Below are 72,089 nucleotides of genomic sequence, written 5' to 3' on the forward strand. Positions count from 1 at the left end.
GCTAGCAGCAGATTTTGGAAAATTTCATCATTCATCCTTAAAAAAATTCTATAATCCTCTGGATTGTTCTCTTGCAACTCTTTGAGAAGAGACATATGGGAGTATTTCTAACGGTCCTGTAGCCATTGCTTGGACCATGTCCTCATTTTTTTTTTTCATGACATTATGTACAGCCAATATCCCCAACACGGCAATTGGAAGTGCTGGGTCCTACATTATTTCTGTCCATTCATTCAGAGAACAAGCATGTGTAAAGAAACGTTCCGGAGAACAAATACATAAATATGCCTAGAAATAAATAAATAAGATTGCGCTATGGACAAATTATACAGTACCTATTCACTACACGGGTCAGAAAAAATCATAAAATCAAGTGAAATCAAGTGAAATACCAATAGAAATTCTATTATATAGAATGGACAAAAATAATAATAATAAAATGAGCTCAAAAAGGTTGAAGCTGCCTGTGCTTAGAACCTACCCCTAAATTTAGGAGTAGGCCAGAAATGTAAAGTGTGAATTAAGCTTTGGCGCTAAAACCTTTGATAACGTGCACTGTGAGTGCCAAAAAATATATATATGTGTGTGGTGATCTATTGTCCCGGCTGATGGTATAAATAATAGATGTGAACTAATGTGAAAATCTCCTGGAATCCACTATATAAGTGATGTCTGCCAATTACGTGTTGGTATATATAAGTAGAAAAGAAAAAGAATGCCTATTGTCTTGTAACTCAAAAATGCACATGTGCTGCAAGAGAATGGTGAACAAGTCGCATAAAAATAAATAAATAAGTAAATGAAAAAAAATTGTACATACGTGCTTAGTAAAAGAAATCGTATGCAAACCACAAACCAATATCAGTGATCTATAAATTATGCTCTATATTATAAATCCCAAGAGTGACAGTCCAAAATAATTGTAAAGGTAACAAGAAAGAATAACAAGAAAAAATAACAAAAAAGATTCCTTCAATGTCCAACCAAATTTTTTTTCCAAAATCGCATCACTCAATTGCTGAAAAACACATGGAGTCTTTTCAAGTAAGAGGGATAGAGCAAGGTGACTAGTGCAGAAGGGTTAAAATCATTCCTCTCCGGTGCGCCACTCTGTGTCAGGAAAGAATATAAATATGCGCTCACCAGACAGAAAACCCTCAATGGGTTAGCCGAGCAGTCACAGTATGAGCCACTGTGCAGCTTTCCTTGGGCTCTGCTCCTGCTATGCTGGGGGAATGTTTACTCTTTTCCTTCCACAAATAGTCCGTTTAGCAAGTACATATAAGAGGAAACAGAAGTACAACCATAGTGCAATACTGTTTTTTGAACGATTTATTTACTTAAAAGTCAGATTACTCACAATATCCAATCAAAACTGATCGCCTTAATAATAGCTGTGCCGGCGTTGCTGCTTGTATACCAGTATGAAGTGCACGTCCTAGGCCACGCCCTACGCGTTTTGTCAGAGCTCCAGATGACGTCGCTCTGACGAAACGCGTAGGGCGTGGCCTAGGACGTGCACTTCATACTGGTATACAAGCAGCAACGCCGGCGCAGCTATTATTAAGGCGATCAGTTTTGATTGGATATTGTGAGTAATCTGACTTTTAAGTAAATAAATCGTTCAAAAAACAGTATTGCACTATGGTTGTACTTCTGTTTCCTCTTATATGTACTTGCTAAACGGACTATTTGTGGAAGGAAAAGAGTAAACATTCCCCCAGCATAGCAGGAGCAGAGCCCAAGGAAAGCTGCACAGTGGCTCATACTGTGACTGCTCGGCTAACCCATTGAGGGTTTTCTGTCCGGTGAGCGCATATTTATATTCTTTCCTGACACAGAGTGGCGCACCGGAGAGGAATGATTTTAACCCTTCTGCACTAGTCACCTTGCTCTATCCCTCTTACTTGAAAAGACTCCATGCGTTTTTCAGCAATTGAGTGATGCGATTTTGGAAAAAAAATTTGGTTGGACATTGAAGGAATCTTTTTTGTTATTTTTTCTTGTTACCTTTACAATTATTTTGGACTGTCACTCTTGGGATTTATAATATAGAGCATAATTTATAGATCACTGATATTGGTTTGTGGTTTGCATATGATTTATTTTACTAAGCACGTATGTACAAATTTTTTTCATTTACTTATTTATTTATTTTTATGCGACTTGTTCACCATTCTCTTGCAGCACATGTGCATTTTTGAGTTACAAGACAATAGGCATTCTTTTTCTTTTCTACTTATATATACCAGCACGTAATTGGCAGACATCACTTATATAGTGGATTCCAGGAGATTTTTACATTAGTTCACATCTATTATTTATACCATCAGCCGGGACAATAGATCACCACACACATATATATATTTTTTGGCACTCACAGTGCACGTTATCAAAGGTTTTAGCGCCAAAGCTTAATTCACACTTTACATAAATATGCCTGTACACTACGAATGGATAGCTGAAAGGCGTGGCAGACACAGGGGTTACACGTATTTGATATCATTTTCAATACGTAGCTACGCACACCAGAAGGTTTTTCTGGAATCGTACGACAAAAATTGTGACTAAATAGAGCAAATTTTGCACTGTTGTATTTGATGTTCGTTTTATGCAACAAAAGTCGTACGTTCTGTCGTACGATAATCAGAACGTGTGTACGGGGTATTACCAGGGCCATCTTTAATATTGATTGGACCCTGGGCAAAACTTTTCTTGGGGCCCCCCCATGCAGTTTCGCTCTCCACCTGCTCTGAGACATATAATAAATAGCAGCTAGACTCAAAATCAGTTTACTGAATCAGATCAGGCAGCTATTGCGATTTGTTGCCAGAGGTTACAGTGTATCATTACAGCTCACTGACTGGTTGCTAGAGGTTACAGCACACATTACGGCTCACTGATTAGTTGCTAAAGGTTACAGCACATGATTTCTGCTTGTTAATTGGCTGCTAGAGATTACTGTGGATATGACCTCAGGGGGGCAAGATATACATATCAATGGTGCTATTTACATATGAATGCCGGTAATTTACATGTAAACACAGGGTCATCTGTACACAACAAAAGGGCAGACCCGGGCAGCATTAGTAGCAGCAATTCACATTGAGATATTGGGACACAGCACGGGACTAAGAGGGAATTTAAACCAGCATAGTTGGCAAGTATGAGGCAGCTGCTTTGGGCCCCACAACAATGACAGGGCCCAGGGCAGCTGCCCCTTTTGCCCTGCCTTAAAAACGACCCTGGGTATTATTGTAGGCATCAATGAACTACCAGAGTGCTGTGGTAGTTCATTGAGAACTATAAGCTGACATCCGCAAAGGCTGTCAGACCTTGTAGTGTTCCATTCACAGAACTTTGTGAATAATTGACATGTCAGGAGCTCCACATGGCCAAATTCTTTACAGATTGTCACGGAGAGTGGGGGAGATGATCCCTTGCTCCTTGCTCCCTGTCACAATGGGCAGTCAGGTGAGTGCAAAGGCTGCTGGATTTATAGCATGTTACACGTTACACCCATATTCAGGGTGTAACGGGTTTAAATGTGGCCAAAAAAAAAAATACATGCACTATATTGTCAAAAGTATTGTGACACCTTCCTTTACATGCACATGAACTTTAATGGCATCCCAGTCTTAGTCCGTAGGGTTCAATATTGAGTTGGCACACCCTTTGCAGCCAGGACAGCTTCAACTCTTCTGGGAAGGCTGTCCACAAGGTTTAGAAGTGTGCCTATGGGAATGTTTGACCATAATTCCAGAACCGCATTTGTGAGGTCAGGCACTGATGTTGGATGAGAAGGCCTGGCTCGCAGTCCCTGCTCTAATTTATCCCAAAGGTGTTCTATCGGGTTGAGGTCAGGACTCTGTGCAAGCCAGTCAAGTTCCTCCACCCCAAACTCGCTCAGAGTTAAGGCAGTGCTGGGAAGAAATGGTTGCCACACAAAATATTGACACTTTGGGCCCAATTTGGACATTTTCACTTAGGGGTGTACTCACTTTTAATGCCAGTGGTTTAGACATTATTTGCTATGTGTTAAGTTATTTTGAGGGGACAGCATATTTACACTGTTATACAAGCTGTACACTCACTGATTTACATTGTAGCAAAGTGTCATTTCTTCAGTGTTGTCACATGAAAAGATATAATAAAATATTTATAAAAATGTGAGGGGTGTACTCACTTTTCTCACAAAAGTGAGTACACCTGTTAGAATTGAGTTCACCTGCTGGTGGCACTGTGGTTCTCTGGGCTGATGGCTGCAGTTCTAGTGTCCACCAGCAGGTGTCTCCCAGAAGCCAGCAAGTTCTGAGCTCCTTAACCACTTCAGCCCCGGACCAATAAACAGCCTAAGGACCAGAGATCTTTTTACAATTTAGCACTGCACTGCTTTAACTGGTAATTGCGCTCTCATGCAATGTTGTACCCAAACAAAATTTGCGTCCTTTTCTTTCCACAAATAGAGCGTTCTTTTGATGGTATTTGATTGCCTCTGCAATTTTTATTTTTTGCGATATAAATGGAAAAAGACTGAAAATTTTGAGAAAAAATGATATTTTCTACTTTTTGTTATAAGAAAAATCGAATAAACTCAATTTTAGTCAAACATTTAGGGCAAAATTTATTCAGCCACATGTCTGTAGTAAAAAAAAATGTCAATAAGTGTATATTTATTGGTTTGCGCAAAAGTTATAGCGTCTACAAACTAGAGTACATTTTCTGGAATTTACACAGCTTTTAATTTACGACTGCCTATCTCATCTCTTGAGGTGCTAAAATGGCAGGGCAGTACAAACCCCCCCAAATGACCCCATTTTGGAAAGTAGACACCCCAAGGAAGTTGTGGAGAGGCATGTTGAGCCCATTGAATATTTATTTTTTGTCCCAAGTCATTGAATAATGACACAAAAAAAAAAAAGAAGAAGTTTACAAAAAGTTGTCACTAAATGATATATTGCTCACACATGCCATAGTTATATGTGGAATTGCACCCCAAAATATTATCTTCTGCTTCTCCTGAGTACGAGGATACCACATATGTGGGACTTTTTGGGAGTCTAGCTGCGTACGGCACCCCGAAAACTAATCACTGCCTTCAGGGTTTCTAAGGGTGCAAATTTTTGATTTCACTCCTCACTACCTATCACAGTTTCGAAGGCCATAAAATGCCAAAATAACACAAACCCCCCCCCCCCCCAATGACCCCATTTTGGAAAGTAGACACCCCAAGCTATTTACTGAGAGGCATGTTGAGTCCATGAAATATTTTATATTTTGCCACAAGTTGCAGGAATTTAAAAATTTTTTTTTTTTTTGCACAAAGTTGTCACTTAATGATATATTGCTCACACATGCTATGGGCATAAGTCAAATTAAACCCCAAAATAAATTCTGCTGCTTCTCCCGAGTACGGGGATACCACATGTGGGGGACTTTTTGGGAGCCTAGCCATGTACGGGACCCCGAAAACCAAGCACTGCCTTCCGGATTTAAATATAAAATGCTACCAAAAAAACTGTTAGCAAACGCAGGGATCAGGCCTGACTCTGCGATCGCTGCAGTTATGGATTTAGTGTTTTGTAAGTGACAGTGATCGATCGATACTGCACTTGGGTGGGCTGGGCAGAGGGGCAAAACGCAGGTGCTAGCAGGTGGTATCTGGGCTGATCCCGCTAACAATGCGTTTTTTTGGAACCCTAAACTGCTGGGGATGCTAGTATAGATCTGATCAGATCAGATATTGATCTGTTCAGATTCTATACCACTACGGGAGGTTTATGCTTTGTGTGTGGGTGTTAGCGGTACTGGCACTAACCTAGCACTGCCTGGGGCGATGCAGACCCTAAACCTAAAACCTAATTGATATCACCCGCCGGGTGATCAGGGGGTTAAACCTTTATTGGGTAATAAATGGTGGGTGCCCTGATGCTATAAAAAGCAAACTAACCAGAGTCACCCGTAACACTTATACGGTGATCAGTGGTGAAAGGGTTAACTAGGGGCAATCAGGGGGTTCAAATTTTTATTAGGTAGTATATGGGGCTCCCTGGCGCTATATAAAAACCTGACGGGGAACCTAAATAACTAACTGGCTAACCAGCGTCACCAGTGACACTTATACTGTGATCGCTGGTGAAAGGGTTAACTAGGGGCAATCAGGGGGTTAAAACCATTAATGGGTAGTATATCGGGGTACCTAGCGCTATAAAAACCTGGCGGTGAACCTAAAAAAAAACTAGCTACCTAGCGACACTAATGCAGCGATCAGAAAAATGATCGCTTATTGACACTGGCAAAAGGGGGTGAAAGGGTTAACTAGGGGCAATCAGGGGGTTAAAACCATTATTGGGGGAGGGAGGTGGAATTACAGAAGATGGCGCCACACACCAGCTGAACGCCGTGGCCAGAGGCACACCTCCCCCAGAGACGAGCTGAAAGCATGCGGTAGCTACTGATATTGCCTATGCTACTGAAGCAACGATATCCTGGAGCCCAAGTATCCTGCTGCCAGCGGAGTCAGACACAGACATAGGTACTCACTCATTCCTTACGCTGAAGGAGTTGGTCAGACAAGGACGAGCGGAGGAGAGGGAGGGAGTGAGGCCGGCGGACGGAGGACTGATCCGAGAGCCCCAGGTCTGGGACGTGGTTCACTGACTGCTCAGGTGACTGTCTGATGACACCTCCCCCAAGAGAGAGAGAACGGAGAGCACTCAATCCTGAATATCCAGAGAGAGAGGACGCTGGTGCTGCCGATGGTGAGATGGCTTTGAGGGGGTAAGGGGGAGAGAGAGAGTGGCTATAGTTATATGGCTGCAAATGTGTGAACTGAGATCACTATCTCGCTTATCCCGTTGACCACTACCAGAGGTCTGATAAAGCAAAAGCACTCTATTTGAAAATGCCTTTTATCTGTAATAGCTGATAAAACCAGCCTGAGCCTCTATTATCAGCCCTCATGAATACCAAAGTGGATGAAAGACTTGCTGTTTGGATTTTGTATTGAGGTTAAGGGAGAAATGAACTGGATTGGATTGTAGAAGACAATTGAAGTAAGAGTAGACTGCTCTAAATAAAACGCCTCTCTTTTCTCAGAAAAAAGTAAGGAAAGGAATCTACCGTATATGAATGTATAAACTATAAATAACAAATAATAATTGAGGTAAATGACTACAAATCAAGCATAAACAGCGAGAGAGGCACCCAGGAGGAATCATTGGATTGTTTTTTTGTTTTTTTGTTTTGTTGTGTTTTTTTTTTTTGTTTTTTGTTTTTTCTTCTCTCTTTTTTTTGTTTTTTTGATTGGACATTGATTGGACATTGTACTTGAACCCCTGCTTCTTTTTGATACAGCTGAGGTTAAAAATTGCTGGACACTATCTCCCTCTCTGTAGCAATTAAGAGACTAAGATTAGGGCAGGCATTTGTATATCCGCTATAATTTCTTGCTTGCTTTCTCCTCCCCGTGCTGTCACCTGTCCCCCCACCCTTTTTTTTATGGGGTAAACAAAAAGGATATATGGCTTGGAATAAAAATGTTTTGGTAGATGGAAAAAAACAGTAAATAAGTAAGAAATAATATCCCCTGTAAGTGCCCCTCTTTTTTTTTTCCCTTTTCCCTGCTGCTGGGTATATCCCACTCCCTCCTCCTCCCCCTATATCTTCCCCCCCCCCTTTTTTTTATTTTTATTTATTTATTTATTTTTTTTGCAATATTGTGTAATCTTAGCATTTTGTGCACCTTTTTGTATTTTTGCACTCTTTGCACTTTTGGCACTTTTGGCACTTTTTTGCACATTTTTGCACTTTTTTTTAAAATTTATTTATTTATTTATTTATTTATTTTTAGCATTTTTGCATTTTCAGCATTTTTGCACTTTTGGTACTTTTTGCAATTTTTGTACCTCTAGCATTTTTTGCACTTCGAATTTGCTATCCGAGGCATGTTCCAATGCACGGAATAGAGATAGGTCTAGCCTGCTGGCCGATAGGGAGAGTAACGAAAATAAGAATCAGTTAATAGTGCCCTTCGTTACCACCTTCTCTATGCAACATCAGAAGGTTAAACAACTTATCCGCAGGCATTGGCATATCTTGACCAATGACCAGACTCTAGGAACTATTCTACCCGAAGTCCCTAGGGTGATCTTTAAAGGAGCCTCTACACTAGGCAGTAAGGTTGCCCCCAGTGTGCAAAATCCCCCCGAAAAAGATAGATGTTTCTTTCAGAACCTTAAAGGGTTCTACAGATGTAAGAACTGTCAAGTGTGCTCTTGTAACGTGAATAAAAATTCCAAGATTCTCGATTTTGTCTCCACCAGTACCCAGAGGAGATACACAGTAGAGCCGTTCATTACCTGCTCTTCGGAAGCGGTTGTTTATCTCATTCAATGTCCTTGTGGGCTTCAGTACGTGGGGAGAACCAAGAGGGCCCTAAAGGTCAGATTGAATGAGCATATCGCTAATATTAAACGGGGCTTTGACAAGCATCCCCTGTCCAGGCACTATGACGAGAAACATGGCAGGGATCCGTCGAATACTTTATACATGGGGATTGACAAGTACAAACCGCACTGGAGGGGTGGAGCTTTGGTTAGAGAGATCTCACGGTTGGAAATGTCTTGGATCCACAAGCTAAAAACTTATACCCCCTTTGGTATGAACACAGACACAGATGTGAATGCATTTATCAATAATGCTTAATGGGGTGTTCATGCCACGTTGTGGTATGGACGCTGACGCAGATGTGAATGTGTTTATTATTAACATCCAATTGGGTAATGTAGTGATTGGCTCTTTGTGGACTCAACCCCCCCTTTTTATTATGTATTTCTCAACTTTTTCCTAATTTTTCCAAATATATATATTTTTTCATCATTCACTTTTTGGGATCTTCATATGAAGAATCCTGTGTACAAGTATGGATTAGATAGCCCCTAATCAAACTCCGGGAGCGGAATGTCTAGGGGGTTTGATGGGGATTGCGGCATGTGTGCCATATTTACCGATGTTTCACCTACTATCTAGCTAGGGATGGTCTTTCGGATTTGAGTCTTGTACTCAGTCTACAATATGTGTATTTAAATTAGATGGGCTTAACCACACAGCGAGTTAGGCATTAGTTACATAGTGTTGATTCATGTTTTTATTTACTTTCATTTTCTTTTAATTGATGCTTGGGATTATTTGTAACCTGTTTATATCAATATCACCATTGGGTCAAGTCCCCTCCTCCCCCCTGTTCTTTTTCTTTTAAATTTTTTTCTCGGGTCATCTGAGTACCATTTTTTGAGTTTGGCACCCGTGGCCCTGTTCCTTTATGATTTTGGAACATATCTACATGGGCCGGGTTTCCGATCCTCTCTTTTTTTCGTTTTTCAGGGTAGAGCTATTTACCATCTTCGGTGCCTCTTATTTCCTATTTGATAGGAGGCGTGGCCTAAGTGGAGCGCATGTGTCTTCTGTCATTCCACTTGTGCAATGTAAACGAGGCCTGGTTAAGATGGAGCGCGCACACTTCCGTGTTGGGTGGTGACGCGCTGTATCCGTCCAGTACGCACGGCACGTCATCACGGCGTTGAAAGGGGCGTCACCTTGAAGCTGCGGACTATAGAGGGACGGGTGACTGCATTGATATGCGTCACTTCCGCCGCTCTGGTCCTCTGACCCCTTTTCTCATTGGCGGTGATGGTGAGGCTTGGCTCTGTTCCGTGGGTATGGAACGAGGCGGTCCCATTAGCCGACAAGGACATTGTTTTTTTGGGTTTCCGTGCCTGCGGTTAGGGACATTGGTAAACGGTCTTTTCACATTTATTTTATATTCCCTAATTTGTGGGTGGGGAAGTTTTTTTCAAGGGTTGCGTCCCATGGCCTATATGCCCCACTTCCGGGATGAACCCGGAAGTGGAGTAGAACCGTCCAATGGAGGAGGTGGCTTGGGCCAGTTTTTTACTATATAATAGAGGCATCATGGCGTGTCACCCACACCCCAGGACGACGTGATCTTTTCACGAAACGCGTTGGGTGGCGTGACACGCTTTTATGCCTCAACAGAACTGTTACTGAATGGGATATTGATTGGAGTTCGCGATCGGCCGACGCTTGTCCATTTGATGATATGCCCTGTGTCCTTTTACTTTTGTAAGTGCATTTCTTTTTATGTTTATTTTTATTAAATGATTTTACACTATTTGGAGTATTTTTTCTTCCTATGGTGGACCTTTTTGCTTTTCCATTGGAATACACTTGAGTCCTGCTCCAAAGGGTTTGTTTCCTGTCTCGGATGATTCAAGACTGACGTATTTCCTGACCTGATTTATGATAAAGCGCTCCCTACTGGGGCATCTGACCTTTTTGCTTTTCCATTGGAATACACTTGAGTCCTGCTCCAAAGGGTTTGTTTCCTGTCTCGGATGATTCAAGACTGACCTATTTCCTGACCTGATTTATGATAAAGCGCTCCCTACTGGGGCATCTGGTAAGGGGCCACTGTTATCTGTTTGGTGGTGGTGCACCTCAATTTGCTTCACGTCAACAAAGGGTCTGAATTTGGACAATTCCCCTGGACACGTGGTGTTTTTCAGTTGAATTCACAAGGACTTTATACTACTAATATATTAATTTATACAAATTTTTTACTGTGTTAAATTTTATTCGCCTCTTTTTGAGTACTGGGTACACGCAGACTCAGCGTTATATACCAATAGGTTTATGTTTACACTAATGGGTGATGATGCATGTTATTTCATATTTTGCATGTAGTTAATAGACTTGATTTTTGATTTTCAAGTCAGATTGAGCACCTTTTTCATTGTGGGGTGGTTTATATCCTAATATGAAATATTAGGGATTGCGCAGTTCTCTCTTTTTTCTTTTTTCATATACACGTATATAGCATTTTTGGTATATATTAGAATTGCTGCATGACATTTATTTGTTTTTTCACTGTAGCGCAGATTTCCTTCCTTTTTTCTTAGCCTTGCATTTAGCCTTGTCAGTCATTTGCAGTCTGTGGCTTTGTCATTTAAAAATGGCGCCGCTGAGATACAGAGCGGATGTCCTGTGTATCTCGGCGGCGCTCGGTAGTTCTTGGCTATTTTCGGCCGCACTCGGCCGTTCTCAGCCGCAGAGAACAGCCAAGTGCAGCCGAAAATAGCCGAGAATGGCTGAAAATAGTCTAGAATGGCCAAGTGCAGCCGAAAATAACCCGAAGCCGCAGAGAGTGGCAGAAAGGGTTAAAAATAGTGGGGGACTGGCGTATATAAAAACGCACCCCCAATTTCCCCCTGATTTTAGGGGGAAAAAGGTGCGTATTATACGCCGATAAATACGGTATATAATATATCAATAAAGTGCATTAATTAGTGGTGATCCATATTAATGTATATACATATACACATGGGTGGCACAGTGGTGTAGTGGTTAGCACTCTTGCCTAGCCGTAAAAAGGGTCGCTGGTTTGAATCCCAACCACGACACTACCTGCCTGGAGTTTGTATGTTCTCCCTGTGCCTGCGTGGGTTTCCTCCAGGTACTCCGGTTTCATGCCACACTCCAAAGACATGCTGGTAGGTTAATTGACTTCTGTCCAAAATTGGCCCAAGTATATGTATAGGGACCTTGGATTGTGGCCTCCTTGAGGGTAGGGACTGATGTGAGTGTGCGATGTACAGGGATAGGGACAATTATAGACACTCACTCAGGATGGACTGGTGTCTTTATTCAACCTTACTAACTATGAACATGTTAAATAATGATTAATGGTGTAAATTACTCCTTAATTATAAAAATTTATTTTGAAAAAATAGAAATAGAGAATACAAAAATAAAGAATAGTGATAAAAAGCTCACCCTTATTCTTCAGACCAAGTTTACAAAAAAGCTTGTCATGAATTATCGATAAACGCATTAACGTCTATATCGATATTGAGCCCGTGAGGGGCATAAGACTTTAAACGAGGGGAGCATGGCTTGGCTGGCGATGCAGATAGCAGCACACTGAGGGAGCTCCGCTGACCCACACAGCTGTACACAACCCTACACCTGACCACCAGCTCCCAGATGCTGGGAAAGAGGTTCAGCAACACCCCCTCACTCACGCCCATGCCGTGGACGGCTGCATACCCTGCCAGAAACATCTCAGAGCTTTTTAAAAGCAAGTCTGCGATCCACAGCAGGGGCCTAAGATCCAAGATGGCGCCGACACACCACGAGGAGGAGTATAGTGAGGACAGTCTGCTCCAGAGGACTCTGGAAGGGGTAAGACAAATTCAGATCTCCCCCTAACTCACTCTGACATGTCTGTGATTGCGGCAGACATCAAATCCACTTTTTCAGCAGCGATCACTGATTTGAAGACAAACCTGCTAGTGCTTAATGAAAAATTGATATCTTTGGAGGCTGCAGGGAAACATAGAGACAAGGCCATCATTAGGCTAGAGAAGACCTCATCTGCACAGGCCCAGCATTTCATAGAAATTAATAGACAAATTGAAGATTTGGACAACAGAGGCAGGAGATTTAATATAAGAGTAAGAGGAATCCCAGAGTCAGTGGATGATGATCAGATTATACCAGCGCTCCAGCAGGTCTTTAACAGCCTGTTAGAAAGACAAGAGGACATGGAGATAGGCTTTGTGAGGGCTCACAATGGTGAGATCATAATGCTATTCTAGGATCCCTCCCAAATCACCCTGAAAAACAGACAAGCCCTGTGCCCCTTTGTTGGAGAAATTAAGGGCTAGAGACCTGAGGTACACATGGCGTTTCCCATTTGCCCTTACAGTCTCGCACAATGGACAACATGTCTTGCGCACACCAGCTGACCTATCAGACTTTTGCATGGCATTGAACATAGGCCACATGGAGCTACCTGACTGGTATTCAGACTTCCTTCAGGCCCCTCTGGAAAGAAGCCTCCCCAGGTCCCCAATCGTTACACCGGATAAGAGAGAAGCCAAGAAGCGCAAACAGTGCCACGGAAGCGGTTGCAGGACAGGAAGCTGATTCAGCCAGAGATTAAGAAGATGATTAAACTATTTGTCTCTGACCCTCCTCACTTTCTCAGAACCATACAGGGAGCCGAAATGGCAGCGTCTAAAAAGGTCCTAAAGCACGCGAAGACAAATTTCCCATATTTTATGCACTTCAATGGGCGCAATGTCGGGGACAACACATCCTGCCTACTACCCCTCGAACTAACAGCCAACCCACATAACCATGAAACTTTGCTAAAACCTGCTGACATTTGAAACTCCAGGTTGACAGATGTCTTATATCAAGCAAACAAAGAGCACTGATGGGGTTTTATCTCGCTGGATGGACCGCAGAACTTAAACATAACCCGTTAGATTTGAGGGACTTTGGGCCAGGGATGTCAGGGTGGAAATGGATGGGAGAGAGAGGATATGATGGTCAACCGGAGGGGAAGATCCCCAACCATCTTGGTCCGAGTCAAAGTCAGGGGGAGGGGGGACCAAGGTCAGCAGAAGCGTCTATTCAGGAGGACCAAATTTTATCATACTTTCCTGGGCATTATCTACTTTCATAGGTTAGTTCATACAGGCGGGAACACCATGTTTACCGATCGCCTCCACGAGGCAAGGGTAGGGAGGTCTTCTAGTTTCCATCTCAACAGAATCTTGCGCCTGGCATAATACAATGCGAAAGTAAGACACAGTTTACAATACCTGTCTCCCTCAACGTCTGCCAAGTGGCTTAATATTAAGGTTTGAGGGTCAACCTGGAGGTTCGACCCGGCGACATTATTCAGCAAAGAAACCACTTCCGTCCAGTAGGGCTGGATTTTGGGACACAACCAGACCATGTGCCAGAAAGTACCCATCTCTTCTTTACATCTTTGACAGTTAGGGTCCCTTTGAGAAGAAATACGTGCCAGCCGCTGTGGGGTGAAATAGGCCCTATGCAGGAACTTAAATTGTATGAACCTGTCCTTTGCAGCTATCATTGATGGAATGTAAGAGGTTAGGCACTCCTACTAATCTTCCTCATCTAAGGATGGAATGTCTGCTCTCCATTTTTCCCTGGATTTGGTCAATTTAGTGTTGTATTCCACCATGAGGTAAAGGTATAAGGTTGAGAGGGGTCTCCCCATTACCCTGGAAGTCAGTAGACATTCAATGGAGTCCGGTACCAGAGTCAAAGGGGCAGGAAATTGGGCCCCAAAGGCATGTCTCAGTTGCCAGTATCTGAACTGGAAAGAGATCAGGAGTGCATATGGATGTCTCAGTTCCTGGAAAGTCATTAGCCTACCCTGATGAACTATGTGTTTTAAGGTGATAATTCCTTTTTTTGCCCACAGAGAAGGAGCTGGAATGCTATTTAGGTGAGGGAGCGTGGGATTACCCCATAGGGGCATATGTGGAGAGATGTGGTTGGGCTTCCCGTAACTCTTCCTTGCCTCCTGCCAGACACTCATCATGGTTCGCATCAGGCTCGTCATGGATGAGCTAGCCCTAAGTTCCCGAAACGGAAGGTTACTCAGAGCTGCAAAGGAGCCAAGGATGGCCGCCTCCAGAGTGACTGCCGGGTTCTGTGTGGGCTGGGAGAACCACCATCGAATTGTGACCAGGGTGGCCGCCCAGTAGTAAATCTGAAAGTTCGGGAGCGCCAGACTCCCCCCCCCCCCCCTGATAGTGGGAGGTAAAGTATCTGCTTGGCTACCCTGGGGGGCTTCCCAGCCCAGACAAAGGAAATCAGCAAACCCTCCAGCCTCTGTAAAAAAAAGTCCTGGGGATGTGTATGGGGGTGTTACGAAATAAGCACAGGCACTTGGGGACTCTGCCCACTGGGGACAAGGGAAGGGATTGCCATGCTGTGGATCTAGCCCCTAATTGTGTCATGAGTGGCTGTAGATTGTCTTCCATATAGTTCTGAACCTTACCACTGATTTTAATCCCCAGGTATGTAAAGCTTTCCACCCATTTAAGCTGTGGGTGAGGTACTCGAGGGGTCAAGGGGGGAGCAGGTGGAGCGGGAAAAGGACTGATTTGCCCCAGTTAATGCGTATTCCTGAGTACCGGCCGAATCGGTTAATCAGTTCCAGTGTAGTGCGTAAAGAAGACGATGCATCTGCTAAATAGAGCAGAACGTCATCCGCATACAAAGATAACTTTTCTTCAATTGGCCCTACCTGTATTCCCTTAATCCCAGGATGGCCAGGGGCTCCATCGTGAGGGCAAATAAGGCCAGAGAAAGGGGGCACCCCTGTCTCGTGCCCCGAGCCAGGTGAAACTGCCCGGAAAGGCAGCCGTTGGTACGGATTCTAGCTGAGGGACTGTGGTACAGCATGCAGAGCCAGTTTGTGAATCCCGGGCCAAATCCGAATCTCGAGAGGACCTCCCATAGTTAACCCCACTCGACAGAGCCAAAATCCTTCTCCGCGTCGAGTGAGGCCACCGCACCTGACTCCCCCTCGAACGCCCTATCTACTTGTGTGAGTAGGCGTCTGATATTAATGTCTGTGCCCCTGCCCGGCATAAAGCCTGTTTGGTCACTGTGGACAAGGGCCGTAATGACCAAGCTTAGTCTGTTGGCCAGGATTTTGGCCAATATTTTCGCGGCCACATTTAACAGCGAGATAGGGCGGTACGATGAACATACGGTAGGGTCTTTCCCCGACTTGGGGATTATGACTATTATCACCTCACTCATGGTGTCACGAAGTTTCTCTATACGTGACGACGCGGAGAATAGATGGTGGAGTCTGTTAGCGAGCTCCGTAGCGTAGTATTTATAGAATTCCACCAGGATTCTGTCCGGTCCTGGCGTCTTTCCCGCCTGCATGGATTTAAGCACCTGGAGAATCTCCAGAACGGTGATAGGGGCATCCAGTCTATTTCGGTACGTTTCCGTAAGGATTGGTACATCAATGTCAGCCAAGTATGTCGTTAAATCTTCCTTACTATAATCTGACTTAGAGGTGTATAGAGATTTATAAAAGTCCGCAAAGTTGTTATTCCCGTCTGGGGGTGTGAGTCAACTGACCGGATAAGTCCCTGATATGCAAGATACTCAGCCCCCCCGCCTGTTCCCTGGAGAGCCAGGCCAGCAGCCTCCCCGACCTCTCCCCCTGCTCAAAGATCGACAGCCTTTCTAGTCAGAGTCTGCAATTTCAAATAGTGTTGGGGGTCCCTGGTACGGACAAAGAGAGCCTCTGCACAGACCGCATCTCCCTCAACCCTAGTCAGTTCCGCTCTACGTTCCCTGCGTATTTTGGCAATGATGGTCTGATAGTGCCCCCTTGTGGTAGCCTTGAAGGCATCCCACACAACCGTGGCCTCAGCCGAGCCGGCATTCACTGCCCAGTAGCTATTCAACTCAGTCCTAAATCGAGCATCCACAGCGGTATCTATTTGACAGGTGGCGATGGCCGCCATCAACTCCACCAACCAGGGAGGTTGGGACTCGGCCAGACCCATAGGGCCTGTCTGGGAGGCTCTGTGAGCACTCCGTGTGGTGCGGATTTCCTCCTGGGGGTCCGTGGGAGCCTGGGGGGTCTGACTGAGATGGGAAAGTCAGACGCTTACCCCTTTACTACATTTCGTGCCCGAGTTCTGGCGCCTCATTCAGGTGGTTAAGGCCCCTATTGCTCTGTGTGTGGCTTGAGTGGTGTAGAACAAGTTCAAGTGGGGTCAGAGGGTATCAGGGAGAGACAGCAGTTTCAATCAATCAGGGCCCCCCCAGGCAAGCACTCCTCCTTACCAGCAGATCCCTGAGGCCACAGTTGCCGAATCCGGGTGTCTTTGGGCCATCAGGAGAGACCCACCCCGCCTTATTTGTGGTCGATGTGGGCAGAAGGGCCCAGTGACATGCCCAGGGCCGCACACAGACCGCTGTCTGTGGACTGGGGATCCCAAAGATATCCGGAAGCTGGGGCAAAAAAAAGAAAATTCTCAGGCCCAGTCCCACTCCCCAGGGACCACCAGCAAGGGCCACAGCCTCGGCCTAGACTCAGATGGAAGGGCCCTGTATATCCCAGGAGGGGGCTAGCATCCACCCCAAGACAGGCTCACCCTCCTCCGTTTATAATGTGTGGGCTGTGGAGGGGTCCTCACTTCAGGGTAGGGGGGAGTTGCAGGCTGGAGCCACCGAGCGGCCTGCAGGCCTTTAGGAAAGGCCACGGCCTAGTCACCGCCAGAGGTCCAAGTCAATTGTGAGGGCCGCCTGCATCCGCCGGGGAAGGGATCCCTCTTGCTCTGTGAGCGGCCGTGGGCTGCGGAGGGCCCTGCTCCGATCTGCCGGGAGCGCCGAGCTCCGCCGCCCGGGTAGAGGCCGCTAGGAAAGGCCGCGGCTGCTGCCTAGAATCTCGTGGAGGCCCCAGAATGCCTGCAGGAGCGCGGTGACCCCCAACTTCTTCCGCTGGGCCATGGGTCTGTCGGTCTCAGATCCCACACTCTGGAGGGGCTGAATGTAGTTAGGAAAAGGCTGCCCTGGATCCGGATAAGAAGTTACAAGTGGAGCTCACAAACAAAGCAGCTGCTCACAGTGCCATCTTGGCCACGCCCCCCACAAATCAACACTTTACAAGTGCCTTCCATCCCACCAACAGGGACTCCAGGTCAAAGGGGGTCTCAATTTTAATAAGCAAGGAGGCCCCGTTCAAACTGATAGAACAAAAGAAGGACCCAGAAGGAAGATATTTATTCCTAAAGGGAACATATGGGAATACTCCAGTGACCCTAGAGAATGTGTACTTCCCAAATAGGGCTCATGTCACGTTCTACCAACAAATTACTAAAGAACTCCAGGGGTTCGCCACCGGCTGCTTAATACTAGGTGGTGACTTCAATGTCCTGCTAAATCCACTGACAAACACCTCAAATGGTAAATCATGCATCACCTATAGAATACTTAAAAAAATAAAACTCAAGCTACAATCTCTACATCTGATGGACACATGACGCTTCCTTAACCCAGAAGGCCGAGACTTTACACACTATTCCACCCGTCACGCCAAATATGCTCGTTTAGACTACTTATTCATCACACCAAGGGATCTAACCTCTGTGGAAGCGGCTCACATATGAATCCAATCAATCTCAGATTACTCTCCAATCTCACTAAAGATTGATCTCCTGACCTCCCCATCCAGACAGCCAACATGGAGACTTAATACGTCTCTGCTGACAGACCCAACCATACTGCCCTCAATTACCAAGTGATGAAAGAATTATTTGAACACAGCTCAATACCTGAAGCTGATCCGCTCATGGTATGGGAGGCCCATAAGTGTACAATTAGAGGAGAATTGATCAGATGGGGCTCTAAACGTAAAAAGGAGAGGGAAACCAACATCCGTCAGCTAGAAACACAAATAAACACCTTAGAATTACACCACAAGCAATCGCTTTCAATGCAGTCAGCCGAAAAATGACTTGAAGCTAAAAAGGAACTCCAACACATCCTTGACGCCAAAGCTAAACGTATGTTTTTCTTATGGAAGAAAGTATATTACGAGTCGGAAAATAAGCCAGGCATATTTCTAGCCAGGGTCTTGAAGGATCACACATGCTCAAACAATATAGCGGGCATAAAGGAAAAAAACGGGAACCTAGACGTGACAACAGAAGCAATAGCGGCACACTTCCATGAATTCTACACTAAGCTATATAACCTCCCACCCCAACACAAACCACAGGGCTTAGTAGGAGATAGGATCCATATTATGCAGGAATACTTGACCAAAGGCGGACTACCGAGAGTTCAAGACCTAGATTAATCTTTATTAGAAAACCCGGTGACCCAGTTAGAAATCAGACAGGTAATTAAATTATTGAAATCTGGGAAAATCCCGGGCCCAGGCAGGGGCCCAGAAGGCCTTCGATAGGGTGGCTTGGGATTTTATGATGGCGGTATGCAGTCACATGGGTCTGGGCCCTCACATGCTATCATGGATCTCTGCCCTTTATCGCAATCCCACGGCAAAACTGAAAATGAATGGCTCCTTATCTGAGAAGGTCCACATAAAAAATGGCACCCGGCAAGGCTGCCCTCTGTCCCCCTTGCTATTTATTTTGACCTTAGAGCCTTTCAGAATGATAAAGCTTAATGCTGCAATCACAGGTTTTGCGGTAGGGGATAGGGAGTTCAAGCTGGCAGCATACGCTGATGACCTTCTGTTTGACAAACCCAAAAATTAGCATCCCTAACTTACTAAAAGAATTTGCTCACTATGGCTACATATCGAATTTAAAAATAAACTACACAAAGTCTGAAGCACTGAACATCTCCCTCCCAGACAAATTATTAGCACTGACCAAATCCAACTCAAATTTCAGATGGGACACCAGAGCGATTAAATATCTGGGAACTTGGCTAACCCCACTAATCCAGACCATTTATGAACACAATTTTCCGCAACTACTAAAAAGCTGCAAAGAAGGCATCACAAAATGGCAGAGAGGATATTTCTCATGGTTTGGGAGGGAGGCCACAGGTAAAATGGTAATCTTACCCAAATGTCTATACCTGATGAGAACCTTACCCATTAAAATACTGTTACATGGGGCGTGGCCTGACGCGAGTTCCGGATGGTCGCATAATCCAGGAGCTCCGGAGACAGGGGATCTAAGCGGCTAAAAACGACATCATCCGTGCCCTTTGGAAGCCTCACCTGGCAGTGAAAGATCTCCCCAACACTTCGGGACCATGCCCGGTAAGCGCCGAGGTGCGGGAAAACCGCAACGGCTCACGGACTTCTATACTAGGCTCCCTGACAGGGAGTCCCAAGATGGCGCCCAGGCCTACTCTCCGCAGAGAGCTTCACCGTGCAAGAGGGGAGCAGAAGCAGGTAACCGGCGGCACAAACAGGCCTCCACCACTGGCCAGCACTCCTACCCCTCCTCCCCTTCTACTAGCAGCCCGGTTAAGTCGAAACCCAAGCTGGATGGCAGCGGATTGAGTGGGGAGGGCAGCCCATCTGCAGACTCAGGGGATGACAGCAGGGAGCTACCCGAACCCATCGAATCCTATCCCACTCAGAATCAACCGGTGGTTGATACTGTTCTGAAAGACATGTTGTTATCGCTCCGCAGCACCATCCAGTCGGATATGGCAGCCTGCATGCACGGATTTCATAAAGATCTTAATCCTTTTGGAGTGAGAGTGGATCACATAGAAACTAAGATGGGAGAATATGCTAGGACTATAAACGATCTGGTGGATGCCCATGAGGAGAGAGAAGGGGAGGTGGAAAAACTTAAGGAGAAATTAGTGGACCTGGAAGATAGATCACGAAGAAACAATATCAAAATTAGGGGTATCCCCGAAACGATCGTACAGGCCGACCTACACGCACATGTGGTGACGGTGTTTAAACAAATACTCCCAGAGGTGTCGGATCTTGATGTGACGATCGATCGGATCCATCGTCTTCCCAAACCGACTCACTTGTCTGATCAGGTTCCGAGAGATGTACTTTTAAGGCTTCACTTCTTCCATGTGAAAGAGGACCTTATGGCAGCCATGCGTCAAAAAGAACGTATTCCGCCACAACTTCAGCACTTGCAGTTTTTCACAGACCTTTCACAATACACTCTTCAGAAGAGGAGAAACCTGAACACCATTACCAAAGCTTTGAGAAACCATAAAATTGTATACAAGTGGGGATTCCCTACGAAACTGTCTGTGACTAAGGACAATCGCACTTACTCCATTACCTCGTTGGACAAAGGCATTACCCTCTTACGGGAGTGGGGCATACTTTCGGACCTGGAAGCAAGCGTAGCACTGTCTTCTGCTCCGAAATTGGTTGACCAGGAGGGGAAAACCGTCACATCAAGGAACGCCAAATCGCACTCGTGAGGTGGGACGGATGTATCCATCTAATCATGGGTTCCCATTGTCTCAGTTACTGAGGAGCCTCAGGCTGAACTCTTCCCCCCAGTTACCTTTGCAGCACCCGCTGCCCACGGTTTTACTTTGTTAGACCTGCTCTAGATCTCATAGAGCGGCCGTTACTAATTTGTTCACTAATTAATGTGCTATTTTTATTTCTTCTGTTACGTTCTCTTAATTTTTTCTTTTTTTTTTGGATGCTACACCGCCTGCTAACTGTAGCCTTCTTACCGTGTGGAGGAAGGGGGTTTCGACAGACATCACTGATTGCTCCATGGTAAGAATCAAAGGACCTACACGGCACCAGGATCGGAACATTCCTCCTCGCCATAGTGAGTACTGTTTGCCTGGCAGCCCTTGTGGCATACTTGGGGGGGACAGGGATCCCCCGTGGAGAGGAGAGCTTCTATATGACGGGGCTGATCAACACACTTCTCTGCATTCCTTGCACCCATTTCCTCTATGGCTCTAAATATCTTATCTATTAACACCAAGGGGCTCAACCACCCCGTGAAACGTCATTCGCTCTGGAAAGAAGCGGAATCGCACAAATGCGACATTGTCTGTGCCCAGGAGACTCATTTTGTGACTGCCAAAGCTCCCAAATGTTCACACAAAAATTTTCCGCACATATTCACAGCTAACGCATTCACCAAAAGAAAAGGGGTCCTAACAGCTATCAGGGACTCTGTGGCTTTTCAACTGCACGAAGCTATTAGCGATCCCCATGGCAGATTCTTGATACTAATCTGTGACGTAAACTTGACTACCTACACAATTGTAAACGTATACTCCCCTAACAATCACCAGGTGAGATTTTTTAACAGCCTGATGCGAAAAGTACAGCAAATTCAAAGAGGAATGCTGTTAATGTGTGGGGATTTCAATCTGACCCCAGACCCTGCTTCGGATTCTACATCTCAGTCCACACGACTGCGTCCGGCTATGCAACCCGCTATACATCAACACGGTCTGTATGACGCTTGGAGATGCCTGCACGCAAACGAGCGAGACTATACCTACTTTTCCCCCCCACACCAAGTCTATTCTAGAATAGACCTGTTTTTGGTTGACCAGCAGACTCTGATGCGGACATCTTCAGTGGCTATCAAACCAATGACTTGGTCTGATCATGCACCGGTGGTGCTCTCCGTGGTGGGCTCGGCAACTGTTAATGCGAGCCCACTGTGGAGAATCAACACCTACGTGCTTCAGAGAGAGGAGTGCAGGGAGGTTCTCCAGAAGCATCTGACTGCATTTTTTAATGACAATGTTAATTCCGTTACGGATCCATTTGTGTTATGGAATGCCCATAAGGCGTTTATGAGGGGAATTTGTATTCAAATGGGAGCGAGGTTAAAGAGGCAGAGGCAAAGCAAACTTACAGGCTTATTGTCGGACATCGAGAAACTAGAATCGCTCAATAAGGCTAAAACGTCAGCCCTCATATCCCAAAAACTAGCTCAGCATAGACATGACTTGCGTGTTCTATTACTTGAAAACTTTGAGAAATATAGCAAACGTAGGAAAATGACATTTTATGCCTATGACAATAAGGCTGGTAAACTCCTAGCCCATAAAATCAAAGGTCACAGATATAGATCTAAAATCCCATATATCATCCACCCTACTTCTAACATAAAAGAAACCCACCCTAAGAAAATTGCGGACGCTTTTAGCTCCTATTATAGCGCGCTTTATAACCTTAAAGACGACCCCACGACTCACCAGCCAACTCAGGAACACATTGTGGATTTCCTTTCCCACCTTCCAATCCCACGACTAACCCAGGAGCAAGTGGACTTGCTCAATGCCCCATTTACTGATGCTGAAGCTCAGACATCCATTAATTCCTTACCGCCTAATAAATCCCCTGGACCAGACGGCTTTAGTGGTGAATATTATAAACTGTTCAATCACACTCTCACCCCGCACCTTACTACAATTTTCAATAAAGCTGCTGCCTCTGCCTCTTTCCCACCAGAGATGTTGGAAGCTCTGATCATAACTTTGCCTAAGCCCGGGAAGGATCCGATTTCTCCGCCAAACTTTAGGCCAATTTCTTTACTCAATAGTGATTTGAAACTCTATGCCAAAATAATTGCTGCTCGTATGGTGGATATACTGCCTACGATCATCCATCCCGATCAGACGGGCTTCACAAAAAATAGACAGGCCTCGGATGCGACCCGTAGACTTGTTAACTTAATCCACCTGGCCGAGACGGAGGGGAGGCCTTCTCTGCTCCTATCTCTAGACGCAGAGAAGGAGTTTGACCGCATTCACTGGCAGTATCTCGGTGAGGTTCTGAGGGCTTTTGGCTTTGAAGGTGGTATCGATTCGGCAATTAAGGCACTATATTCTAAACCTTCGGCAAGAGTTTTTGTATCAGGGGTTATGTCCTCCCCATTTTCTATTTCGAATGGAACACGGCAGGGGTGCCCTCTCTCTCCATTGATATTTAATCTACTGATGGAACCCCTGGCAATCCACATTAGATCTCATCCACATATAGTGGGCTTCGGAGTGGGGTCGGGGAATCATAGTATCAGCCTGTTTGCTGATGATGTGATATTGATGTTGACTAATGTGGAGACTTCCCTGGCTGAGGCACATGAATCTCTCACACTGTTCAATCGGGTTTCGTATTACAAGGTAAATGAAGGAAAATCCCAGATACTGGGACTGGGGATAGATGATGTAATAAAATCCAGACTACAGCGGGTCTTCCCTTATGCTTGGAGCTCTACTGGTATCAAATATTTGGGTATAGTGCTCTCTGAGAAAATAGGTAAATTGTATAACGACAACTATGTGCCATTCCTGGAGGGTCTAGAATTCAAACTGTTGTCTATTTCTAAAAAAGAACTGACTTGGACAGGTAGATTAGCTGCTTTTAAGATGCTGATATTACCCCAAATATTATATATTTTTAGGACCCTTCCTATTCCGGTTCCGAACAAATTTTTCGCTAAAGCACAATCTAAGATTAACTCCTTTTTATGGCAAGGTAAAAAAGCCAGGTGCGCCTTCAAAAAACTGATTCAGACGAAAAGAGTGGGAGGGGCGGGACATGTTCTGCTGCGGGATTACTATCTGGCGGCTATCTTGGCTCAGGCAAGGTATTGGTTTGTTCAGGGCAAGGGTACTAGATGGTTAGAAATAGAACAAGCTCAAAGCTCACAGCATCCCATGGCAGATCTATTATTAACGAGCTCGCTCTCCCCGAGGTTGGGGGGTACCCTGTCTCCCCCTATGAGAGCCACGCTGGCAGCCTGGAAGATACTTCTAGACAATGCCATCCCAGAGCAACCCACCAAGGCAATCCCTTTAACACTATCAAGTTTACGACTCCTCATCCCTCAGATATCCGTTGGAAGTTGGCAGAGAAAGGGGATTTTATCAGTGCATGATATTATGTTAGGCCCAGCTATTAAAACATTCAGAGCGTAACAACTAGAGTTCGGGTTGGAGCCTAGGGACCAATACACTTACATGCAGATAGTACATCTCCTTAGTACAATCCCTACAACCGAAATACCCCTCCCGGTGAGAGTTTATATGTACTACCGAAATGATCAGACCAAAATTAAAGGCATATCATTGTTTTATAACCTCTTAAATCACAAGTCGGAGTTCCGGAGGTCTCCATCTATGAGATCTTGGGAACTAGAGTTGGGGTCTCCCTATTCTCAGGAACAATGGGAAGAATCAATAAAGGTTGTATACTTGGCGACTAAATCAGCAAACCTGTGGGAACTTTCTACTAAGATCTGTCTAAGATGGTATCTAACTCCGGTGAGGCTGGCGGGTTTTCATCCCCAGGCCTCGCCGCTATGCTGGAGACTTTGCGGTTTTAGGGGGTCGCTGGGCCACATACTTTGGATGTGCCCAAAACTGAATGCGGTGTGGCGCCAGGTGTTCAACTTGATTTCCACAATCACAGGTGTCCTTACAGGTGGGGATCCTGGCCTAGCGGTGTTAACACTTGGGATAGATAGATTTCCGAAAAAATACAGACTGGTAGTTTTTCACATATTAGTGAGCACTAGACTAGCGATACTAAGACGATGGAGGACCGTAGAAGTGCCACAGCTGGGGGAGATCATTAGAGAGGTGGACTTACACATACGATACGAACTAATGTTTGCAGCATCTCAAGGCAACCTAGCAACCAAACGAGTCTTATGGAAGCCCTGGCTAGACTGGAATAAATCTGCTTCTTCCCAATACCATTGAATACATCTGGGTTAGAATATTTTATTACAAATCTTGTAGTAATGTTTTTGCTGATATCATATGTCTACATGCACATACGCTAAATATAGTATATATGCATTAAAAGGGTAAAAACAAAAACAAAAGAGAAAATACACAAAACGAAATAGGCATCCGGTTTTCTTATCTTCTTTTATTTTAATTCTTCTTGCTTTTTTTTTTTTTTCTTCTCTTTTCCTCTAATATTCTTATGTTACCGAATATCACTGGCTAGTACCCCAGGACGGGTTCTTGTAAGCATTGACTGTATAAATACCTAACTCTTGTATGATACTGTGAATTTGTGATATTCAATAAAAATCTATTGAAATTAAAATACTGTTACATTTCTTTAGAGCACTCAGCTCAGTCCTACTAAAATTCCTTTGGAACTGTAGAAATTGAGTTATTACTGTATTAATAACTATATTTCAATAATTCATATTGATGAGGAAAGTTCCAAGAAAATCCGTTCAGTTCTCGTGTAAAAATACCAAAATTGATTTAATAATAAAAATAGCAAAATATTACAAGAACAGTGTCAAAATGTAGAATATAAAATAGCATCGATAAGTTTCTTATTCTTAAAATGAAGATTGTATAAATTTATCTTTGTGTGTGTGTGAGAGAAAGTTTGTCAGCTTCTCCTTCCAAGTCTGTGTCAGTCTGCTCGTGTGTAAGTCTGCCCTCTAGAATCAGCCTGTCTGTATTTTCTACCCCTAAACTAAAAACCCCCACCCTTTTCCCAATTAAGAATGGTTTAACTGAGCCCTGTTGTACCACAGGGAAAGCCAGCGAATTCTGAATGAGCAAATTCCCTCCCACCTCATCCAACAGGATGTTGAAATACAAAACCGTCTCTTAATCAAAACATTCCATTGGGATGGCAAAACTGCCATGTATTAAACCATTTAAGTTATACAATACAAGTTTCCTATCTTCTAAACCAAATTCTACATATATCAGTAAATAGATTATATACGTTTAAAATGCAATGTACGTAATGAGAATCCTAATCAGGAAATACTGTAATATAAAGAAATAACATGTATCATACTGAAACTCTGTCTTTGAACAATAATGTAACATTACCTCTTAAAATGGGGGAGGGGAATGATCAACTGACTCTAAATTACAGCCATATGTGAAATGTACATAGAACTACTTCCCATGAAATGCATATGAAGCTTTAAAAACACTTTTACATAAATATATGTAAATATATATATATATATATATATATATATATATATATATATATATATATACATACATACGCATATATATGTACACACACATACACATACATATATATACACATATACACCCATTTCACTTTATCCATATCTAGAATATATAATGATATACATTAGCAAGTCAATCATACTCAAGACCCAAACCATATATAAATTTTAATATTCTAACAATTCCCTCTCAAAATGAATGATTAAACAATCTTTTCATTTTAAATCTGTTATCAGAATCTGAATCTGAATCTAAATCTGAATCTAAATCTAAATCCATTCATACCTCAAATGCATCACATTTGTATTCATCCATACAATTAGATCTTAAGATAATTGACTTGAATGTATATTTTCAAATTTTGATTCTATACAAGGAAAAGTGAATTTCATAAACCTTTTGCTTCATATACCATAAAAAAATATTTTCACCCTTATTTTCTTATTCTTTTACCAAATAAATCAATCCCCTTAATTTCATAATTAATAAATGTAACATTGTTGTACAATACTTTGAAATATGAATATCACTTAAAAAAATGTATGATTCATATTTTTTTCCAAATTATGTTTTGCATAAACCTTGTCAAAATTAAACATAAAATATGTTTCTTAACTTCAATTAGTTCATATATGTGAGATGATTTCAAAACTAAATAGTTACATATTACAATGTAAAAGTTACTCCTAACTTGTCTATATGACTTTTAAGAAAAATGTACTCTATCTTAATTAACACCAGATGTTCCCTCTAACTAGAATGACTCTATTGTAAGGATGTTTAACCCTTTCAACTCTGAAAATACACTACATGTGTTTATAAAAATCGATGTGTAAAAAATATCTCATCTTGATATGAGAACCATATTTTGTCACATAAAAATAATATATAAAAAACTGCAATATCTGATGGATAAATTATTTCATCAGTAGTCAAAAAATCAAAAGTCCATTGTTTTTAAAATGTCCTCTCTTATCAGAGGTTCTCTTGAGGGTTTTTTTTCTTCTTCTTGCTGCACTCTGTAAAGTTGAAAAACTTTATTGAACATAGAAAGACAACAATAATTATAACGAATGAATCTCTTCTGTCAATTCTTCTCCCAGAACTGATATTCTTAAATTTCAATATTTTGTTTTCATCTGGAAGGTCTAGAAATATAAAATTTCTTTCTTTTGGTGACTTACAAGTCAGATCCTAAAAAAGAATACAGTATCATTATTTTGAATTTAAATAAATGCAAAATATACCTTCTTTTATTTATTCATTTAACATACCAAAATTCTAATATTTTATTATGACATACTAAACATATTTTAATAATAACATTTCTAATTACCTTACTTTGCTCTATTTTTCTTAAACTGACCAATACTCCTTAATTTATTAGTTTGTGTATTTAAACTATAACAAGACGCAATTTCTCTTTTTTTGTCATGATATAAAACCTTTGTTTTATCAAACGAAAGAAAAGGTTTTAATTCAACCCTAGAAGATTGAAGCAAACTATATATTTACTTCTCCTCTTTAATATTTCAGAGTAATGCGTGTTGTACTGTACTTCTAGCATTTTCTAATTCAGCATTTTCTGTAGAATTTTTGCTGAATAGTATAACCATGCTTTGGGTAACACATACCTGATGAACAATTCTTAATACCATTAACAAATCCTGGCTCACAGCCTTTCTCAGCACTTGTTCTAACAATACCATTTACAGGCTTTCTGAATACATTTAACTGAGAATGTTCTGTTATCACATCTACCTGTATGGGTTTAGATTGTAAAGTTTAAAAAAATGGGCAATATTTGTCATATAATTCACCTGAATGAATTCTCTTTAAAAGAATTTTTACTGACCGATAAGGTGTCTGTAATATGATCCTACTAGATCTCACAATCTTTTCTGTTATTTTGACTGCAAAATAAACACTTAACAATTGCTTCATATTTGTGTCAAAAGTCTTTTCCATATTCGTCAATCCTCTGGAGAAAAAAACTATTATTTCCGGTTCACCATCTTTTACCTGAGACAAAATCACTGATATGGAATTCTCAGATATCTTAGTAGACATTAGAACAGGTGTAGATATTCCAATTTCAATTGCATGCAATGAGACAGCATTCTGCAAATCTTTTTTCAACATTTCAAAGGCATTTGTCTGGGTTTGAGTCCATTGATCAAACACAACATCTTTTTGTTTCAAGAAATCCATTAATGGTTTAACTTTATCATCATATTCCTGTAAAAACTCTTTACATAAATGTACTTCACTCAAAAATTGATATAATGCCTTGTAAGATGTTGGAATTGGAATAGCAGAAATGTTTCTAACTTTTTCCTGTGATAACTGTCTCTGTCCCTGACTAATTTGCATATGAAAAAAATTGACTTTATTTTTCATTAACTGAACTGACTCTGTGTTCAATTTCAACCCTGCTGTTTGTAACAAAGTAAATAACTTCGTCAACAGAGTGACATGTTCCTCTGTATTTTGTGTAGACAGCAAAATTTTGTCCACGTGCTGGAAAATACATTTTGGTCTAGAAAATTTTGATAAAACTTTCTCCAAGCACTCGTGTACTAAACCATCACTGATATCTAATCCTGGAATTATTCTAGTAAATGCATACGTTTCTTTATCAAGGCTGAAAGCAAGTTTATAATGACAGCTGTTTGTCAATGGTACTGAAAAATGACTATTGGCTATTTCCAGTACTGAAAATACTTTGGCCTTGGCATCCATTTGTGCCATTAAATTTAAATTGGGAACAATAGGTTTGTTATTTGTAATGCATTTATTCAGTGATCTTACATCAACTGATATAGAATACGAATCATCAGCATTCTTGATAGGCCAAATACAATTATTTACCACTGATTGTGCCTTCTTTAATATTCCTTGCTGTAAAAATGATTGTACAATGTCAAAAATAGGACCTATTGATTCTTGTGGCAACTTATTTTGAATTTGGGGCTTCGGATCTCTTCCCTCAATTTCTATCTCAATATCTTTAAACAAACCTGTATCCATTTTGGTCTGACTCCAAAGACTTTTATGTGCTCTAACCGATTGTTCCAATTCGAGATTGGTTCCTGTGTGTGGCCAATTAAAATCTGAAGACATGTCAGCGACTGCTGTACAAATACTTTCAACGTTACTGTACTTTGAGGAATCTATTAACATAGATTTGGGCCTAGATGAATCTTTCCATATAGTAGAATTACTTAAATCAATAATCCAATCTAATTTACTAATCACATCCATGCCTAAAATATTCTCTGTATTTTGGCAACACCATATGTCTATATTTGTTTTTAAAATTCCGGGAATTTCGAGAGTCACATCAGAAACTTTAACTGCAACTGTATTTTCTTTTCCATTGAAATCAATTAAATTACATTTTGGAGAATCAATATTCACAGATAATTTGTGTTTAGTTAAACTGAGTTCAGATCCTAAATCTATTAACCATTTAGTATTCTTACCATTTAATAAACCATGTAACCATGGCCTTCCACTTTCATCTATTAAAAGTGAAGTCACATATTTTAATCTTGGAGGTGACTCAGAACATTTTTCCCTAAATCCTGATGGTGATGGAAGTAATCCATCCCTCTCATTTTCATCATTGTTTGTCATATTGATTGAACTGTCATTAACAGTCAATGTACTGATCTGTTTGACTTCTGAGGCATAAGGCAAATCAATCAAACTATTGTTTGAAGAAGAAAGAATAAATTGCTCAGAAATATGTTCTGTATTTTCTACTTCAAAAGTTTTCCTTTGTGTACTATGTATGGGAATAACATTTCCTGTCTGCTCTGAACCTTTAGCTCCGCCTGTGACGTGTAGCTCATCATCTCTGGGTGTGGCATCACACGTGGCAACTCTTTGAATGCCATTTTCTCTTTGTTTGTCTAAAATATGTCTACATGCTGAAACTTTATTTAATATTTTTCTTTTAAGCAAAACTTCATGTTCCTGGTCATATTTTCCTATAGACCGCTTAACTGGTACCGAAGATAATTTTGGTTTAAACAAACCTTTCTGTTCTTGGTCATCAACCTTGATAGACCGCTTATCTTGTACAAAAGACTCCTGCATAGAATCCGCATTAACATTCATAGAGTCTGCATTATTAATCTCTAAACTCTTGCTTGACTCTGTTTTAAACTTTACATTATTCTGTAACTCAGACAACTGAATATCCTTTATTTGAATTGCATTCTGCAAATCATCTATCTGCTCAGACAAACATACCTGAGTCTCTGTTTTCCCCTTAGTACAAACTACATTTTTTTCAGGAACTCCTGATATCATTGTATCATAAACTTTAATCAATTTAATCAAATTCCTAACCTGTTTGCTGAATTTCTTAAAAGTAAATTTTGACTTTTGTATTTTGATATTAGCTTGTAAGCATTCATTGAACATATAACACCATAATTCATCATCTTTAACAAACTTTGACAGATTTTTAAATTCGAATTCACTCTCATCAGACAATTCATGAATAAGATTCATACTTACCAATGTAGGATAAGCTTCATTCATGTAACACGCGTTCCCTCTCTTGGCGGGAAATTACTTCATCAAGAAACAGATTTTCTTGCACGTGCGCAAACGTCTCACCAATTTTGCTAATTCTTTTTCTTCCAAGTTCAATTCAATGATGCCGAAAATGTGCTTTTTCGATTTCTTCTGAAGCTTGACTCAATAGTCAATGTTTGTGCTTCTATTCCCTCTCGTCAAGCGAACGTAGAAATATTTCAAAAAAAAGTTCGATATTCGGATAAATTGACACTGGCAAGGCTCGCCAAAAATGTAGAAAATGAGTTATTACTGTATTAATAACTATATTTCAATAATTCATATTGATGAGGAAAGTTCCAAGAAAATCCGTTCAGTTCTCGTGTAAAAATACCAAAATTGATTTAATAATAAAAATAGCAAAATATTACAAGAACAGTGTCAAAATGTAGAATATAAAATAGCATCGATAAGTTTCTTATTCTTAAAATGAAGATTGTATAAATTTATCTTTGTGTGTGTGTGAGAGAAAGTTTGTCAGCTTCTCCTTCCAAGTCTGTGTCAGTCTGCTCGTGTGTAAGTCTGCCCTCTAGAATCAGCCTGTCTGTATTTTCTACCCCTAAACTAAAAACCCCCACCCTTTTCCCAATTAAGAATGGTTTAACTGAGCCCTGTTGTACCACAGGGAAAGCCCGCGAATTCTGAATGAGCAAATTCCCTCCCACCTCATCCAACAGGATGTTGAAATACAAAACCGTCTCTTAATCAAAACATTCCATTGGGATGGCAAAACTGCCATGTATTAAACCATTTAAGTTATACAATACAAGTTTCCTATCTTCTAAACCAAATTCTACATATATCAGTAAATAGATTATATACGTTTAAAATGCAATGTACGTAATGATAATCCTAATCAGGAAATACTGTAATATAAAGAAATAACATGTATCATACTGAAACTCTGTCTTTGAACAATAATGTAACATTACCTCTTAAAATGGGGGAGGGGAATGATCAACTGACTCTAAATTACAGCCATATGTGAAATGTACATAGAACTACTTCCCATGAAATGCATATGAAGCTTTAAAAACACTTTTACATAAATATATGTAAATATACATATATATATATATATATATATATATATATATACATACATCCGCATATATATGTACACACACATACACATACATATTGTGGTAGTTCGGAATCTCCAATCCTGGGACCGGATTTTGGGAACAGCCAGCAGTCTGGCTGGATGATTGCACAGGTGGGTCTTGGGCTTAAAACAAAGCCAACACCATGGTTCTGGGCTCCACCCTCCCGAGGAGTCCAGGCGTGTAAGGGAGAAGAAGTGTGCATGTCTGCACAGGTCGGTCTGTCAGAGTAGACAGAGGGTCCAAGCTGGTGGGCTGAAAGAGAAGCTGTTAAAGAGTGCTGAGGTACTGGGTGTACGGGAACTCTGTTAAAGAGCCAAGAGGGCTGCAGCAGAAGTCTGAGCAGCAGTGCTGCTAAAGAGAGCCAGGTGGCTTGGTATTTTTGGTTCTACATACATTACTGCTGTGGAAAGCTGAAACCCCTGTGTGGGCAACTATTTTGTTATTTGACTTTTCTTTCTTTAATAAAAGTGGGCCTACGAGCCCTTAAACGACATCTGGTGTGGATCCAGCTCACTGGTAAGCTCTACCTTTAAGCTAAAATAACCCCCAAATATTACAAGTGGTGTTCGAATGCGGGCAGAAGACGGTGGAATCCGGGTCCTTGCGCTACAGTAAGTTCAAGTCAGGAACTGTTGGCTGTGTGTGGAAGTGCAGCCAGGCAAAAGGCATTGCGTGTTGCAGGTGGTGTACCTGTGAATGAAAAGTCAAAATTTTTTTTTTCTCTTGCTATGAACTGTGTTTGTGTGCATGAGACAGCATAATCAGTGTGTGCAATGTGCAGGTGAGGAAAGCTTGCATGAAGAGAAAAGCAACTTGCTTTAAAAGAGACACTTTCATTTTCCTGGACTGTTTAAAGTTGTTCTGGAGTCTCTAAGTATGGGGCGGTCAAAGCTCTTAAAAGAAGCAAGGTTTGCTGAAATGAGAGACAGAGCTCTGTGGTTGGAGGGGTTGTTACCACCTGAACGAGCCCCATACATACCCGATCAGAGTTTATCAAGGAGAAAAATGGCTGGGGTTGTCCCTAGCAACCCTGGTGCAATGAGTGCACAGGTGACTGCTGTTATGGAGAGTCCACCAGCATTTGAATCTGCAGTGGATTGGTGCAAGCGGCATTTAGCAGCACTGGACCAAGCTACAGAGGAAAGGAAGCCAACCCTCAGTGCAAGGGGAAAGCCGCTGGATGTCCATAACTGGAAGAGGGCTGTTGTTGCCTCTGGCAAAGCTGCTGCAGTTAAAACCACAGCTATTGTGAAAGATGTGAATGTGTCACAGCATGAGATGGGATCCAGCAGAGAGAAGCCCATGCGATATGCAAGGAGAGAGGCTGATCAAAGGCTGAGGATGAGAGTGGTTTCCCATAGCAACGCAGAGGAAGCCAGTCGGGCTGTCGCTGTAACATGGGCTATGTCTAATAAGGATCGTGGAAAGCAGCTTAAGGAGGAGCCAATTTTTCATGTTGGAGAGAGCCAGCAAAGTTCTGCTGGGAGAGTGCGGTCTCCCATGGCAACCGGAGTGAAATTTATGCCTGAAAGGAGCTGCAGTAGAGGTTTGGTTCAGCGTCCCCACAAAGAGGCCTGTGCATTCCGGCCTGCTGGGAATCACCAGGAGAGAATCGCTTTGGGAAAAAATCGTCCAGTACCATGCCTGGAATGTGGCCAGCTGGGGCATGGCATGTTTTCTTGCCCTAGGTTGTGGAATACGGCTGGAGATAATGTTGCTGAGAAGGTTTTGTCTGTAGGCCCAGATTCCGGTGAAAATATGTTTGCAGTCACCCCTAGCAACAAGAAGTTTCCTGTGGTGCCTGCAGGGGGTGCTAAACGGTGGGAGATGCCTGCTATAGTTTCATCCCATGGCCACCAGGAGGAGTTGGCCAGTAAAAGTGCAGCAGAGGACTGGTGCATAAGACGACGTACTCAAATGAAGATGGTGACACCAACTACTGCGGTGGGTAAGACTGTCTTTAATGAAATGATGGCTGGAACTGCTGATTTCATGTATAAAAGGACTGGTTACGAGACTGTCCATGATGATGTGAGAGTGACCCCAGTTAGTGGGGCCACTGAATGTGCACTTGAGAATGACTTTTCCCTATATAGTGGGAATGCAAGGGTTAAAATCCAAATGGAACCTGTGTTAATGACTAAAAGTGTTGTGTCTAATGACTATCAGGCTCAAGTTGACCATGGGCTAGGACAGCCTACAAATGCGAAAAATGCTATAAGTGTTACTGTTAATGAAAAGTTTAATGCTGTTGGGAAAACTTTTGCTCTGAAAGAACCTGGGGTTATCAAAAATGGGCCGTTGCCTGTAGCAACTGGTGGTAAGACAGCACAGTTGTCCACAGGAATCTCCAGGGAACTTCATGTGTTGGAGTCAGAGGTTGCCCTGGACAACTGCGATGTCACTCTGGTGGGACAGAGTGGAACTGTACTGTGTAATGGTAATGTGTTAGTGCAAGCTGCTAGTACTAAAAATGTGCAGGTAAATGGTGGATTAACACAACCTGTGAAAAATGCAAAGGTGTGTGAGGCTTATGAAATGCAAGCAGAGAAAGGTGGTGAATATGGTGTATTGCAACCTGTGCTACCACAGTCTGATGTGATTTACAATGGCTGGTGTAATGAGTCTGCAGCTAAGCCAGTCTGTTCTTATGTGTCTCCTTGGGCAGATGGATCGGTGCTGAGGAGTACCGCAGAAGGGAGCGCACATACAACAGATTGGGATAGTTGGAGTGAAAATCTTATCTCCCTGATAGATAAGGCTTTTATGCACAAAGATAAGGTGGACACGGTTTCTGCTGGGCCAGCAGGAGGGGCTGCAGAACAGCCTGTACCTGAGGGCGCGGTGGCTGCTGCAGGAGTTAACCCTGGTGAGCAGGATGAACCAAATAAGGGCACAGCAGAGACATTGTCCGTGACCCACAAAACTGAGGTTGACATGGAGTGTCAACGTGACGTCACTGGTAATGTGCTGGAGCAGTTCACTGATGCTGAGCCTGAGAAGTTGGGTATGAGTCCAGCAATTGGCAGCGCTCTGGTGGAGCACCAGGCTGTGTTTACCTCCAGCTGCGAGAAGGTTCCGTTAACCGTCGCAACTTTTCAAGTCTCAGCAAGTGGGTCTCTCTGCATTCCCAGTGTCATGAAAATTCCCAGGAAGGACTTGGGTCTGAAGTCAAGGGCCTGGTTATTAACCAAAGCATTAAAAGAGATGCTTAAACTTTGGGATGTACAGCCAATCTATACTAGTGTGTCTCCTCCACAGTCTGATGGTCTGGTACTGCGGAGTACCACTAGGTGGAGCACTGTATGGCAGGCTGTACAGAGCAAAGCAAAACAGGACAGGAATGGTTTATTCCTAAATTTGCTACTTTTGTTAAAAGTTGCCGCTACGTATGCTGCTGGATTACGTCCAGAAGAAATATTTGAGACAGACGTTGGAGAAGTTGAAAATAAGCCTAAATTGCCTGTGGTGACACCTCCTAACAGCCAGATGGGAAGCATTTCTGCTGCTTTGGTCCAGTGTGGTGCTGGTCAGTTGGTGAAGGGCGTGTATACTGCACCAGTAGAAAAACCACATGAGGTGGAAGGGCCATGTGTGGACCTGAAAGCAGCAGAGATCCTGACCAGGGCTCAAACAAAGGTGGTTAAAGAGACTGGGGTCCCCAGTCCAGTGCTTGGTCTAGGTGACAAACCTAATAAGGTCCCCGGGACAGGGGAATGGGCAAGGAGCGTGGATAAAAATACAGATGGCATCAGAACGGGTCAAGTGGTAGGACAGCTGCCTGCAGAGTGGGTGAACCCAGGAGAGGTGGCGTCCTGTGAGGTTCCTGTGGGTGATGGCGGCCCTCTGGTATGTGTGCCCTCTGCAGACTCTGCCCTAGCAAATTTTGAAAAAAAAGGCATTGGTGACATGTGCAACATTGAGAGGTCTAATGTTGGTTTGAATATGTCTGTCAATGATGAACCAAATAATGTGTTAATGGTACATGATAATGTGGTGTCCAAAGGTACAGGTAAACCTGGTAATCAATTAGTGACTGCTGAGTCAGGTACCAGAAATAAGAGGTGGGTTTCCGTTCTAAACACTATAGAAATAGGCCCCCTACAGTCTCAGAACAGTACTGCTGAGAGAGTTTTGGGGAAACCTGGGAACCTGAAGCGTGGAAGCAGAAGGGTTGGTAGGAAGACCAACGGGAACCCATTAAGATTTCAGGAGAGGAAGTGCTTATGGAAATTCACTCGGAAGAAAAGTTGGGAAGGTCGCATCAAAGCTCATAGCAGAGTGACAGTAAGGCTTAGAGGGAGACACCAAAGGAGGCATTGGGTGGAGTTCCCCGTTAGGAGAAGCGAGGTTGGACAGGAGGGTACTTCTGTAAATGGTATCTGGCACAGAGGTGCCAAAAGGAACTTAGGTGTTCCGCCCTCGGGGTCGAAACAAAGGGGGGGGATATGTGGTAGTTCGGAATCTCCAATCCTGGGACCGGGTTTTGGGAACAGCCAGCAGTCTGGCTGGATGATTGCACAGGTGGGTCTTGGGCTTAAAACAAAGCCAACACCATGGTTCTGGGCTCCACCCTCCCGAGGAGTCCAGGCGTGTAAGGGAGAAGAAGTGTGCATGTCTGCACAGGTCGGTCTGTCAGAGTAGACAGAGGGTCCAAGCTGGTGGGCTGAAAGAGAAGCTGTTAAAGAGTGCTGAGGTACTGGGTGTACGGGAACTCTGTTAAAGAGCCAAGAGGGCTGCAGCAGAAGTCTGAGCAGCAGTGCTGCTAAAGAGAGCCAGGTGGCTTGGTATTTTTGGTTCTACATACATTACTGCTGTGGAAAGCTGAAACCCCTGTGTGGGCAACTATTTTGTTATTTGACTTTTCTTTCTTTAATAAAAGTGGGCCTACGAGCCCTTAAACGACATCTGGTGTGGATCCAGCTCACTGGTAAGCTCTACCTTTAAGCTAAAATAACCCCCAAATATTACAATATATATACACATATACACCCATTTCACTTTATCCATATCTAGAATATATAATGATATACATTAGCAAGTCAATCATACTCAAGACCCAAACCATATATAAATTTTAATATTCTAACAGGAACCAGCAGAAACCCGGAATAAAACTAGATAGATTGACCAACACTAAGGAAACGGGTGGGATAGGATTACCGCACTTCAAGCAATACTACTATGCCTCTCATCTGTCAAGAGTGATAGACTGGCACTGCCATGGTCAAGCAAAGGATTGGATAGCATTGGAGGAATCCCTATACGCAGCTCCACTTAAATTCTCCCCTTGGACCCCTAGACCCCACAAACCCAGTAGTAACCATATTCACCCCATCACAGGCAACACTCTAGAGATTATAAGTCACATAGCCAACCAAAAAATTATTACCACCCCACTCAGTCCCCTGACACCGTTGAGGGACAATCCTGCTTTTCCCCGGGTGTGAACAACACAATATTTCAACCCGCCCAACATGACAACCCACTACTAACGTGCGACTGCTACACTGGAAGCAAACTCAAAGAATTGTCTGTATTAAAGACTGACAGAAGCTTACCACAATTGCGATGGTGGTCATACCTTCAATTACGAAGCTACCTGACTAAACAAAAACACGCACAAAACTTTCATAGATCTCTAAGAGTCGGTGTGCTATGGAGGCTCTCCAATTGCTAAATCCACCTCGATAGCATACTCGTGGCTGCAGGCTGCCAGAAACACGAAAACGGACGGGCACAGGAGGAGATGGTCGGAGGAACTACAGGAGGAGATCACAGACAAACAATGGAGGTATGCTTGTATTTTAGCACACAAAAGCACTATAAGTTCGAGAGTACAGGAAACAGGCTACAAGCTGCTAACACACTGGTATAACACATCTGACAAAATCCACAAATGGGACCCACAAAAATCAGCATTATACTGGAGATGCCAGGCAAACAGAGGCACACTACTCCATATTTGGTGGTAATGCCCTCTAATTATCCCATACTGGAACAATGTAAAAAAATGAATCCAAAAAATAATAGAAACCCCATTGAGATTTGAGTCAGCTTGCTGCCTGTTACATATTACTCACTTTACTCAAAAACTCACTGTCCAAGCACCTCCTTACTGTGGCTAAAATATTGATCCCACTGCACTGGAGATCTACACGGGTGCCCTCCATCTCGGATTGGCTGAATAAAGTCAGAGATATATGTGAGCTGGAGGACACTTTGGCTCAAGATAATGGCAGAACAGAAAGATTTAAAAAAACTTGGCAACCCTGGTTTGCATTTCGTTACTCTCAGGGCCATGAAGATGCCAAATCCATACACTATTCATGAAGGTCTACTTCAAAAAAGTATGCAAATACCTCCTTTATAACCCTTTGGTGATATATTAGCAAGCATCACACCAACTCATCCACTCCCCCCCACCCTAATTACCACTTACCTCTTTTGTCTTTTCCTCTCTCTCAAAAGTACCAATTGCAGTATATGACGAGGAACCACATTGGTCTATGGTCAAAATTGTAGATATGCTTATATCACTTTATTTCTCTATTTTTTGTGTTTATTGACCAATGTCTGAGGTGAATCCATCATTCCAAGAGTCACCATTTGAACAGCTAGTAAACTCTGCTTGGTTTCAGCCTTATTAACCGAATAATAATATATCTATACAAATCTAACGTATTATCTAATCATATAAATTTGTTATATCGATGTTATGTTAATCTTTTGCAGTTGTATCTGCGACTTGCATACTGTGCACTCTATATTTTCCTTATTCATCTTTCAATAAAATAAATGTTAAAAAAAAAAAATACTTTAAACGATGAATCCATGCCATTTTTCAAGCTTGGATATCTCCCTTACCAATGTACTCCCTCTCCAATAAGGCGTATACTTGTCAATGCCAAGGAAAAGGGTCTTAGATGGATCTTTATTATGTGCAAGTAAGTAGTGCTTAGACACAGAATGATTCTTAAACCCAATTTTAATATTTGTGATATGCTAATTTAAGCTGACTTGAAGAGGGCATTTGGTCTGCCCTACATATTGAAGCCTGAATGGGCATTGCAAAATGTATACCACTCCAACTGTGGAACACGTGATGCATGGCTTAATTGTGTGGTGCTTCCGTGTAACCGTAGAAATGAAAGTGGTGGCACATCTCTGAGTACACAAACTCAGAGAACACAGCCTACACCTCCCACATTTATAAAAAACAACTGATAACTGGTCAACAAAGCCTCTAGTGTTAGTTGGTGGGTCTAAAACATTAGGTGCCACTTGGTTCCTCAATGAAGGAACACCCCCCAATATCACTTGCGGTTTATCAGGTAAGCACCACACAATTAGGCCTTGCATCACGTGTTCCACAGTTGGAGTGGTATACATGTTGTATTGCCCATGCGGGCTCCAATATGTAGGGCAGACCAAACGCCCTCTTCGGGTCTGCTTAAATGAGCATATCACAAATAATAAAATTGGGTTTAAGAATCATTCTGTGTCTAAGCACTATTTACTTGCACATAATAAAGATCCGTCTAAGACCCTTTTCCTTGTCATTGACAAGTATAAGCCTTATTGGAGAGGAAGTTCATTGGTAAGGGAGATATCCAAGCTTAAAATGGCATGGATCATCGTTTAAAATCTTATGCCACCTACGGGCTCAATATCAATATGGATGTTAATGCATTCATCGATAATTCATGACAAGCTTTTTTGTAAACTTGGTCTGAGACATAAGGGTGAGCTTTTTATCACTATTCTTTCTTTTTTATTCTCTATTTCTATATTTTCCTTTTTATTTTTATTTAAAATACATTTTTAGAATTAAGGAGTAATTTGCACCATTAATTGTTATTTAATATACATTGGCGGCACAGTGGTGTAGTGGTTAGCACTCTCACCTAGCAGTAAAAAGGGTCGCTGGTTCAAATCCCAACCACGACACTACCTGCCTGGAGTTTGCATGTTCTCCCTGTGCCTGTGTGGGTTTCCTCCGGGTACTTCGGTTTCCTCCCACACTCCAAAGACATGCAGGTAGGTTAATTGGCTTCTGTCCAAAATTGGCCCTAGTATATGAATGGGGACCTTGGATTGTGGGCTCCTTGAGGGTTGGGACCAATGTGTGTGTGCAATATACAGGGATAGGGGTAGACACTCACTCAGGTTGAACTGGATGGACTGGTGTCTTTATTCAACCTTACTAACTATGAAACTATGAAACATTAATATGTTGTAGCAGAGCGTCCCAGAGAGAGGCAGGAAAAGTCCTGTTGGGGGTTTATACATCTCCCAGGCTCCTCTAGTACAGGGGTCTCCAACCCCTGTGCCGCGGCCCGTTTGCAGCCAGGCCGCGAAATGTGCACTGAGATGCGGCGGCGGTGAGCAGAAAGATCACCGCACTTCCGCCCACACAGCCCTGCCGCTACACTGCTGGGGGTGAAGCAGGCGAGCAGAGAGATGACATCATCTCCCATCGCCCGCCCACATCACCGCTGTTCCGCCCACATCACCGCTGTTCTGCCCACACAGCCCAGCCAGTATAATGTTGGAGGTGAAGCGGGGGAGCAGAGAGATTACATCGTCTCTCACAGCCCGCCCCGCATCACCTCTGTTCTCTCTCACGCGGAACCCACCACTCCACTCCACTGCACTGCCTCTGTGCTTAGTGACAATTTGCATTTAAGAGGCTGCATCTGGGGGGCGTGTCCAAGATGGCGACCTGAGAGGTTGTGGTTGCCAGAGCTCTGCTGACCTTTTTTATCCGGCTACTACTTTCTGCATTTTGAACCCACCCGATACCTGCATCCCTGAGCTCCGGATGTCAGGCAGGACGAAACGCAAGGGGAAAAGGCATTCCTACTCAGACCAAGTCCCGGCCCTGGCCCTGCAGGCGGCGGCTCCCCTCGTGCAGGCGCGCAATATGGCGTCCCAAACTTAGATGGAGGACCGGGAGGTGGACGCCGAGATTGGATTCCGGGAGGTCATGGCGGCTATTGCCTCTTGTCAGGCGGCGCTGACTAACAAAATTGAGGCTGTGCAGCTGGATGTTGGCCTGGTCCGACAGGACCTGGACAAGCTGAGGTCGCGGGTGACGGAGACGGAGCAACGCGTGAGCAGAGTGGAGGACCTTGCCTCGGAACACGTGGAGTCCATACGCACCCTCCACACGCGAGTGCGGGCCCTGGAGTATAAGGCTGAGGACGCCGAGAACAGGAACCGACGGAACAATCTCCGCATCGTTGGCCTGCCTGAGGGAGTTGAGGGAAGGAACCCTACCGTATTTGTGGAAGAGTTGCTGCGAGGCCTTCTTCCTGAGGCGCAATTCTCGTCCTACTTTACAGTGGAGAGGGCGCATCGGGTTCCCCCCACCCCGGGTCCTCCGGGTGCGCGGCCGCGCACACTCATCTTTCGGCTCCTGCACTTTCGGGATCGTGATGAAGCACTCCGGGCGGCCCGTCGGACGGGAGATCTTAAATATCAGAATGCTACCTTAATGCTGTTCCCGGATTACTCCCTGGAGACACAGAAGCTGCGAAGGTCGTTCGATCATGTGAAGGCTGGTCTGCGCGCTCGTAATATCAAGTACAGCGTTCTCTTCCCGGCCCGGCTGCGGGTGCAAGATGGAGAGGCTACCAAATTTTTTACTGACCCGCGTGAGGCTGCAGCCTGGCTGGACTCCCTCCCTTCGCGTCGGTGAGCTTCGGTGGTGGAGGTACGCGTCCGATGTCATCTCTGTCCTTGTTTACCTGTCCTTTTCTCTCCCCGGCCTCTCTTACTTACCTCATATGTGAGACTCTCCTGTTAGTCGTGAGTTCCGAGGGGATCTATTGCTCCTTGTATTCGTGACTTGCCCACTGTACATTTGCTCTAAACGAACGTTTGGGAAGCGCACGCCTGCATCGTTATCGTCCGTTGCTGGCTCGAACGGCTGATGTTCATACCTACTGCAGTTGCCGTGGGCCCCCCTTTTCGGATCGTAGCCTGTGATGGTTTACCTCCGATGGATTTGCTGGAGCCTGTTTGCACGGTCTGGACTCGGTGGCGGTGCTTCGAAGACATGGACCCATGGACGATGTGCGCTGCTTTGGCGGAGAGTAACACACGAGAAGTGCTTTCTTTATTGTCCTGGACTTGAGGCCGCTTGGAGCCCAGGGATATAATGTATCTAGTGTATGCTTTGCTATTAAACTGGTTACTTTCTCCCCCGTAGGTATCCCGCTAGGGGAGGTTGTCCCGGGACTATCTGTTACAACGAAAGTTTGGAACCCCATCGGGTGGTGGGAGATTTGTTACACTTGGTCAGCATCTCTATGGCCCACTGGTGCCTTTGCACAGAACCTCACGCTATGTTTCTGTGCCCTCCATAGCAGATGCTTTGGTTATTAGTTTGGGGGATTAAGGTGCCCCCGGATTTGGGGGGGGGGTGCGGGGAGGGGGGGACTGTTTATATCTGCCGTTGCAGATGGGGCTGTGTTTTTGCTTTTTTTTTTCTTTCATTTTGTTGTTTTTTTTACTGTTGGAGTGTCTTTGTGGCTCAAGGGGACATGCTCATTTTTCTATATAGCTTGGTATGGATATGTTCAACATGCACTGTTCTTTGGGGGTCTGTTGGGGGGGGGTTTGGGGTGGGGGGGATCCTGTGGATTGTGACACTTGCTATGCTTCCCTGGCCTGATGGGTGAGATCTCGCTTATCTCTTGGAATGTCCGAGGCCTTAACTCGGCGACTAAACGTTCCTTAGTGTTCAAATTTTTGCAGAGATTCAACCCCCACATTTGTATACTTCAAAAAACACACCTGCTTGGCTCGCAGGTACTTGGGGTCCGTAGGGCCTGGGTGGGCACTCACTACCACGCCACTTATTCCAACTACGCTAGAGGTGTCAGTGTCCTGATCCACAGGTCCCTCCCGGTCCAGGTCAAGGAGGTGCGGACGGACCCTGGGGGCCGGTTTGTGCTTCTACATTTTGTCTGTATATGATAAAGATATGGTGTTGGTGGGCCTCTACCTCCCCCCCCCGGCAAATGGGCAGTTGTTATATGATATCATGCATTTGGCCTTGGGGTTTCACACCTCGGAGATTCTCTTGGTTGGGGATTTTAACTTGGTGCCTCAGCAGGACCTGGACAGACTGCGCTCTACCTCCCGGGCTAGTGGGGAACTTCAGAGTTGGGCTGACACCTTCTCTCTCACCGATCTCTGGCGCCACTTTCATCCCAGTGACTGTGAATTCACTTGCCACTCTGCTACTCACCGGGCGATGTCTCGCATAGACCTGGCCTATGCCTCTCCTGGGGCTCTGAGATGGACCAGGTCTGTGCGACACCTGCCTAGGGGAATCTCTGATCATGCCCCACTCATGCTTACCTTATCATTGTCCCGCCCGCCTAATTCGAGGGTGTGGCGTCTGTCCGGGTTCTGGGCCACTGATGAGCAGTTGCGGGAGAGTACTGAAGAGGCGGTCAGTAATTTTTGGCAGCATAATGCTGACTTTGAGAAGGGCTCTATTGTGTGGGACTCATTTAAAGCGGTGCTCCGGGGACATTACATCTCCAATATTGCCTCACAGCGCAGGGAAGAGTCTAAATCCCTTACGGACCTGGAGGGGAGGTGTGGCAGGTGGGAGGCAGAGTATGTTCGCACGGGAGGGGAGGAGGCCTATCGGAAGTGGCAGGAGGCGGTCCGAGATGTGTCCCTACTGGCTGTTTCTCAGACTCAGGATTCGCTGCTACACTCTAAGCAGCGGATCTTTGCACATGGCAACAAGAACGGTAGGCTGTTGGCATGGCTGGCGAGGGTTCGCTCGGCTTCCACACACATTGCCAGTGTTCGAGATGCTCAGGGACGGGAGCTCACCTCCCCTGAAGACATTAATAATAGATTTTACGAATTTTTTAAAGGGGTGTATGAGTCTAGGCGGGGTTATTCAGATGCAGCACTGACGGACTATCTGGCGGGCATCCCCTTTCCGGTATTGTCTGCAGAGCAGAGGACGATGCTAGACGGGGCGATTACGCTGGAGGAGATCCAATTGGCGATTGGAGGCCTTCAAGCGAGCAAGGCTCCGGGTGCTGACGGTCTACCGGCGGAGTTTTACTCCCAACATAGCGATGTGCTGGCTCCTAAATTTAAGCGCCTCCTTGACGGGCTTGGAGATGAGGACTCCCTCCCGGACTCTATGAGGGATGCTATCATTGTCCTCATTCCAAAACCGGGCAAGGACCCTCGGGATTGTGGGGCTTACCGTCCAATTTCTCTTTTAAATGTGGATGCCAAGTTATTAGCGAAGATTCTGGCCACTAGATTGCACTCGGTGATTTCGACCCTGATCCACGCCGATCAAACGGGTTTTATGCCTGGAAAAGGCACCGATATCAACATTAGGCGTTTGTTCCTTAACCTCTCTATAGTTCATGAGACACCGGGGTCCCGTGCAATTGCCTCTCTCGATGCCGAGAAGGCATTTGACTCGGTGGAGTGGGGTTTCCTCTGGGAGGTGCTCGGTTGCTTCGGGTTCGGCCCTGTATTTACGAGATGGATCAGATTGCTTTACAGGGCTCCCAGGGCCAGGGTGCGCACTAACGCTTGGCTATCGGAGCCCCTCTCCCTGCAGAGGGGTACCCGGCAGGGGTGCCCTCTATCGCCGGGGTTGTTTGCCCTGGCCCTGGAACCCCTGGCAATCCTTATTAGAGAGTCGTCGGTTATTAGGGGTTTTCGGAAGGGGGGCCTGGAAGAACGGACTTCCCTGTACGCCGACGACGCCCTTCTTTATTTAAATGATACGGGTCCGTCGCTATCAGAGGCTCTCGAGATTTTTAACAAATTTGGTTCCTTTTCGGGAATTTGTATAAACTGGTCCAAATCAATCTTGTTCCCTGTGGATGACCGGATGTCCACACCGGCCGGTGGTATCCCTTTGCAGAGGGCTACCGAATTCAAATATCTCGGGGTGACGGTGACTAGGGATCCTGCCCGGTACTATGCTCTAAATGTCCTCCCTCTTCTCCGCACACTGCGGGAGAGGTGCCAATCCTGGTCCGGACTCCCATTGAATCTCATAGAGCGCATAAATATTTTGAAAATGGTACTCCTCCCTAAATTTAATTATATTTTTCGTAATTGTCCCAGCTGGATTCCGGGGTCTTTTTTCAGGGAGGCGGATAAGCTCATTGGGTCTTTTATATGGAACGGATCGTCCCCCAGGCTGGCTAGATCTGTTCTACAGTCTCCAACGAGTGTGGGCGGCCTCTCTCTCCCCAACTTAAGGGCTTACTACTGGGCGGCTATACTGGTTACGGTTTCGTGGTGGTTTGTGGCGTCGAGATCGAACGGGGCTGTAAGACTGGAGGCGGCTGTTGTGGGCTCGCTTACGGACCTGCAGGGGCTGGTTTACAGGGGGGTGGCGGTAAACACGGCGCTCCTCGGCCCGACGAGGACGACGCTCAGGGTTTGGCGAGTAGCGGGGAGGAGGTTTGCGAGACCGGACTGCTGGTCTCCGGCCCAGCCACTGTGGGATAACCCAACCCTGCCGCACTTTAGGTCAATCCCGGATCCGCAGGTTTGGGCGCGATTTGGAATCTCTACGCTGGGCGATATCCTGTCGTCGGGAGGGTTGCCTCCTTTTGCTCGGCTGGCAGAATCGCACGCTCTGCCTGGTTGGATGTATTTCAGATACCTCCAGCTGCGGCATGCGGTTAGAGCTCAGTTCTCTGTGTCCCCAACCCTGCAGTCCACTCCCCTGGAGGAATTATTCACAGGGGAGGGCCCAAAAAAACCTCTCTCGGATCTGTACCGGGTGGTCTTCCCGGCTGAACCGGCGAGGTTGAATTTGCTTTGGTCCAAATGGCAAGCTGATATCCCTGCTCTGGAGAAGGAAGACTGGGAGGAATGCCTGGAGAGGGGCACTAAACTGGCCATATCAGCAAGTGATAAACTCATCCAGACGAAATTTCTCCATCGGGTGTACCTCACTCCTGTACGTTTGTCAAGAATATATCCCACTAGAGACCCCTATTGCCCCAGGTGTCGAACTGAGGTTGGAACGTTCCTGCATATGTTCTGGGAGTGTCGGCGGCTGGAGGACTTCTGGTTAGGCGTTTTTGATCACTTGAATATCCGGCTGGGGTTAGGGGTCCCTCGGACTCCTGAATTAGCCTTATTGGGAATTCATCCGGATGAACTCACACCATATTACTCTAAACTATTGACCTCCTATCTCCTCTTCTATGCGAAGAAGGCGATTTTGTGCAAGTGGCTCTCGGAGCGCCCCCCAAGTGTAGCCCGATGGGAACGTGCAGTTGATGCTGCCCTCCCATTATACAAACTAACGTACCATAATCGGGGTTGTTCGTGGAAGTTTGACAAGATCTGGCTCCCGTGGACCTCCGGGGCAGCCACATGAGGATGGAGTTGGGATCTTGGATTGCCTGCCCTTCAGTTTCCCGGGGTTTAGTTCCCCCCCCCTCTCCCCCTCCTCCCCTTTGGTGGGTCCCCCCCCCCTGTGTTCCCCCTATGTTGCTTCTTCCCTCCTCCGCCCCTACCCCTTTTTCCTTCCAATGATGACTACTGGGTTGTTCTCAGCTTATATGTTTGGATATATCTTCTGTATTACGTCTATTGCCGGATGATCTGCTCTGGGCCTCATTGTAGGGGTATTCGAATATCCTTCTTCTATTGTATGACACTCTGAACTACCATGCTAATCTGTAACTGCTTGTCGGTACGATTGAGTTGTTCCTATGCCTTATGTTGTTTTGTATTCTGTTACGATATTTTTGAAATAAAGCACTCCTGTTTTAAAAAAAAAAAAAAAAAAGAGGCTGCATCTAGTGGCATGTGTCTGTGGCAATCTGAATCTGGTGGCAAGTGACTGTGGAAATCTGCATCTGGTGGCATGTGTCTTTGGCAATCTGCATCTGGTGGCATGTGTTTGTGGCAATCTGCACCTGGTGGCAAGTGAATGTGGCAATCTGCATCTGGTGGCATGTGGCAAGTGACTGTGGCAATCTGTATCTGGTGGCATGTGGCAAGTGTGAGGGGTTAGCTCGGCAGCGGGTGTGTGTGACCCCCTGGATGGGTTCACAACACAAAATCAGGCACAGCAGACAGCGTTGTAGGTGCAAAAACAAAAGATGCGGTTTATTTATGCTACATGCAGTGAAACATATAACAGCCAAACAAAAATAAAACATGAAAATAAATCCTGGTCAGCTTGACCTCTAATTACACACTTAGATTCCCTGTCTAACAACTGAGTGCAGCCTTGTGCTGCACCAGTCCCTGTCTCTGTTGTAAAGGTTTGCCACACAGGCGTTAACTCACCGCACAGAACAGGTGTCACACTCCCCAGTCTATACACAAAACTGGTTCCAGGATGGAGCATCTCCCTAAGCATGCTGGGGTTTTTTGTAGAGGTTTTAATGAGCCCACTTACTTCAGCTGGGCTCATTAACTCTTCCCCTCTAATTGTACAAGTCTGCATAAAGCCTGAATCTAGGGCACACATATTTCCCATCCTGGATACAACCAGGTGACTTTACCTGCCTGCTGCCACATACCCCCCCCCCCCCTCTTGTTTCAACCTTGGGGTTGTAACACAAGCAGTCAGACACGCATGTATCCGAGACAAAGCATCCACATTCCCCATTTTAACACCAGGGCGATGCTTAACTGTAAAGTTAAATTCCTGTAGGGCCAGGAACCACCTATTTACCCTTCTATTGGTCTCCTTGTTTTGAGCCATCCACTTTAAAGGAGCGTGATCAGTCACCAGGTCAAAGTGCCTACCTAGCAGATAGTACCGAAGGGAATCTAGAGCCCACTTCACTGCTAAACATTCCTTCTCAATCGTGGTGTAATTTACCTCATGGGACTTCAACTTCCTGCTGAGGTAAATGACTGGGTGCTCTTCCCCGTTCCAGACCTGGGATAACACTGCTCCTAACCCAACGTCTGATGCATCAGTTTGTACAACAAAGTCCTTACAGAAGTCTGGTGAGTACAACACTGGCTGGCTACATAAGGTTGTTTTTAAGGACTGAAATGCTTCTTCAGCCTCTGGGGACCATTTAACCATGACAGACTCTTTCCCTTTTGTCAGGTTGGTGAGGGGCACAGCCTGAGAAGCAAAATGGGGAATGAATCGTCAATAATAACCAGCGATTCCCAGAAAGGCTCGTACCTGTTTCTTGCTGTTGGGACGTGGCCAACTCTGCATGGCCTCGACTTTATTGACTTGGGGTTTTATCACCCCCCTCCCAATAGTGTACCCAAGATATTTGGCCTCCTCCTGTCCAATGGTACACTTCTTTGGATTGGCCGTAAACCCAGCTTCCCGGATAGAGTCTAGGACTGCTTGTACTTTTGGCAAATGTGAGACCCAGTCTGTGCTATGGATAATCACATCATCCAGGTAAGCTGCAGCATATTTCTGATGGGGCCTCAGAATCTTATCCCTTTTCCGCTGGAATGTTGCTGGTGCATTCTGTAACCCAAACAGCATTCTCTTATATTGGTATGCCCCATCTGGGGTTACAAACGCAGTTTTCTCCTTGGCCGACTCGGCCAGGGGAATTTGCCAATACCCTTTGGTGAGATCAAGAGTTGTCATATATCGGGCTGTTCCCAGCCGGTCAATCAACTCATCTATATGTGGCATGGGGTAGGTGTCAAATTTTGTAACTTTATTCAATTGTCGAAAATCGTTACAAAACCGCCATCTCCCATCAGGTTTGGGCACTAGTACGATAGGACTGGACCAGTCACTCTGGGACTCCTCTATCACACCCAATTCCAGCATCCTTTGAACCTCCCCAGGTATTGCCTCCCGTCGGGCCTCTGGTATTCTATAAGGTTTTAGTTTTACCCTTTCTCCTGGCGGGGTGATAATGTCATGCTCTACGCCAGATGTTTGTCCCGGCAGCTCAGAGAAAATCTCTTTGTTACGAAGTACAAACTCTTTAACCTCCTGTTGTTGGGCTTTCGATAAGGTGACTGCTATTCCAACCTCAGGAACTAAGCAATCAGGCTGTGCTTGTGACAAAGTCTCTGCGACTAGGGATTCCCTATCCCTCCAGGCTTTCAGCAGATTGACGTGATAGATCTGCTCCGGCTTTCGCCTTCCTGGCTGTCTAACCCTGTAGTTCACCTTACTAATTTTTTCAATTACTTCATATGGACCTTGCCATTTGGCCAGAAATTTGCTTTCAACCGTAGGGACTAGCACCAAGACCCTATCCCCCGGGGAAAAAGTACGGGTCTTGGCCCCACGGTTGTACACTCTCTGCTGTGCTAACTGCGCTTGGGTCAAATGTTCCTTTACGATTGGCATTACCTGTGCAATTCTATCTTGCATCAGGGCGACATGCTCAATCACACTCCTGTGAGGAGAACTCTCATTTTCCCAAGTTTCCTTGGAGATATCCAGCAGCCCTCTTGGGTGTCTCCCATAGAGCAACTCGAAGGGTGAGAAACCCGTAGAGGATTGGGGTACCTACCTAATGGAAAACATCAGATAGGGTATTAGACAGTCCTAATTCTTTCCATCTCTATCCACCACCTTCTTTAACATTTGTTTTAGGGTTTTGTTGAATCTTTCAACCAACCCATCTGTTTGGGGGTGATACACAGAAGTACGCAATTGTGTCACTTTGTACAACTTGCATAGTTCTTTCAAAATCCGGGACATAAAGGGTGTACCTTGAGCCGTAAGCAGTTCCTTACAAATACCCACGCGGCTAAAAACAAGAGATAGCTCTTTGGCTATGGTTTTGGCCGAGGTATTTCGAAGAGGAATTGCTTCCGGATAACGGGTGGCATAGTCCAATATAACCAAAATGTACTGATGCCCCCTAGTAGACTTCATTATCGGACCTACCAAATCCACTGCGATCCTCTCAAAGGGGACCTCAATGATAGGAAGAGGTACCAGCGGGTTACGGAAATGTGGCATAGGTGCCGACTTCTGACACACAGGGCAGGAGGAACAATAATTTTCCTTCATGACCCCAGGCCAATAGAATCTCTGCAGTACCCTCTCTCTGGTTTTCTCGGTCCCCAGATGACCTCCCAGAATGTGCCCATGGGCCAATTCTAACACCAACTTCCTGAAAGGTTTAGGCACCACAAGTTGCTCAATGGTTTCTTCTGCCCTTTGAGCCACTCGATACAGCAGGTCCCTTTCCATAGTGAAGTAAGGATAAGTGCAAGTCTTATCTGGGTTCACTAACTCGCCATCTATTTTCACCACATTTTCCCTTGCCTTTATTAGGGTGGGGTCTTTTAACTGTTCTGTGGCAAAAAATTTCCCTGTGAACCTCAAGATCAGAAAACTCCACAGACAGCATGTTTTCATCTGAGGATGTTGGCTCCTCCCCAGTTTCTTGAGTTTCCCCCGCCAATACCGACAAGGGAAATTCAGGAGAGTCCTCACCACTCCCAGAGGAATTCTGGTCATCTTCCTGGTCTATAGGGGCACCAGTGGGGGGCTCAGGACAATCCCAGAGTTCCCAGAATTTTGGAAAATCCCTTCCCACAATAGCATCATGTGGTAAGTGAGACACTAACCCCACCTGATGAGAGAGGTTACCTTTGGGGGTCTCAAAAAACACTGAAGTTACAGGATACTCTCGGGTGTCCCCATGCACACAAATAACAGCCACCTTGTTCTTCCCAGAGACCTCTGTAGTAACTAATTCAGCTTTTATCAATGTTACCAGGCTACCTGAATCCAACAACACATCAACATTTCTACCATTAATACACATTTTACATAAATGTTTCTCAGGTCCCCGAATGGCAGTGCATGCAACTGTCACAAACAGCGACTGACGTCTCTCCCTTATAAAGTCACATTGCATAGGCTCATCCACAACTGGGCAATTGGCTGCAATATGTCCCTCTTGCCGGCAACGGTAGCAAATAATCTTTTTCGCTGCTTCTTGCAGCCTGGGCTTCCCGGGCTGCTCCCGCCAGACCTTAGGTAGAACTCCCACCCTCTCCACCCTCACCCCTTGGAGTCATCTTACCCGCCACTGGGGATGATCTGGTCTTAGGATGGAAAGTCCATGAGTCCCTGGAAGAGGTGGTCAAGTTCTCTGTAGCCAAGTACCTCTCAACCAGATCCACAAGTTTATCTGTATTTTCTGGGTCTCCATGGCTTACCCATTTTTGGATGGCAGTAGGAAGAGCTCTCAGGAAACGATCCATAACCACACGTTCCACAATGTTTGGTGCGGTCAAAGTCTCTGGCTGCAGCCACTTCCAAACTCTGCTGCAAAGTTGCATTTGTCTGCTGCTGGGCTGCAAGGCTCTTTTGTAAACCCGCATTTGTTTGCTGCTGATTTTCTTTTGCTAGAGCCAGCTGTCTCAGTATCTCCTCCATGCTGGCCTTAAAAAATAAAAAATAAAAAAAAAACTGCCAAAATTCTCCACCAACTGTGAGGGGTTAGCTCGGCAGCGGGTGTGTGTGACCCCCTGGATGGGTTCACAACACAAAATCAGGCACAGCAGACAGCGTTGTAGGTGCAAAAACAAAAGATGCTGTTTATTTATGCTACATGCAGTGAAACATATAACAGCCAAACAAAAATAAAACATGAAAATAAATCCTGGTCAGCTTGACCTCTAATTACACACTTAGATTCCCTGTCTAACAACTGAGTGCAGCCTTGTGCTGCACCAGTCCCTGTCTCTGTTGTAAAGGTTTGCCACATAGGCGTTAACTCACCGCACAGAACAGGTGTCACACTCCCCAGTCTATACACACAAAACTGGTTCCAGGATGGAGCATCTCCCTAAGCATGCTGGGGTTTTTTGTAGAGGTATTAATGAGCCCACTTACTTCAGCTGGGCTCATTAACTCTTCCCCTCTAATTGTACAAGTCTGCATAAAGCCTGAATCTAGGGCACACATATTTCCCATCCTGGATACAACCAGGTGACTTTACCTGCCTGCTGCCACACAAGTGACTGTGGCAATCTGCATCTGGTGGCATGTGGCAAGTGACTGTGGCAATCTGCATCTGGTGGCATGTGGCTAGTGACTGTGGCAATCTATATCTGGTGGCATGTGGCAAGTGACTGTGGCAATCTGTATCTGGTGGCATGTGGCAAGTGACTGTGGCAATCTGCATCTGGTGGCATGTGGCAAGTGACTGTGGCAATCTGTATCTGGTGGCATGTGGCAAGTGACTGTGGCAATCTGCATCTGCTGGCATGTGGCAAGTGACTGTGGCAATCTGCATCTGGTGGCATGTGGCTAGTTACTGTGGCAATCTATATCTGGTGGCATGTGGCAAGTGACTGTGGCAATCTGTATCTGGTGGCATGTGTCTTTGGCAATCTGCATCTGGTGGCATGTGTTTGTGGCAATCTGCACCTGGTGGCAAGTGACTGTGGCAATCTGCATCTGGTGGCATGTGGCAAGTGACTGTGGCAATCTGTATCTGGTGGCATGTGGCAAGTGACTGTGGCAATCTGCATCTGGTGGCATGTGGCAAGTGACTGTGGCAATCTGCATCTGGTGGCATGTGGCTAGTGACTGTGGCAATCTATATCTGGTGGCACGTGGCAAGTGACTGTGGCAATCTGTATCTGGTGGCATGTGGCAAGTGACTGTGGCAATCTGCATCTGGTGGCATGTGGCAAGTGACTGTGGCAATCTTTATCTGGTGGCATGTGGCAAGTGACTGTGGCAATCTTTATCTGGTGGCATGTGGCAAGTGACTGTGGCAATCTGCATCTGGTGGCATGTGGCTAGTGACTGTGGCAATCTATATCTGGTGGCATGTGGCAAGTGACTGTGGCAATCTGTTTCTGGTGGCATGTGGCAAGTGACTGTGGCAATCTGCATCTGGTGGCATGTGGCAAATGACTGTGGCAATCTGAATCTGGTGACATGTGGCAAGTGACTGTGGAAATCTGCATCTGGTGACATGTGGCAATCTGCATCTGGTGGTATGTGTCTGTGGCAATCTGCATCTGGTGGCATGTGTCTGTGGCAATCCGCATCTGGTGGCAAGTGACTGTGGCAATCTGTATCTGGTGACATGTGGCAGTCTGCATCTGGTGGCATGTGTCTGTGGAAATCTGCATCTGGTGGCAAGTGACTGTGGCAATCTGTATCTGGTGACATGTGGCAATCTTCATCTGGTGGCATGTGGCAAGTGACTGTGGCAATCTGTATCTGGTGACATGTGGCAATCTGCATCTGGTGGCAATCTGGTGGTATTGAACTGTGGCGATCTGCATCTGGTGACATGTGACTGTGGCATGTGTCAATCTGCATCTGATGGCATGTGGCAATCTGCATCTGGTGGACGGCGATGTGGCATGTGGAAATCTGGTGATAGGCAACGTGGCAAGCTGGTAGCAAGTGACAAGCTGCATCTAGTGACAGATTCTGCATTATGGTGAGTTGAACTATTTAATTTACTATTTAATTTACAATATAATAATAAAAATAATGCACTTCAATCATCCTGACACCATATTAACCATGGTGTTGTGATGAAGTGCTAACACCAGCCATTTCCTGACAAATTGGCCGGGAAAAGCTGCATCGTCCCCCATGCGCCCCCCCCCATGTGCCCCCCCCCCCCCCCCGGGCCTTGCCACAATTTCCATCCACAATGCTGGTCCCCGGTGCCAAAAAGGTTGGGGACTACTGCCAACTTAGAGCCGAGACACGGCTAGGATTTGTGTTTGGCTATTTTTGTCTTTTATTTGTTTTCTGGAACACTGTACAGCACCTGTGTATGGACTTGTATATAACACAAATAAACACAGCACTGTTTGTCACTACATCACTGGATTTGGTATCTGTGCCTGAGCAACTGCTCATCCCAGGGAGCTTTGTACCTGCTACCTGTTCTCCCAGGTTACATATGGTGGAGAATGCGGGCATCTGTAGTAAGTTACTACTTAAAAGGCCAGTACCTAGAGTGACTAAACATGGAGGAAATCCTAAAACAATTGATGATATCCAATGCTGCACAACAGCAAGCAAACGCTGCACAGCAGAAAACAAACGCTGCACTCAACGCTGCACAATAGCAAGCAAACGCTGCACAGCAGAAAACAAACGCTGCACTCAACGCTGCACAACAGCAATCGCAGAGGTTGTTTGAACAGCTAGCCACTGATGTCAAAGCAGATAGGAAAACCTTGACTGAGATTGTGGAGAAGCTAGCACAGTGGTCACCTGCTAAAGTTGATGTTGGAGACAAGCCCTCAGCCATCCATGTGGGTTGCTTTCTTTCTAAGATGACTACAGATGATTATTCAGAGGCCTTTCTGCTAACGTTTGAGCGGACCGCTGAGAGGGAAGGTTGGCCTAAAACCCAGTGGGCAGGACTGGTCACCCCCTTGCTTTCTGGGGAATCGCAGAAGGCCTACTATGATTTGGAGTCAGCAGAAGCGGGAGACTATGAAAAGGTCAAATGGGAAATTCTGGCATGACTTGGTGTCACTTTGGCAGTTCGAGCACAGCGGGTTCACAGCTGGTTCTTCCAAGACAAGAAGCCCCCAAGATCACAGATGTTCGACCTAATTCACCTGTTGAGGAAATGGCTACAGCCGGAGTCCCTGTCTGGGCCACAAATAGTGGAGCGTATGGTCATGGACCAGTTCCTGAGGTCACTACCAATTCCCCTGCAGGAGTGGGTGAGTCAAGGAGACCCAATTCGGCAGACAGCCTGGTGGAACTTGTTGAAAGGTATTTTGATGCAAAGAGTCTGGTCACCACCCCTACAGCTGCACAGACTTTACATCCAAAGCCACGGTCTCCCCAGGCAACCGGTAAGACTGTTCCAGGGGAAGTGGGTGGTAAATATGGCAAAAAAATAGGGGGGAGGAATTTTGGTGCCAGGACCGAAGTTTGGCGTCCCAAACAAGGGAAGCCACTGCCTGTCAGCAAACCAAACTGGGGAAACGTCAGGTGTTTTTGTTGCCAAGAACTGGGGCATGTTGCAGCAAATTGTCCATTGACCGATGAACCGATGCAGTGCGATTTTTCCATTAGGAGGCAGTCTATGTTTGCAGCTGTTTCATGCGCTGCAATGCCAAATATGGGAAAACCAATGTGCCAAATGACTGTTAATGATAAGCCTATTACAGCCTTGCTGGACTCTGGAAGTCTGGTGGCTTTGGTTACAGCTGAAATGATTGAACCTGTGAATTGTCATGCTAACAAAATTGCTGTGATCTGTATACATCGGGATACCCGGGAGTATCCTATAACCACGGTTCATTTTAAAACTGGCTTAGGTACGGTGACCTATCAGGTTGGACTTGTCCCCCACTTGGTGCACGAGGCCATCATTGGTAGAGACTTCCCTAAGTTTTGGGAACTGTGGGATCATCCCGACCCGGTCACAGTACCTGACTCAGTGGCAGAGCCAGAACTTCTGGCCACTACTGACAATGTGGGTACAGGGTATTCCTCTCAGGGCTTCCCAGGTTTTCCTCTGTCGATTATGGCAGGAGAACTGGAGGAGTCTGAGGAAGTCCCCACCACCAGTAGAGCTGGACAGCCATCTACTGAATCCGAGCCTACGTTGAAGTTTTTGCTGACCTTAATGTACACAAAGCAAAATTTGGTAATGAGCAGAGAAAAGACCAGACCCTTGCCAGGGCCTGGGAAAATGTAATAGTGATTAATTAGGTACCTGTCAAACCAGGGGACGGGCCCTGTTTTCCTTATTTCAGCAGCAATCAGGATTTACAATATCGTGTATGTAAAATGAATGATGAAGTGGTTGAACAGTTGGTGGTCCCTAAGCCATACAGACGGGTGGTGTTGGAACTTGCCCATGGGCACTTGCTAGGAGGCCATTTAGGGGTTGAAAAAACGACTGAAAGGGTGTTGCGCAGGTTTTACTGGCGGGGGTACAGAAAGATATTTAGAATTATTGTCAATCCTGTCCTGTGTGTCAGATGTCAGCCCCACTACCCCACTTCCGAAGTCCTTTAGTGCCCTTGCCTATTATTGAAGTGCCCTTTGAGAGGATTGCCATGGACCTTGTGGGTCCACTCCCCAAGTCTGCCCCGGGTCATCAGCATATCCTCATAATCATGAATTATGCTACCCGTTACCCTGAAGCAGTTCCCTTATGCACTGTGTCTGCCAATAACATTGCCAAAGAGCTGTTTATGGTATTCAGTCGGGTGGGCATCCCTAAAGAAGTCCTTACAGACCAGGGAACCCCCATTTATGTCGCGAGTAACTAGGGAGCTGTGCAAGTTGTTTAAGGTGACACAGTTGCAAACCACAGTGTACCATCCTCAAACGGATGGCTTGGTGGAATGCTTCAATAAGACGTTAAAGAGCATGTTAAAAAAGGTTGTTGACAAGGATAGGAAAAACTGGGACTTCCTGATACCATACTTTATGTTTGCCATCAGGGAGGTTCCCCAGTTCTCTATGGGGTACTCTCCATTTGAGTTGCTTTATGGGAGACCCCCTCGTGGACTCTTAGACATAGCAAAGAAACTTGGGAGGGGGAGCAGACACCCCATAAAAGTGTCATTGAGCACATCGCTCAAATGCAGGAGAGGATTGCAGCAATCATGCCGATGGTAAAAGAACACTTACTGCAGGCCCAGGCAGCCCAACAGAGAATATACAACAATGGGGGCAAACTCTGGGTTTTCTCACCTGGTGACAGGGTCCTGGTGTTAGTTCCTACTTTTGAGAGCAAGTTCCTTAATTGAAAGAGTTGGGGAAGTCAACTACAAGGTGTATCAACCAGGAAAAAGGAAGCCTGAGCAGGTTTACCATATAAAACCTGCATCAGCCTATTTAGATGACATAGTGGTATATAGCACTGACTGGGAGTCTCACTTGCCTCGTGTCCAGACTGTCCTTGATTCCCTCTTCAAAGAAGTCTTACGGCAAATCCAAAAAAATGTGCCATTGGTCTAGAAGAAGCCAATTATTTGGGCTAATCTATTGGCCGTGGTGTCATAAAACCTCAAGTGAGTAAAATAGAAGCCATCCAGGAGTGGCCACGTCCTGCAAACAAGCAGGTCAGGGCCTTTCTTGGTATTGCTGGGTATTACAGAAGATTTATTCCAAATTTTGCAACTATAGCTGCCCCTCTGACAGACCTGACGAAAGGTAAAGGCTCTGTAATGGTGAAATGGTCCTCAGTAGTCTTTCCAAGTCCTGAAGAAGGCTCTTTGTGCCCAGCCAGCACTGTACGCCCCCGATTTCTCCAAAGATTTTTTGGTTCAGACGAATGCGTCTGATGTTGGTATCAGGGCAGTACTATCACAGGTACACAATGGGGAAGAACACCCTGTGGTGTACCTAAGCAGAAAGCTCAATGACCATGAGAAAAAGTATGCAGTCATTGAAAAGGAATGTTTAGCCATAAAGTGGGCCGTGGATGCGCTCAGGTACTATTTGTTAGGGCGCCAGTTTGAGTTAATAACTGACCATGCTCCCCTGAAACGGATGGTCCAAAAGAAGGAGACTAATAGATGGGTGAACCGGTGTTTTTTGGCTCTACAAGATTACTCCTTCACCGTAAAACACAGGCCAGGTGTTGAGATGGGGAATGTAGATGCCCTGTCCCATGTTCACTCCTGTTGGGCCACAGGTGTTCCAACCCTGGGGTTGAAACAAGGGGGGAGGATATGAAGCAGAGCGTCCCAGAGAGAGCCAGGAAAAGTCCTGTTTGGGGTTTATACTTCTCCCAGGCTCCTCTAGTACACATTCAGAAATCTCTGATCTATGATACAGTTCGGGTCTTGGTCCTCTACCCCAGGCTAATTTAAGCTCACCTGAGCAGACAGCCTTTGCTCTCTACCTGGGACACACAGACAAAGTTGGTCTGTGAAAAGAAAAAGATTGGTAAAAGCTGTTAAGCAGTTTATGTAGAGACTGACAAGCGGTAGGCTTGTTCAGCTTGGTAGTGAGGGCCTGCATATTGTATAGTTAGAGCCGAGACACGGCTAGGATTTGTGTTTTGCTATTTTTGTCCTTTATTTGTTTTCTGGAACACTGTACAGCACCTGTGTATGGACTTGTATATAACACAAATAAACACAGCACTGTTTGTCACTACATCCAGGGCCGCTGATAGGCCAGTACAACTGGCCCCGTTGTACCGGGCCCCGCCAGCAGGGGGGCCCGGGCAACCTGAACAGATAAGTCATTCAAAAAAAATCCTCCAACAATGACCGATCAGAGTCCTAAATACAAACAACTAACTCCCTCCCCCCGGTTTACTTTTTACGTTTTTTTTCTTTACTGATATCTATGTGGAGAAAAGGTGGCGGCAGGGGAGGGACTATTTTTTCTATTTTTCTCAACTGCGCCCGCTCCTCATCTCCTCATGCTGGCTCAGCTGGCTAGTGCCGCCCTCCTGGCGCTGCTGAGCTATTCCTCTTTCCGCGTGAGAGAAGTAGCAGTGAGGCAGCAAACTCAGACGAGCAGCGGCAGCAGAGGACAAAAAAGAAGCAGCTGGCATCGGCATCCCACCTGACTGTAATTGTTTGTGCACACTCCCGTCCAGACAGCAGCAGGATTAGGGATAGGGAAGAAGTGACTCCTTTGGCCCAGCTAACAATGACAAAGGTGTGTGCTTGCTTGGGGGAGGGGGCTTCAAGATCTACTACTACTACTGCAGAAGCATCTATACATTATGGCATTAATGGCATGGGTGGCACTGTCTGCAGGTAGCACATGCTTTATGGCATTGGCGTTATGGGTGGCACTGTCTGCAGCACAGTATGGCATTGGCAGCATGGGTGGCACTGTCTGCAGGTAGCACATGTTTTATGGGCCATAACGCATGTGCTGCCTGTAGAGACAGTGCCACCCATGACGCTGATCTCGTAATGTGCTTCAGACAGTGCCACCTGTGCCACCAATGCCGTAATGTGCTGCAGACGGTGCCACCCATGCTGCCAATGCCATAATGTGCTGCTGACAATGCCACCCATAACGCCAATGGCATTATGGAGGGGCCAGGGGTGGGGCTAAAGGAGGGACCAGGGGCGGGGCCAGGGGTGGAGCTGAAGGGGGCCACGTCAGGTAGGCTGTATGGGGCCCCATGATTTCTATCAGCGGCCCTGACTACATCACTGGATTTGGTATCTGTGCCTGAGCAACTGCTCATCCCAGGGAGCTTTGTACATGCTACCTGTCCCCCAGGTTACAATGTATATACATTAATATGGATCACCACTAATTAATGCACTTTATTGATATATTATATACATTAATATCGATCATTACTAATTAATGCACTTTATTAACCACTTCAGCCTCGGACCAATAAACACCTTAAGGACCAGAGGTCTTTTTACAATTTCGCACTGCGCTGCTTTAACTGGTAATTGCGCAGTCATGCAATATTGCACCCAAACGAAATTTGCGTCCTTTTCTTCCCACAAATAGAGCTTTCTTTTGATGGTATTTGATTGCCTCTGCGATTTTTATTTTTTGCGATATACATGGAAAAAGAGCGAAAATTTTGAAAAAAAATGATATTTTCTTCTTTTTGTTATAAGAAAAATCGAATAAACTAAATTTTAGTCATACATTGAGGGCAAAATGTATTCAGCCACATGTCTTTAGTAAAAAAAAATGTCAATAAGCGTATATTTTTTGGTTTGCGCAAAAGTTATAGCGTCTACAAACTAGAGTACATTTTCTGGAATTTACACAGCTTTTAATTTATGACTGCCTATCTCATTTCATGAGGTGCTAAAATGGCAGGGCAGTACAAACCCCCCCCAAATGACCCCATTTTGGAAAGTAGACACCCCAAGGAAACTGCTGATGGGTATGTTGAGCCCACTGAATATTTATTTTTTTTGTCCTAAGGGATTGAATAATGACAAAAAAAAAAAAAAAAAATTACAAAAAGTTGTCACTAAATGATATATTGCTCACACATGCCATAGTTATATGTGGAATTGCACCCCAAAATATATTCCGCTACTTCTCCCAAGTACGGGGATACCACATGTGTGGGACTTTTTGGGAGTCTAGTCGCGTACGGCACCCCGAAAACCAATTACCACCTTCAGGATTTCTAAGGGTGCAAATTTTTGATTTCACCCCTCACTACCTATCACAGTTTCGAAGGCCATAAAATGCCAAAATAGCACAAAACCCCCCAAAATTATCCCATTTTGGAAAGTAGACACCCCAAGCTATTTACTGAGAGGCATGTTGAGTCCATGGAATATTTTATATTTTGCTACAAGTTGCGGGAATATTACAAACTTTTTTTTTTGCACAAAGTTGTCACTAAATGATATATTGCTCACACATGCTATGGGCATATGTGAAATTACACCCCAAAATACATTCTGCTGCTTCTCCTGAGTACAGGGATACCACATGTGTGGGACTTTTTGGGAGCCTAGCCGCGTACGGGACCCCGAAATCCAAGCACCGCCTTCAGGCTTTCTAAGGGCATTAATTTTTTTATTTCACTCCTCACTACCTATCACAGTTTTGAAGGCCATAAAATGCCAAGATGGCACAAACCCCCCCCAAATGACCCCATTTTGGAAAGTAGACACCCCAAGCTATTTGCTGAGGGGCATGTTGAGACCATTGAATTATTATTTTTTTGTTCCAAGGGATTGAATAATGACAAAAAATAAAAATATTTTTTTTTTTTACAAAAAGTTGTCACTAAATTATATATTGCTCACACATGCCATGGTTATATGTGGAATTGCACCCCAAAATACATTTTGCTGCTTCTCCTGAGTACGGGGATACCACATGTGTGGGACTTTTTGGGAGCCTAGCTGCGTACGGGGCCCCAAAAACCAATCGCCACCTTCTGGATTTCTAAGGGCGCAAATTTTTTATTTCACTCCTCACTACCTATTACAGTTTCAAAGGCCATAAAATGCCAAAATAGCACAAAACCCCTCCAAATTACCCCATTTTGGAAAGTAGACACCCCAAGCTATTTACTGAGAGTCATGTTGTCTGAACGAAAAAAAAGAGATTGATCGGTGGGTATGCCCACCATTAGATACCTCCCTTCATCCACCCACTTCTAATGATGGACATACATGCACCATTTATATATTGCGAAGCATGGGGGCATCCTCCCGCAAAAAAGTTATGCCGCGTACATACGTTCAAACTTTTCCATGGGCAAGCCCTCCGTCGGAATTTTGACCGTATGTACGCGGCATTAGGAGCAAAATCGCTCCTCCACCCCTTATGCCCCCATGCTTCGGCATATATGCTCTTTTTTAACTGTGGTGGTGAAATCACCTCCTACAGCACTGGAGTCACGGCTTTATGTATCGTGGGAGCAAACGCTGTTGCTGTCAAGATAAATAAATCCGCGCTGCAGCTGAATGGCGTACCTGCTAAGCAAATTATGGTTAACGTTAAAACAAAGTAACATCACAGGAAAACCTTACCATACCATACCTGCAAAGCAAATGCCAAAAAAAACAGTAAAAAATAAAACATTTTTCAACACAACCTGTGCCTAAAATATATATATGCCGAAGCATGGGGGCATCCTCCCGCAAAAAAGTTATGCCGCGTACATACGTTCAAACTTTTCCACGGGCAAGCCCTCCGTCGGAATTTTGACCGTATGTACGCAGCATTAGGAGCAAAATCGCTCCTCCACCCCTTATGCCCCCATGCTTCGGCATATATGCTCTTTTTTTACTGTGGTGGTGAAATCACCGCCTACAGCACTGGAGTAACGGCTTTATGTATCATGGGAGCAAACGCTGTTGCTGTCAAGATAAATAAATCCGCGCTGCAGCTGAATGGCGTACCTGCTAAGCAAATTATGGTTAACGTTAAAACAAAGTAACATCCCAGTATAACAGTAAAACCTTACCATACCATACCTGCAAAGCAATTGGCAAAAAAAACTGTAAAAAATAAAACATTTTTTAACACAACCTGTGCCTAAAATATATATATGCCGAAGCATGGGGGCATCCTCCCGCAAAAAAGTTATGCCGCGTACATACGTTCAAACTTTTCCACGGGCAAGCCCTCCGTCGGAATTTTGACCGTATGTACGCAGCATTAGGAGCAAAATCGCTCCTCCACCCCTTATGCCCCCATGCTTCGGCATATATGCTCTTTTTTAACTGTGGTGGTGAAATCACCTCCTACAGCACTGGAGTCGCGGCTTTATGTATCGTGGGAGCAAACGCTGTTGCTGTCAAGATAAATAAATCCACGCTGCAGCTGAATGGCGTACCTGAAAACATGAAAAATGGTTAACAATAACACAGTAAACAGTAAAGTATAAAAAATTAGAGAGAAGAGAGAGAGAGAGAGAACAATAAAACGACAACTATTTTTGGTTTTTATATTTTATATTTTTTTTGGTTTTTTTATTTTACTTTTTTTTTTTTTATACACTTTTTTTGAACTGTAAACTGTAACGGTTCGGGCCTCTCAAAATGCGATGGCATCTTGGGAGACTCTGTGTTAGTGTGCCTAGCCTGTGAAATGCTGTACCCTACGCTAATACTTCACTAGTGTGTGGTAGCGTTCAAAACACTCACCCTGACAAAGACCAGGATTGCCAGGACAGCGTGGACAATAAGAACGGGTGTCACGCCTAAATCCGCGCTTGGTACAGACACGACATCTTTTTTGGGGGGGTTCGTTGGGTAGGGGTACTCGGGAGGACATAACAATAATGCCTCTCATGCAGCCGGCTTACTGTATTTGGTTGGGAATGGTGAGGTGCAGAACCCTCTGGATACAGAAGCTCTGTGACAACCTCTCTTTGGAAGAAAAGAAAGGTTAATGTCCCGCCTGAAGTTTTGTATAGCACAAAAGCATTCAGCAAAGCCAATTGAAATAAGTAAGCAGACACTTTTTTGTACCAGCGTCTGGCCTTACGGGAAGCTAGATACGGCGCCAACATCTGGTCATTGAGGTCCACCCCTCCCATATTTTTGTTATATTCGTGGACACAGAGGGGTTTCTCCACAATACCAGTCGCCGTAGAAATTTGGACCGTCGTGTCTGCATGAAGGGAGGTAAGAACGAAAACATTCTTATTATCCCTCCACTTCATAGCGAGCAAATTATTACACCGATAGCAGGCTCTCTCCCCCAGCCTAAGACGGGAATCTACAAGCCGCTGGGGAAAGCCCCGGCGATTAGGTCGCACGGTGCCACATGCTCCAATCTGATGATCAAATAAATGACTAAACAGTGGCAAGCTGGTGTAATAGTTGTCCACGTACTAGTGGTACCCCTTTCCGAATAAGGGTGACACCAATTTCCACACTTCCATCTTGCCAGCGCTTCCTATGTAATCAGGGCAGTTCTCCGGCTCTACGTAACTATCTTTACCCTCATAAACCATAAAGCTCCGTGCATAGCCTGTGGCCCTGTCACAGCACTTATAGAGCTTGACCCCGTATCTGGTACGCTTGTTGGGAATGTACTGTTTGAATGACAAGCGACCAGTAAACTTAACCAGGGACTCATCAACGCAGACAACTTTTTGGGGAGTAAACAAGTCTGCAAAACGTTGGTTGAAGTGGTTTATGAGGGGCCGAATTTTGTAGAGCCGATCGTATTCAGGGTCTCCACGTGGACGACAAAGTTCATTGTCACTGAAGTGCAAGAACCGCAAGATCTGCTCGTATCGTTTCCTGGACATGGAGTTAGAGAACACGGGCATGTGGTCAGCCGGATGCGTGGACCAATAAGCCCGCATCCGCATGAATTTATGTGTGCCCATGTTGAGGGAAAGGCCCAGAAAGGTCTTAAATTCGGAAACCGTAACTGGTTTCCAATCTCTGGCAAGAGACGGCAATTGGGGATTAGCGGCGATGTGTTGACCAGCATATAAATTGGTTTGGTCCACAATAGATCTATAGAGATCTTCCGTGAAATACAGAGAATAAAAATCGAGTGGCATAAAATCATCTGTATCCACCTGAATACCGGGTTGGGCAGTGAATGGGGGAAGTACTGGTGCTGCAGAAGTGGTGGGCACCCAATCAGGATTGGCGAATTCTGCAGGAAGGGCACTATGGGAACGACGGGCCTGTCTTCGTCTTCTTGGTGGCAGCGGGACACTACTTGTGCTTGCCACCTCGCCAGCTTGAACTGCACTTATGGGACTCGCCACGTCACCACGTGATACTGCAGTGCTGGATGTACGTCCAGGGTGTACTAGGCCGCTGGTGCTTGCCAGTTCACCAAAAGGATGAGCGGCGCTAGTACTGGCTCTATACTCCATACGAGGGACTTGCGGTTCCTGCACCTCAACAACATCAGAAAATCGGGGTCGGGTACGCCTGACGTTAGCAGGGACCTCTTCTTCGTCGTCAGAGCTATCTGACATGGAGGCGCTGTCCTCTACAGGTTCGTATTCTGAGCCTGAATCTGACAGATCAGTGTCTTCCTCTTCACTATCTGTCATGCTCAGAAACGTGTAGGCCTCTTCACTAGTGTACCTTCGCTTTGCCATTTTGGGCTCTAAATTTAGGGGTACAGTAGTGAGACTCACAGGTAAAAAAGCACCTAGCCTGTCAGCGACTGTATAAAACGCTACAAAAAAAACTGTTAGCGATCGCAGGGATCAGGCCTGACTCTGCGAACGCTGCAATTATGTGTGTTGTGTTTTGTAAGTGACAGTGATCGATCGATACTGCACTTGGGTGGGCTGGGCTGGGCTGGGCTGGGCAGGGCTGGGCAGAGGGGCAAAACGCAGGTGCTAGCAGGTATCTAGATTGATCCTGCTAACAATGCGTTTTTTTAGAACCCTAAATTGCTGGGCACGCTAGTATAGATCTGATCAGATCAGATATTGATCTGTTCGGATACTATACCACTAAGGGAGGTGTATGCTTTGCGCGTGGGTGTTAGCGGTACTGGCACTAACCTAGCACTGCCTGGGGCGACGCAGACCCTTTCTGACCCTAAAACCAAATTTATATCACCCGCCGGGTGATCAGGGGGTTAAACCTTTATTAGGTAATAAATGGCGGGTGCCCTGATGCTATAAAAAGCGAACTACCTAACCAGCGTCACCCGTAACACTTATACGGTGATCACTGGTGAAAGGGTTAACTAAGGGCAATCAGGGGTTAAAACCTTTATTGAGTATTTATATGGGGGTACCTGAAGCTTTATAAAAACCTGACGGGGAACCTAAATAACTAAATAACTAACTGGCTAACCAGCGTTACCAGTGACACTTATGCAGCGATCGCTGGTGAAAGGGTTAACTCTAGGGGCAATCAACCTTTATTAGGTTATATATCTGGGTACCTGACGCTATAAAAACCTGGCGTTGAACCTAAAAAAAAACTAGCTTCCTAGCGGGACCAGTGGCACTATTGCAGCGATCAGAAAAACGATCGCTTAGTGACACTGGTAAAAGGGGGTGAAAGGGTTAACTGGGAGGGCAATCAAGGGGTTAAACCTTTATTAGGGGGGGGTAGGGGGCTACCCTGGACCTAAAGGGGCCTAACACTAGCTGCCCTGACACTTTTTACAGTCACAACTGACACTAAATGTAGTGATCAATAAATAAATGAACACTGCATTAGTGACACTGTGACTGGGGGGGGGGCGGGGGGCCGATCGGGGGGGTGATCGGGGGGTGACTGGGGTGAAATGTGTGCCTATGTGTACCTATGTGTCAGTGGACTGTTGGTGCACTTACTTGTATGTCTTCACTCCTCGCTGTCCGGTTCAAAAAGACCGCCACGAGGAGTGTGACATCACTTCCTCCTCCTGTGTTTACATTTTCACAGGGGAGGAAGTTCGTCACTGGCCAGGAGCGATCGAGAGGGGATGGCCAGAAACCAACGGCCATCCCCTCATCGCGGATCGCTCCGGCACCGAAAGGGACCGCCGTATCCAGCGGGAGGGGGTCCGATCGGACCCCCCACCCGCTGGAAGGCAGGCACGTACATCTACGTGCTTGTGCCTGCCTGTGCCATTCTGATGACTTATAATGGCAATACAGCGGTCCTTAAGTGGTTAATATCAATATTTAGTATGGTAGGGTATCCACTATGGAGGCGGATCATTATCTAAATGTGGGAGGGTTAGGAGAGGGATGAGAAATTATTTTTTACACATTTTTCACATCATTTATAATACATACAATTTAGATTTTTTCACTAATCATTTTCCTAATAAATTTTCCTGTCGCATCATGGCAGCATACACTCTGGGTTGTGACTCCGCCCCCACAACCTGATAGGACCACATAGCTATAAGATGAAGATACGCCCCCCGCCCCAGTATTCTCTTATTTTTCCTCACCTGTTGGGACCGCACGGATCATCGCCCTCTTACCGCTTCGCCCCAGCCAGGTTCTAGCCTCTCCTGGGTGGAAGTCCTTACCGTTACAGCCTCTAAAGGAAGCTAAATGGAAGGAACCCCACTCTGGTGATCTCAGGGGTATGAATACCTTTTCTCTGCAAATAGAGCATTGCCTCTATAGCCGTTGGAAGTAAGCCTTAAACAGGCTGAAGGCATATAATAAAAAGATTGGTCTTTAAGCCTTAAACAGGCTTAGTACCTGCGGTGGTCTCCGGTTTCCTGTTCCTCCCTGGTGTCACTCTGTCTGCAGCTTGACAGCATACTCTCTACCTTCAGTATCTCTTGTCACCTTAGGTTGTTGCCTTTGGTGCCTTTCCCCCAGTGTTGCCTCTCTGCCATATTTTACTTCCTTTTGCTGAACTCTGTAGTCTCACAGCAGCATCAACATTCTTCCTAGTCACTCTGTCGCTTTGCACATGCTCACTGTGCACTTTGGGCAGCCTGTGTATGTCTATCTATGTCTTTTCCCTTTTCCAAGATGGCGCCGGTGGCCGCTCGGCGCTACTGAGCATGTGGGACATGACCCCGGCTCCAATTTTAAAAGGGGAAGATGCCTTTTTTTAACGCAGATGCCTTTTTTGCCAGTTTTTTGTGCTCAGCTGAATTTCTGCCCCAGTGTTGCCTCTCTGTTTGGTAAGTATCTCCCCTGTATTTTTCTTCTCTCTTTTTCTTGTTTCTGTTATGGCTTTATCTTCCTTACCCTTTTTGTGTTACCTGTGTCTTCAGGCTTCCTCTGTTCCCTATCCATGGAGACCACTGCTCCAGCAGATCACCACCTGCATAATAGGTAAGAGGGGAGGAGTTTGGTAAGTAGAGAAGATCGAAAAAGAGAGCAGGACGCACTAGCACTACCTAAATGGTTAGCCCCATCAGGTCCGCAAGATCATCTCGCAGAGATTCCTCGCATAGAAGAAGCCGCTCTGGCCATAGGCGGAGCCATTCGGGTGGAGGAAGTCGCTCAGGGAAAGGGAGTCGCAGAAGGAGTCGCTCCAGGTCTCGTTCAAGGCGCAGTCATTCCTGCCAAAGAAGATCCTCTGACCAGAGGCGCCGTTCACCAGCACGCCACTCCCATCCTTCTGAAAATACCTGCTGGGTATGCGGGGCCATAGCCCTTCCAGATATGTTGGCATGACGCAGGTGCTTGGAAGAAGCCACCAGAGAGAAAGGGCAAGAACATAGAGAGCTCACAGAGTCTTCTGTCCCACGTGTCACTCCGGACACGGAGTTATCTCCACGGGGTGCTTCGCCGGCTCCCCCAAGTACTTCCAGAGAGCATGATTCTCCTTCAGATGAGGAAGAACTAGAGGCTTCAGCGGGCTTTGACTTCTCCCTAATAGAGCCTTTTGTGAGGTCAGTGAAGGGGGCCATTAGCTGGGAGGAACCCCAGGAGGCCCAACCCAAGAGGAGAAAATATTTCCCGAACCTGATGAGAGAACCCAAAGCCTTCCCCTTCATTGATGAGTTGGAGGAACTTATCAGAGACGAGTGGTAGAGACCCGAGAAGAAAGCAAGTCTCAACAATCGGCTTGCCAAACTATATCCTCTAAAGGAGGCTAAAATTAAATCTCTCGTGTCCCCGCCAGTGGTGGATGCATCCCTCATGCGCCTGGCCAGGCACGTTACGCTCCCTATCGGGGACACCGTGTCATTCAAGGATGTCCTGGGTAGGAAGATCGATACTGATCTCAAAAGAGCTTACCTAGCAGCAGGAGGCGTATGCCAGCAGTGGTTCTTGCAGCTGTGGGTAAGGCTATTGCCAGTTGGTCAGCAAGCACAGAAAAGCTTGTATCCAAGGCGCTGATAAGGACTAGATAGTTAGGGCCCTGCAAGAACTAAGCCTTGCAGGGGATTTTGTGGCAGAGGCATCTGTGGATGCTATTATGTCTGCATCTAGGGCTAGGTGGGAGGCGGGTGCACCATGACGTAGCCCAGCGGAGGTGAGCCTCGGAAGCCCCGCCCCTTCTAGGATTCCCCGTGTCCTTCCTGGTTCAGCACGCCACCACGTTTCCCAGCTAGCACGCCCGCGTATCAGCCAGCGATCCCGGCGGAAGAGGAAAGCCGAGCCGGTGGAGATGACCGAAAACATGCAGACACACTGAGCCATACGGAGCCGCACGGAGCTTCATGGGACCGCGCGGACCTCGGGAAACCCCACCTTACTAGCCTGCAGATTGGATGAGTGGCTGTACCGAGCAAAGATACTGATGATTGCTGACGGCATAATTGTTATTCAAGCATGAATTGATATCCAAGGTATCTCAGGGATCTCAGAGACTACCTCTTTTGTTCTGTGGTAAGTGCCGGTTGTGGTTCCGCAGAAGAGCGCGCCCTTTTAACTGGGCTATATGCTGCTGCTGATATATACTGTGAGAACTGTAAAAGAACTGTTATACCACGCTTGGCTGGAAATACGAGCATCCCTGTGAAAGCAGTCAAAAATATAAGGACTGAAAGTTTATTGTTGAACTGGCCTACAGGATAAAAGAGTGAGCTCTCTTGCCTAGCTCTCCTTCCGGGTTGTGTCAGTATGAACTATATAGTACAGGCAATGTAAAACCGAACTGTGGATTTCCATACTGAGCAGCCAAATATATCACTGATCTTTTTATATTAAGTGACCTTATGGACTGTCAGTGTAGCTGATGAGCACTTTGTGGCTGTGCTTGGCTGCGCTTGAAATTTAACAGGCTCTAGAAGATCTCTGTTCCCGTTTTGCCATCCCCCCTTTCTCCTTTTCCCCCTCATGCGTGATCAGATGTTATAGCGATATTGCTGCCATACATTGGATGAGAAGTTGACACTCATAAGTCCTTGACACCAGATTTACCTGTATTGGACTGCCACACGCTTTGGTGCATGCCTATGTTTTGTTGTGTGTTTTTTTGAGAACAGGACAAAGAGCAAAAAGCTAGTACGTGACCCAAGCAAGAAGAGATATTGGACTAAGACTAATATTTCTAGAGAAATCTGGAGATTGACCTAGACTATTTCTAGGCATTGAGTAGGGGCTTATAGGCCCGGGTGGGCGGGACAAATAAGGGGTGTTACTTTTGAGAATACGCTGTGCTGAATTTTTTTTTTCTTTTTTTTTTTTTCTCTCTTTCCTCAATCCTTGCGCTCAGTCCCGCAGAGCAAGGGGATAGTTGGGATAATAGTCTACCCACATTTAGGTGGGAGGGAAGAAACTTGTAGAATAAAGAAGGATTGGGTGTGCTAATAAACACAGCCGTCAATATGAGAGGGAAACCAGGTAAAACAAATAAAAGTATCACCCCAGTTTCAAGTCCTGGAAGTATCCAGAGATATATGGCTGCTAATGCTAGCATAAGGTCTGAGGAGATAGGGAGCCCTAGGACAGAAATACCCTTACGGTCAGGACTAAATAGACAGAAGGGGGAGGAGAATAGGGGAGGAAAGGCTAGTAATACAAAGACGATAGGGACAAAAAAAGACGAGAAAAGCTCACAAGGTAATATCAAAAAGCATTTGGGCCCTCAAGAAGGGGAGGGGGAAGTAGGAATAGAGGAAGGAGGATTAGACACAGGAGGAGATATTCAGGTCCCGCCTTTAGAACAAGTGCCACAAATGAGAGAGATGCTCATGGAGATGTTTACGAGAATGGAATCATCTCTAAAAGCAGAAATCGCAGTAGTTAGAGCAGATATTGGTCGGGTATTGGAGAGAGTTGAGGAAATTGAGGATAGAGTAGATGCTCAAGACCAAAGGATTTAAGAAATAATGGATCAGGTATCAGCCCTCCAGAGAGGAAATAGATCACTTAGGTATAAACTAGAAGATCAAGAAAATAGGAGTAGAAGAAAGAACCTTAGAATAAAAGGACTCCCTAAAACACATAGTAATACATAACTTAGAGAAATAGCCCAACAAATATTTAACCCTTTGCTGGACAAAGAAGTCTCTGAACCACTAAGAATTGACAGAATACATAGAATGGCACGACCCCCAGGATTGAGATCAGAAGCCCCGCGGGATGTGATAGTGAGATTTCACTATGTAGAGGAAGAAACTCAGATAATGGGAAGAATTAGAACACTCCCGGGGGTGGCTTTTGGGGGCGCGGAACTCCAGATATACTCCGATTTAGCGGTGGAGACTCTGAGAAGGAGGAGGCGTTTAAAACCACTCACGGAGATGATGGTTGCAGCCGATATTCCCTATCAATGGGGGTTTCCGGCTTGCCTGATAGGGAAGAAGGAGGGGCGTTCTGCGGTTCTGCGCTTCCCAGAAGACTTAAAAGATTTCTGTGAATGGTTGGATATAACCCCCCCCCCCCTCATTGTTAGGATGGGATACTGAAGAGGACATTGGGGACCCATGGAACCAACCCAAAAATAATAAAGTTAAAGAGGGTCGAACAAGGTGGAAGGAGAGAGGAAGGGTAAATAACCATTGAAGAAAATTGTAGGAAAAGGGAGAGAGGGAAGGAGAGAGAGAGAAAAGGAAGAGGAGAGCAGGAGAGGAGATAAGGGAGGAGAAAGGGTAAGCTAGTATGGTTTTTGGCGTTATTCTCTGTTCATCTTGTTGAGTTAAGATAAGAGGGAAGGAAGGGGGTGGATAGGGGGGAAGGGGGGGCTAAGGAGGCCCTCTGTGGGACCGCGGGTGTGAACCCAAGGGAAACTATGGTAGACAGGCGACGACGGATGGTGGTCAACCTGGATCATGGTATTAACGGGAAAGAGGGAGTTCTGCCCAGTCTTTCGAGACATTCCGTTAAAGAACAGGGGGGGGGAGGGGGTGGGAGATAGGTTTTGTTTTTGGGGGGCTTCCCCCCTTTTTTTGGGGGTTCTTTCGTTCTCACTTGCTCCTTCCACAGACTTAAGATGGAGACCCCTGGGTCCCACTGGACGCTCCAAAAGAAAAAGGGGAAATTCAGGTACTAGAAGAAAGCTATGGTATTAATTAATGTAGTCACTTATAATGTAAGGGGACTAAACACAAAAAGGAAAAGATTCATGATAAATAATGAACTGCAATTTTTGGAAGCAAACATAGTATGCCTTCAGGAGACACATATAATGCATACTGCGGGTATAAGACTAAATTCGGCTCATTTCCCGGTATGGTTCTATGGGGATTCCCCCTCCTCGTATTCTAGAGGAATAGCAATTGGTTTTAGTAGAACAATGAGGTTTGAATTGGAGGAGCGACTCGTGGACCCAGAGGGAAAGTATTTATGCATAAGAGGCAAATTGTTTAATATGAAATATAGGATTGTAAATGTATATGCACCGAATAAGAACCCAGATATGTTCTTCAAGAAAGTGTTAAAGAAAATAGAAGGTTTTAAAGAGGGAAAACTGATAATAGCAGGGGACCTAAATTGGAGCATTGACCCCAAGGTGGACACTTCAGGAGGGGGGAATCGAACTTAGGAGCAGAGACAGAGAGCGTTCTTAAAAGCCTTGGCAACCTGGCAATTACAAGATGCTTGGAGTGTAACCCATTTGAGGGAGCAAGACTACACCTGTTTCTCCCCGGTCCATGGCTCCTTCTCCAGGATAGACTATATTCTTCTGGAACATCAATTACTAGCGGCACTTAAAAAGGCAGAAATAAAAACAATAATTCTGTCAGACCATGCACCAGTAAGAATACAGCTAGAGATAAAGGAAGCCTCTGGACCGGGGTCTAACTGGAGGCTTAATGAATCACTAATACAAGACCAGGAGTCAGTAAGT

Source organism: Lithobates pipiens, unplaced genomic scaffold (genome assembly GCF_037356315.1).
Source record: "Lithobates pipiens isolate NorthernLeopardFrog02 unplaced genomic scaffold, aLitPip1_a1.2 Scaffold_10, whole genome shotgun sequence".
NCBI classification, from domain to species: Eukaryota; Metazoa; Chordata; class Amphibia; order Anura; family Ranidae; genus Lithobates; species Lithobates pipiens.